General features: G+C 36.5%; 1 protein-coding gene across 1 annotated transcript; it reads right to left on the reverse strand.

Moving 5' to 3' along the window:
- Window positions 1-3,961: 3,961 nt before the first annotated feature.
- On the reverse strand, window positions 3,962-30,623 carry LOC145672420 (very long chain fatty acid elongase AAEL008004-like). Its single transcript, XM_081741572.1, has 7 exons — window positions 30,617-30,623; window positions 28,723-28,913; window positions 27,384-27,467; window positions 24,621-24,677; window positions 10,924-11,032; window positions 7,600-7,736; window positions 3,962-4,279 (listed from the first exon to the last, which is right to left on the reverse strand). Exons 1-7 carry the CDS (start codon window positions 30,621-30,623, stop codon window positions 4,115-4,117), a joined length of 750 nt encoding a protein of 249 aa, XP_081597698.1. The 3' UTR covers window positions 3,962-4,114.
- Between the last annotated feature and the right edge of the window lie 41,466 nt (window positions 30,624-72,089).

Below are 72,089 nucleotides of genomic sequence, written 5' to 3' on the forward strand. Positions count from 1 at the left end.
GCTAAGGCTGTAAACATATTGCAAATCACTGATAATTTATATATATATATATATATATATATATATATATATATATATATATATATATATATATATATATATATATATATATATATATACAGAAGTGAACCAAACTCAGAAGCTCCCGGCATCCACAACTGTGGAACATAGCCTCTGATGTCGAGCGAGCCTGTCCTTGGCTAAGTCCGGTGACATAATGTAGCAAGTTATTATTATTATTATTATTATTATTATTATTATTATTATTATTATTATTATTATTATTATTATTATTATTATTATTATTATTATTATTATTATTTTCACCATGGGATATTTTACCATCTAATTTGGTCCAGCCAGTAGCTACCGAAAAATAAATGTACCACACATATAAGGCAAACCGAGCCTGTCCCTGGTGAAGTTCAGCTGGCAAATATAGCAATCTTTATTTCTTAAGCGATGGCCTATTTGCCCATCGAGTCTCTTTCAGAACCGACCACTAGTTACCGAGAAATGAGGTGCCTAGTATATATCAAAAGCCGTCAAATTCTTTTTTTTTTTTTTTTACCGAAATTGAGTTATATATCATTTGTTATTTGTTTGATCTAAAAAAAAAAAAAAATCCACGAAAACAGAATTTTGTTTAAAAGCTTAATATTTCATACTTAAAAACTAGTTCAAATATGGGGCTTTGTACGCGTGCATATGGAGCTTCACTGCACGTTTTGCGAGATTACTCGAAACTAAGCGAAATGGATGTGGCAGATTTTGATACTAGGCGCTTCAAATAATGTATCACAAACAAGGCGAGTAGAGCCTACCCACTAGATATAACATTTCTAATTCCTCCATGGGCTATTTGTCCACAGAATATAGCTTTAGAATTGGCCAATAGTTATCGAGAAATAAAGTAACACACACACACACACACACACACACACATATATATATATATATATATATATATATATATATATATATATATATATATATATATATATATATATATATATATATATAGTGGAGGATCCAGGATATGATCAAGGGAGGGGCTAAACCATAGTTTGCCGTTTTATCCTGTGTATATCTGAGCTTCAAGGGGAAGAGGCTATAGCCCCTATAGCCCCCTTGGATCTGCCCTTGTATATATATATATATATATATATATATATATATATATATATATATATATATATATATATATATATGCGCTCACTTGTAGTATGAAACTGATGGCTCAGATGTAGAGCCCTTACCTGGTACCTAGTTCAAACCCCAGGCCAAATAAGTTTATGATGGACAACATAGTGTTCCGTGAAGTTTCTCAAAATAGGTTTCCTTCCACATTCCTATTCTATTAACTCTTCCATTATCATTCACTTGCCTTAATTATCCCTCTCCTTTAGCCTAAAAGACATAATCGTGGCATGTTAACCTGAAAAATTCGGAAAAAGGATTCGATATGTTGAGGTTCCTAACAAGGTGGAAGCTCCCCCGTGTCATTTTTGCGTCCTGTTCCGTTTCGTTCGAATAGTTTACTGAACTGAAAATACTGCTTTTTCATTTTAACAAAGGCTACCTTACCAGTGTAAAACACACACGGTTTGTGATACAGGACAATCTTAGTTTGGAAAACCCACGTATTTCGAACATTCTTTTTCCTTGTATATTTTTTCGTACTTTTTACTAGGGATGCGCACGAGACGAGTCGAGACAGGATTTTCCTGACAAAATTCGAGTCGAGACACGGCTCTTCCAATAGAGAAATATACATTTTTCGAGTCGAGGCATCACTTTTACAGCACATTTTCGAGTCGAGACGGCCACAAATCTTGTCTCGTGTGCATCCCTACATTTTACCCATAAAACAGAGTTGGCCCACGGTCCCAAACTTTAAGTATACCCAGTACACTAATTTCGATGCATTGTATATGGTTCTTCTGTACAGTTTGTTGCCAACACTTTTAGACTTCTAACCTATAATATACAGGGTGTTTCAAAACAACACCGACAACGTTTGTGAGGTGATTCCTGAACCAAGATAAGACAAAAAGCATAGACCAACCTGGGTGCACAAATGCTTTATTTCGGAGTTATAAGCTGCCGAAAACATGAAAAAATGAAATTTAAAGGTCCATAACTCCAAAACTATGAGCACTATTTTAGTCGGGTCAAGTAATATGTGCCCTGTCCAAAAATGCATGTTTGAAAATCCTAAGGTATTCGCGTAACAACTTTTACAGAGGGAGTTTGGCTATGGGCATATAATCTAAAGTACTCACCAACTACCTCTAAAAATTGGTAAGAAAGTACCACAGGATTTTGAAACTTAGACATTTGGATAGGGTACATACTAGTTTCTAAGTGAAGTCTTGATCCGCTCACCGTAGGTCCTATAGTTTTGGAACTATGGAACTTTAAAGTTCTGTTTTTCATGTTTTCGGCAGCCTATAACTCCGATAGGAAGCATTTGTACACCCAGGTTGGTCTATACTTTTTGTTTATCTTGGTGTCAGGAATCACCTCCCAAATGCTGTCGGTGTTTGTTTTGAAACACCCTGTATATACATAAATATAGGCGATATAATAGAACGGATTATGTCCGACTGTCCGTCCGTTCGTTTGTCTCTCTGCAAAAAACGGACGGTAACAGAAGGAAAAAAAATGATTATTTGATCCATTCCCTCTTATAACCCATCTACTCAAAACTTTAAGTGGTACAAAGCAATCATTTACGAATTCAACGTTAATAATCATAGAATAAAAATGGTATTAAGTAGGGAGATGTGTGTGTGTTTCTTTTTAAATATAGCCAGAGTTCTACGGATTTTAATCATACTTCTACTAAAAGTGCAACAGGTAAAAAAAAAAAAAAAAAAAAAAAAAAAAAGTGCTATTATTTCCAATTTTAATATTGTCTCCATTCAGCAAAGACGGTAATATATAGTGAGAAATTGCTTTTTGATGATGACGGTAATGTATTTATTTTGTAATAAAGAATACAAAATAAATAATTTTTAATTATAAGTAGAATTAAAATACAAATATTTCAAAAGTAATTAACAAGGAACACAGACAGCATGATAAGTCATCAATTGCCGTTGAGTTCATTTTTCTAGTCGCTGCCATAACCTAGATTTTTGGGTAATTCAAATTCTGGTCACACTGTAATTTCTATGGATGGCAACACTGAAAATTCTTCTGATTCGTATGTTCGGGTGTAAAATAACACTGTCTGTTACTGAGGTAAGTTACATTTCATTATCTCTTGTCACTTATGAAAAATTGGCAAAAGAAAAATTGTTAGCTTTTGAAAAATATTTAGTAGTCTGCCCGCTTAAAGACGGGAAGATGCCTCTGTTCGATCCCAGCTCGCGCCAAGTGAACTTTGTGGTGGACAAATATCATGTATGTATTATTCGGGGTTCTCCCATTTCCTCCCACTTTCTTCATTCCACTATTTTCTTCATTTCTCATCACCGTCTCTTTTAGCCTTGTCCTCATATCCGTGGGACGTAAAACTTAAGAGGCCTAATCACTGCGAAATTAAAATACCGCTAATAATCGTTAAGTGCTATCTTCAAATCGATAAAAAATAATCAAAAAGTTGAACAATAGTTCCTTAGACAATATTATTTCGCATGAGGTATCACGAGTCACCTAGTAGCTTTCCATTTGCATCCATTTATAAACGCGAAAATAAATACCGATAATCTAAACAACTGGAAATCGAGAGCAAATAAGTAAGTCGTGATAACGGTATCTCATGTAAGATAATATTGTCTAGCGAGTTCTTGTTCCACTTTTCGATTATCTTTTATCTATTTCAAGATATCACATAATTACTGTAAAATTAGCGGTATTTTAATTTCGCAGTGATGGATCTTCTTAAAGATTTCATTTCTTTTCATTTAAAGAAGGGAAGGATATAGAAATGATAATAAAACAATATTTCACATTGTATTTAGTAAATATATAATATTTATATATATAACAACTTCATTAATATTTATATATAATATATAGCAGTATTAACATACGTACACACACATATACAAACACATGCATACCTATATACACATATACATTGACAATACAACAATTGTATTAATCAGTCAGATTTCTTAGTCTTGTAAGATTTTTGGTAAAATACGTAGAATAGGTACATAAATATTGCCACGTTGGCTACTTCGATGCAGGCTAATGTGTAGCTCATCTTACAGCCCAGCATTAACATTACTGGCACGTGGAACGTTACAACGACGAAGAACTGCACCTGAAAACACACAAGAAGAAATTGAAATCAATACTAATTATAACATCACATCTTTTGTTATTTTTTATAATTTAGCTAAAAATGAACAAACTTCTCGAAATTATTAGGCGTTTTCCTGCCTTGCCTACAATTCTGGCGGAAATTTATATCATTATCTTATCTTAGATGTAAACGAAAAAATGAATTCCTGTTTTGCCTATTCCTGCTATGCCTGCAATCGTACCGGCAATTTAAATCATGATCTCTATCTTATCTTAGAAGTAGGCGAAATAGAAATGCTTGTTTGGGGTATTCCTTTTATACGTACAGATATCTTACGTATAGGCAAAACAGAAATTTCTATTTCGACTGCAGCTCTTCAGGCAATTCATAGCACTAGCTCTATCTCATCTTAGAAGTAGGCAAAACCAGAATTCCTGTTACGTGCTACAGATATCGTTATCTTCATCTTATCTTAGATATAGAGAAAACAGGAATTCATGTTTCGTCTATTCTGTTGCACATGCAATGCTGCAAAGAATTTATATCACTATCTTTGTCTTAACTTAAGTGTAGGCAAAACAAGAATTTCAGTTTCGATTGCTGTTCTGCCGGCAATTTATATCATTATCTCTATCTCATCTTTGAAGTAGTCGAAACCGGAATTCCTTTTCTGCCTACAGATATAATTATCTCTATGTTATCTATATATATAAAAGAGAACGCACAAATCCTTTGTGAACTCATCACGCTAATACGGCTGAACCAATTTCTTTCATTTTTGGGGGGTTATTAGGATTTGGACCCTAGATGGTTTTTATCATATCACTTTAATTTTTAATTACCAGTGTCTTGAGATAATTGACCATTCAAGTGTCCATACGTACAAATCCTTTGTTATTAGTTCATCATAGGTAAAAATAAACGTATTTATATGCAACCCGCATGACCATGTGACTCGGCGGGTTAACATAAATGACAGGCGATATAATGTTAACATTTACTGGAATCTACTATGGTTTTTATCATATCACTTGAAAGCGAAAAAGTAAAAATTATCTAATTAACAAGGTTTATTGCGTTCCGGGGTGACCGCAGCGAAGCGGGGTGAACGCTGCTAGTCTTAGATATAGGCAAAACGGAAATTTCTGTTAGGCCTGCAGCTCTGACACCATTTTACATCATTATCTCTACCTCATTTTAGAAGTAGGCGAAATCAAAATTTCTGTTCTTTCTCCAGATATCGTTATCTCTCTGTCTTATCTTAGCTATAGGCAAAACAGAAAATTCTATTTTGCCTGCCGGCAATTTATATCATTATCTCTATCTCATCTTAGAAGTAGGCGAAACTAGAATTCCTGTTCAACCTACAGATATAATTATCTCTATCTTAGGTGTACACAAAACAGGACTTTCTATTTCGCCTGCAGTTCTACTGGCAATTTATATCATTAACTCTATCTCATATTAGAAGTAGGTGAATCAGAATTCCTGTTCTATATCTTATCATAGGTGTAGGCGAAACAGGAATTCGTATTTGGACGATTCTTGTTTCACATGCAGCCCAGCCGATAATTTATATCATTCTCTCTATATCATCTTAAATATAGGAGAAACAGGAATTCCTGTTTTGCCTATTCTGTTTCACCTACTTCATATATAAAATAATTCTTGGGACTAGAAAAATAACATCGCGTGAAACAAATGCTTAATGCAAGACTCCATTGCGAGATCTGATTGTAAGGCTTCTCGAATCAGGTATGGGTGTCTTGAGCTTTTTATTTACTGGTCGAAGTATGTTTGTAGATTAACGTTTCATAATAGCTTCATTATTATTATTTTTTTAATTTAAAAAGTTCAGTTCTTCGGGAAGAAACAAACCCTTTCACTGTACAAAATGACCGTGTAAATTTAGAAGGAGGTAAGATTTTTTTTTTTGGGGGGGGAATATACATAGAAGAGGTACATGCGTATTGGCATGTTAGCTACTTTGATGAAGGGTAAAGTGTAGTTTATCTTACAATATATCATTAACGTTACTAGCACATAGAACGTTACAACTACGAATACTTGCACCTGGAAACGCATTTACCACAGCAAGTAAGATAATAAGAGCTCTTCCAAAGCTAAGTGGTTAGCGTTCTCAAGTGGTACCGTGATAGAATTTGTGCGCAGTAACATGGTTTAGGTCATTTCCTTCTCATATAATTTTGACCCTGAAAAGGGCCGTTAAACTTCAATGTTAATTCAACTCATCATCCTAATAGGTACTCTGCCATTATTGACAGGTTATTTGCCGCAACTGAGAATCTTCCATGCTCCACGGTCTTCCGGTAATCTTTTCGTTTTCACGTGCGACTTTTCTGTTTTGATATCGACCATTAATTGTAGTCCCCTTCGCCTTTCTCTCTCTTTCCTTCCCCATACTCTCTAGCACGTCCCCCATGATACAGTTCTTTCTTAGCATATGTCCCACTCAGTTTCTCTTCCTCTTCTTAATAATATTTAAAATTGTTATTTTCTCCCCCACCACTTCTAAAATCCTCTCATTCATATTCCGCTCGACCCAGCTAATTTTCTACATTCTTCTCTACACCCACATTTCAAAACCTTCCAGTCGTTTTTCATCATTTTTGCGTAATGTCCACGTTTCTGACCCATACTGTACAGTACTCCACACAAGAAGCATTTTATAACTCTTTTTTTCAACTCTTTATTCAAAGACCCACAGAATATAAAATAGTATTCTCTTCCTCCTAAAGGATTCTTTCCTATTCTTGCTTTTATTTCACATTCACACTTTAGATTAATCGGCATGAAGCTCCAACGGGCTTAAGACGACCATTCGGTGGCTTGAAGTTGGTGAATATATGGTCATCACCAGTGGCGGCTTTTGGGGTAAGTTACATCGGTATAACATTAAATTTTGTTCTTACAAGCTAACGGAAGTAGATTTATGTATTCTACTAATAATTCTTCTGTATCTATAATATTTGAAACTTTCTTCCGTTAGCTTGTAAAGATACAATTTTAATATTTACAGACGTGACTTCCTTCAAGAGCCGCCACTTGCAGTACATTGTGACTCCCTTCGTCGTTACTGGTGATCATCTTGGCCGCAGTACAATACACTTTTCTTTCCCCAATTGTCCTCATGACGCTGCCCACACCACAAAAAAATCTCCTATGCATCACTCATCTAAGAACTGAGCAAACCAGTGCTCCGTGGCTTTAGAAATCTCACAAAAACCAGCAGGCACTTAAAAACATTCTATTTAACTTTTTTTTCTTTTTTTTTGAAAATCCCAAACAAATAAATAAATGTTATGATTGACACTTACCATCTGAAGCATGGTGAGGTACTTCTTCCACCATAGAAACCTCTGGAACTTTGGACCGAATGCAGACAGGAAGTAATAGGAGTACATTATCACATGAATTACGGAATTAAGCGTACCAGGAAGAATGAAGGCTTCATCTACAAAGAAACAGAGAGAGAACATAATTTATTAACCTCGTATAAAATAAATGTAAACGAGCCCTAATGATTAGGCTCGTAAAATAAAGCGTTATCTTTTTCCTGAAATACTAATATTTAAATACTATATTAACAAAAAAAAAAGGTATGGGTCACCACACTAAACTTTCTCGCTCTAATTTCTTAAACCTAAATCATGCTTGGGGGAATAGGGGGGATAGATATATATAAATGATACAAAATGACCTATATTACTGTTGAATTCATAGTTTTTCGGGGTCGCTGAGATGAATAGTAAAACTTCCGATGAAGGTTAAAATCAAATTCAGGCCCGGGACTTGGAGGAAGGGGAAGATATATCAAAGTGATCGAAAATGACCGATATTAGTATCGAATCCATAGTTTTTGGGGTCGCTGAGACGAATAGTGACACTTCCGACGCCATTTAAATCCAAATTCAACCCTTTATGGCCAAAATTAAATGCATTCTCTCCGTGTGATATATATAATTTTATTCCAAAACTGGGAATAATAACACTGTTGTGAAGCTTAGTTGTAGACTGATGCCATCTATCGAGAGATGCTGGATTTACAACCATTTTCACTACTTTCGCTTTTAATGAGAGAAGCTTACCAAACCAGATCATAAAACGACTTTTTTCTTTTTCTTGTAAACCGCTAAGCATAAACAAGGTTTCTATCAGTGTTATTTTCATTCATCTACCAACAAATTAATGAGGCCAGTGGCGTAATCAGGGAGATTGAAGAAGCTGACTAAACCTAAGAAATAGTATTGTACAGCTCTGTTCCATAAACTTGGACATCGGCTTCCTATTTAAGCACTATACTTTTGGAAGCATTTTTTTAAAAAATATTAATACCTTGCATTGAAGTAAATATTCCAATTGAGAAAGATTCCTATATAATTAATTTATTCCTATTTCAATGATAAGAATACAGGACTGTTCAAAGAGAGATAAGTGAGGTAGCAAAATTTTCTGAAGAAGGTCCGTATTTACGCATGGACCAACATAGGTTCGGGGCGGTGTATTTTTCTCAAGTAGGGCCGTACTCATGCATGGACCAACATAGGATCGAGACTGCAATTCTGCAATTTTTTTCTCAAGCAGGGCCGTATTTACGCATGGGTCAACATAGGTTCAAGTCGGGAGTTTTTTTTAAAAAAAAAACAAAAAGGGCCATATTTATGCATGGGTCATTATTGGTTCGGGGCGGCAAATTTTTTTCGGATCATTTTCCCCTTCATTGTCAAGTTTTGGAAATTTCAAAAATTTATTATGTACGAACATATACATATAACACGAATTTTTTTACATTTGTAAATATCGAAGCAACAAGAATCTGTTTGTCTATAGAAAGCGGTAATTAACATTTCCACTATGGAATTTATATTTATTATTTCTTTTTTGCTACGAGTATTATTGACTAACTTTCAGAATTACCTACAGTTTTCAAACGCTTATCAAGTAACTGAAATGTTGATTATTCACTTCACTGTCAAATTTTCGACACCAGTACTTATCGATATTGCAAACGGGAGGGAAAAAAATTAACGCCCCCATCCCGAGGCGGCAAAAATGTTAAATATGGTCCTGCAATCAAGCAATTAAAATTTCAATTTATTTCCAAGAAAATAGAAGAATAGTGTTCCATATTAATTAATGGGTTAATAAAACGAAAATGGCGTAGGTAGTACTCGATACAGTGTGGACGCGCTAGTAGTCCTAAAATGCATGTATCCTAAAGTACGAAAGTCCCAAATATAAACTAGATGCATAAATTGTACAAGTCCTAAAATTAATCTATGTGCAGTAGTCCCATAATGCAGCTGTGCTCTAGTTTTAGGACATATGAATTACCCAATAAATACATAGGTTTTCAAGTTTTATAGCCCCAAAATGGCTGACTCGAACAGTTGTTATTCTCTAGTGCTACTACATTAGCTCCATCTTGTGACAATTCTGTAAAGTACTTGAGAGTTTGTACCACATTGTTTGCTCTTTATGTGGGTTTTATAAGCATAGTTGAGAACAGTAATATTTTTTAACGGATTATTTTTCTTTAAAAAAATGAGCCTATAAAAATATAATTGATGAAATTAAAATTTAATTTAATGAAAAATATACCTCTTAAAATTAAAAATTAACTTCAAAATTAAAATTAAAAATAATACTTTTACTACTATGCGATGAGAATTGTCTTAAATTGTGAAAGTTAATATAAAACTTGATGGATGAAGACATGCGAAAAATTAGTCTACTATCATGAAAAGTTACTGTTTTCAAATATAATTAGTGAAATTAACCCTTGCACTACCAACGGACGGGGGGTACTTTGTGCCCACCACAGTATGTTTTTTTTGTTATTCTTCTAATCATTTCTTTAAAATTGTAAAAAAAAAATGTTATTGCTAACATGTTTAGCTAAATCTTATACCTTACTGTGGCGCAAATTGAACGTCAGTAAGTCTCATAAATTTGCTATTTTTAGTTGGTGGGCACATAAAAAGTACCCTCCGTCGGTAAGAGATGTGGAAGTGTCACTCCTAGATGGCAGTATAATAAACAGCTATATCCCGCCTTTTCTGAATTTGGCGGTTAGTCTTATCCCTTTCTAATTTGTTTCTTTTGCGAGATATATTTAATCCTAACAGGTGGAAACAAAATGAACCTTTCTTGGTAGCAAGGGCGCCGATTTCTCTGTAAAATTGGGGGGAGCATTCAGATGCAGAAGGTATATATACATATATATGAGGATTTTAATACAAATTGTTTTCAAATTATATCAAATATTGTATATTCATAAATACAATAAGGGGCCCCACATGAGCTTTGGACGGCCCGGGAACCCCCGGCACCCTAGGATCGGCGCCCTTGCTTGGTAGTCTGCGTTGCGAGAGTTAAAGTACAATAAAATTTAGAACTATTCATTTTTGATCATTTCTGAGGGAAAAAATTAACATTCAATTTTTAAAATTCTTACGAAATATTTTAACGTCCATTAAATAAAAATTAACTTCTGAAAAATTTAATTCATAATTTTCTTTGAACGAATTTAGTTAAAAGTTTGGTTATAAGTGTCATTAGTTATAGGGAAATGTCGTACATAACCTTGGCGTTGGATAAGGACGTAACAACTGCAAAAAACATAAATCAAATATTCTTACCTGAGAAGAAGAATGTCATATTGAGCCAACTTGTAAGCGGCATAATTGTATGATGAAAGACGTGTAAGAAGGTCACTTGATTCTGTTTTTTTCTCAACACGAAAAATACCTGCAAAGAGAGAGAGAGAGAGAAAAAAATGAAAATAATATTGTTACTTTAAAATAATCTGATTTAAAAGAAAAAAAAACATGTTTATGAAATATATACACACACATACTGTACATATTATAATCCGGAAAATAAGAAACCTCAAAGATACTAAGATAGTAATCTGGAAATTATTTGTCAATTATCCTTGAAAACTGTTACTATTTCAGATAGTATTATGCTTTTGAATGATGTAGAAATAACTTTTACAACATTGTCCTTAATAAATATTTTCTGTTAGTCCATAGCTGCAAAATGGACTTATTCATATCATACCTTCTATCTAGGAAGTATCACCAGCTTTAGAGAAGGCCACGGCGGCTTAATGGTAGAGCGTTTACCTCTGGTGTTTGGGATTCTTGGTTCGACCCCCGACTAAGCAAGTTTATGGCGGATAACATTGTGTCCGTGGATTTTCTCGGGGGTACTTCCCGTTTCCTTTCACTTTCTTATTCCACCTATTCTTTCATCATCATTCACTTGATTTAATCATCGTCTCCTTTAGCCCAGGGGCGGATCCAGGGGAAGCGATCGGGAAGGATCCAGGGGAAGGATCGCCCCCCCAGAAGAGGAAGATTTCTTATTTTATATATATAAATAAAATCCATCCCGAAGTTTGGAGCCCTTAAAAGTAGCAGTATGACAACCCCCCCCCCCAGAAGTCGGTCCCAGATCCGCCCTTGCTTTAGCCTAACGGGCATTATCGCGGGACGTTAAACTCAAAGACGATGTCGTAACATAAGCTTTAATTTCTTGGTCGGAGGGACGAACGGAATAGCAAAGAATTTTCTTCTTTTTTTGGAAGTGGGTTACTATTTTGTGTGTGTGTGTGTGTACCGAAAAGGGTAGTTTTGTAAAGTGAAACTTGTCCAAACCGGAACGTGTATGTGACGGAAACTTGCCCATGGTTCCAGCCAAGAAAATATGTTACGCAGTGTTATTTTTCTTGCATAATATGGAAACTATCCAACTAGGAAACGGAAAACAATAACTGAACAACTTACTAGAAATTATGTGTATAATATGGACATCTTTTTTGAAGAGGAATCCATGATAGAGAAATTTATTTTTATTAGTTCCAGTACTTTCAAAATTTTCTTCTTGTTCGCCTGGTAAGTGCTGGGTCTAGAGCGTTTGTCTTTGGTACATGAAATCCCGGGTTCGATTCCCAGCGAAAGAGCATTAAACTACTACAGTGGTTTAGATCCCAATTTGAACAATTGATATTGTCGTATATTGCGTCGCTGCTGATGCAGGACGTAATTGGAAATCAATAATTCACATAGGACAGATAACTCACTCGAACCTCCAAGGGACATTAGTCCACGGAATTTCCTATCTTTTTTAGTGGACATTCTGTAGAAATCCAAATGTCTGCTATGTCCGGAAACGGGGCTTTGTAGGACATTTTTGGACGCTTTGAGGACTAATCATAGGAAGATATTTGGACATCCAAAATATTGTCCCATAACAGATAATATCTCTTTGAAATCCAAGGGAAATCTCCTGGACATTTCCATTATCCATACAGTTTCTATTATGTCAGGCACATCTCATTAAAATCCAAGGGAAATCCCGTGGATATTTCCATTATCCTTAAAGTTTCTACTGTGACAGGCAAATCCCATTGAAATTCAAGGGAAATTCCGTGGATATTTCCATTATCCTTAAAGTTCCTACGGTCACAGGCACATCGCATTAAAATCAAGGGGGAATCCCGTGGATATTTTCATTATTCTTAAAGTTTCTATTGGGGAACACTTCCCATTGCGATCCATGGGAAATTACATGAATATTTCCATTATGTCTACAGTTTTCCTTGTTGTCTTGATGTTCTGGGACAAATGTGGAGTCTATGGAACGTCCTGTGGGCATGTTGTGCTATCGGGGAACCAATCTTGCTTAGCTAAGCTTTACAGAAAAAATCGGAGGGAGTAAAGTCAGGACTTTGTGTAAACAACTTCTGAATCTGACGTAATCCACTGATCTGAAGGAACGATCACGACTGGGAGTAGCTGAAAAAGATCTCGTTGTCACTAGTTAAAAATGGAATTGCTAACAATGCATGCGTGCACTGTACCAAGAGTCCATGCACAGTCCGCCACTGTCTCTGAACCTGTACCAATCGACTAAAATCTGCGCACCGTGACGTCAGCTGAATCGCTCACACTGTGTTCAGTGTACCCCACTTTTAAGTTACCTTTTACCATAGGAATTTAAATCCCTACCATTTTGGCAATTAAAATATGTTTCATTTCATGAGAATCTATCAATGTATACAAAAGTTAGTAACAATTTTGAATAGGTAGTTACTCTCTTCCCACTATCTATATGATTATATGGAGAAAATAGAAGGAGTCGGTTATGCTATCAAGGTCAGGGATGTAGGCCTATTAACACATCAACTACAACGAAACAGTCTAAGTAAATAAATAAACAAATATCACATGCTTTCTGTGCGTAACCGCACGTAGAAAGCACTCTTTTCTACCGTATTGTAGTATATTGCAGGGCCTTGGGCAGTAGACAGAATTATACATGCACACACATTCTTTTCTGTTGGTCAAAATTCATGTGGGAAATATTAAATAAAATTCTGAAAAGAAAGGGAACAGTTTATATATATATATATAAACGCATTCCTATTCTTCCAAAATTTTGTTTATATTTTTCCTACATGTGTTTTGACCAACAGGAAACAGTGGCTGATCCAGAAGGTAAAAACAAGGGGGTAGCCAGAACCCACACTATGATAGGTATATCATGAGTTTACTATAAACTTTCAAAAATATATAAATAATAGCTTAAGCAGTGGAGGATCTAGAAGGTAAAAACTGAGAGACAGCCAGAATCCAAACTATGATAGGTATATCATGAGTTTACTATAAGATTTTTAAAATATATATTTAAATAAATAATACCTTAAGCAGAGGAGGATCTAGAAGGTAGAAACTGAGAGACAACCAGAACCCAGACTATGATAGGTATATCATGAGTTTACTATAAACTTTCAAAAATATATAAATAATAGCTTAATCAGTGGAGGATCTAGAAGGTAAAAACTGAGAGACAGCCAGAACCCAGACTATGATAGGTATATCATGAGTTTACTATAAACTTTCAAAAATATATAAATAATAGCTTAAGCAGTGGAGGATCTAGAGGGTAAAAACTGAGAGACAGCCAGAACCCAGACTATGATAGGTATATCATGAGTTTACTATAAACTTTTAAAAATATATAAATAGTAGCTTAAGCAGTGGAGGATCTAGAAGGTAAAAACTGAGAGACAGCCAGAACCCAGACTATGATAGGTATATCATGAGTTTACTACAAACTTTTAAAAATATATAAATAATAGCTTAATCAGTGGAGGATCTAGAAGGTAAAAACTGAGAGACAGCCAGAACCCAGACTATGATAGGTATATCATCAGTTTACTTTAAGCTTTCAAAAATATATAAATAATAGCTTAAATTATTTTTGTCACTCAAAAAGCTGCAGAGAGTGGGGCTAGGCTCTCCCGGACCCGGACTAGATCCGCCACTGACAGGAAAGATGTTTGTTTATGGAAGTTTGACGTCCCTTTTCAGCACCGAGGCTACATGAGGCGTGGATCTACAGTTTCAGATGAAATCCGAACCACTGTAATACATTCAATGCTCTTCCACGGGGAATCAGCCCGGGACCCTAGGGTATATATATCAATGTTACGTGTAGCAACTACTACATCAGCAGGAAGGGCATCTATGGCATGTTAGCCCGTCACTAGGGTTAGGATTAGGAATTAGATTTCTGCGCTTTCGGCATCTATGGCCATGGTAGCCCATCACTAGGATTAGGATTAGAAATTAGATTTCTGGGCTTTCGGCATCTATGGCCATGTTAGCCCGTCAATAGAATTAGGATTAGAAATTATATTTCTGGGCTTTCGGCATCTATGGCCATGTTAGCCCGTCACTAGGATTAGGATTAGGAATTATATTTCTGTGCTTTAGGCATCTATGGCCATGTTAGCCCGTCACTAGGATTAGGATTAGAAATTAGATTTCTGGGCTTTCGGCATCTATGGGCATGTTAGTCCTTCATACATATGAGGGATGTTGTCCCTCGACGATAATACTGCCCTCGGAATTGGAGAGGAATAAAGAATTAAGGAAGGAAGGAAGCTCCCTGCTGCCAGTATGTTAGGTACCATCGTGGCATTTGCCTGGTGTGAATAATGAAAATACAAGAAAAAACTTCATTCAAGATGGCTGGCTAGAAAAAGCTGTCACACCGTTTCGTCCGAGTGCCTCCACCGGGAATCGAACTCGGAACTGCTCGCACCAATGGTGAGAGCGTTGGCGAGTACGCTACGCAGGGCCACGTAATAGGGGAGAATAGAATATTAGATATAATTTAAAAAAAAACTTGTTGGAACTTTATCTGAGAAGAAACTGTATCCTGGGGAACGGAATAGAAAGTGTAGTGGAAGAAAAAAGAGTGAGGGAGCGGAAATAATTGTGAGGACAATACTAAGGTTGCAGCTGGGTTACTTGTGAAACAAAACCCAAATGTTGCTTATGATTAGCAGTAACTGTAACCAGAAAAAGGAGAGAGGGTAGATCAATGGTAGAGCACTCACTTCTAAGGAGAGGGTTTGTGGCTCGGTAACAGACTGTGTAAAATTCTAGAGGACAACATTGTGTCTGGGGGTTTACTTGAGCTTTACAAAAAAAAAAAAATCGTCTTATCATTCTGTAATAACGTACGTGCGTCTTCACACTTATTTCCAACTGGATGCTCTACGACGTCACAGTTTTCTGCTTCTCTTCTCGGTGAACCACACTGAGAGAAGAAGGAGCAGCTAGAAAACTAGACATTGAGGAAGAACAGATAATGAGAATCAAATATGAAATTCAAGGGTATTGTAGGTATACTACTAGTGTTCGTAATTTAAGGAAAATTTCCCTAATCTGGGAAAATTTCATGGTAAATTACCAAAAAGGCAAAAAGGTATTTTTTCAATAAAATGTGAAAATTCAGGGAAGTTCTCGAGCTCACGGACTGACCATTATAAATGCTTAAATTTTTCTTTGTTCTTCAGAAATAAACCAACACAATATCAATAATTTTTTTTGGTGTGTGGTATGTTCAAATGAGCATAATTTGCATCCAGTTTTAGTGGATATATTTGTGTATATTTTTTTCTTTAAAAAGCGAAGGAAAAAATTTAAAAAAAGCAAATGAATAAAACAAATGTAGTTGGTTCTTCCTTTAATATAGATAAATTAATCTTGTCACATATAGTCTGTCATAGGAATTGGACACGCAACAAATTAGGGAAAATTTGATAGAAAAGGGAAAATTTTTAATAATTTGAAGGAAATTTTCTTAAGGAAACCTACAAACTTATTTTGCCAACACTTATTTTATCATATAATCACGCTCTTTTGCTCAACGTGTTTCTCTCTGCCATTTCTCTGAGTGTAAAAACATTTTCCTACGTCATACATCAGATAACTGGATATGAGTGATTTATCAGTTGTGTATCTTCTAGCTTCAGTGCGAAACTACTCAAACGGGTTAGAAATTTTATTTGGTTTGACGCTTCCAAGTAAAAGTGGTATTTATGACTTGTTATTGAAGCTCATCGCGTAGAAAGAATTATTCGTTATGTCAAATTGCAAGACAGGAAGATTAAAATCTATAAATGTAAACGAAGACTGACTGACTGTGAACAGTTAAAAGCTAAATACTTTGGAAAACAGGTATTGATATCTTCACACCATGTTAACAAGAGAGCGAAGAGTGCAAAATAGATCTGTATGTCTACAGTTAAAACAACACGCTTCGGTAGTAAAAACAAGTTTTACTGCTGTTTTTACAATCTTCTATGATAACTGAAATCATCTTCTTAAAATTGCAATTTCTCAGAAAATTGGTTTAATTCGAGATAGCACATAAATATGATAATCCGTAAATAATCACGTGATTTGTTTATAGAAATATTTTTTCTAACTGGTATGTACTTACTAAAAGCGTTTCGTAACTTTAGTATTTTTTTCTTTCATAAAGAACTGCTGATTTCCTCCCACTCTTACCTCCCCCAAATGGTGAAGGTTATGGGATGGACGTTTGGTTGGATCATTATAAAATTTCGGCAGTATGGGCCTAGTGGGAGACCTGTGATGGAAGCCAAATCTGTAAAAATTTAACCTATATGGTTACAAGATAAGGGAAGAAAACTCTATTTAATGTACTAATTGCAGTATACAACCTTTTGAAGCCACGCTGAGAAAAATCCGTTATCCGGACAGCAGTGTACTGTACAGATATACGGAATCCATATGTTTGCTACGGAAATCTGTACGAAGAATACACTATCCACATACTAAATACGTACTGTTCTTTTCACGTTTAGCTGTTACATCATATCACTGCAGGATTTGTGACATCTAATAGTCTTCTGGATATTACATACGTATACGTTTTTTACACACGTCAGCTATATGTTATATACGTCCATCTGTATGTGAGATCCTGACAGTCTGTATAGAGTTCTTTCTTTCATACGGAAAGTACGTTTATTCGGAACACTTAATACGGAAAGTATGTATAAAACATACGTGTTCAGTTATATATTTGTTGCAGGATGTTACCTATAGCTATTTACTAACCTGACTTCCCTCAGGATCCGCCTCTAGATGGACCCAACCTCCCTGCATAGGTTGAAGACATTTATTGTCATTTTAATTTTCACTCTTCCGATTACTTACGCCGTTTCGTTGATAATAAAATTGTCATTATCATCTAGTTTCCTATATTTGAGTTAATCGATGAGATTTTTTTTTTCTTTTAACTGCTCTGAAAGTAGAAATCATAAATTTGAAACTTTGAGGATAACTGAAATATCTAATAAATTTCCCTTGAATTTGAATGGGATGCTCCTGTCACATCCGAAAAATCCAAGGATAATGAAAATGTCCACACAGAATTCTCTTGAATTTCAATGGGATGCACTTATCGCAGCCAAAACTCAAAGAGTAATGGAAATGTCCACGGGATTTCCCTTAGATTTTAATAGGATTTACCTGTCACAGTAGAAACTTTAAGGATAATGGAAATAATCACCCGATTTCCCTTGGATTTTAATAGGATTTACCTGTCACAGTAGAAACTTTAAGGATAATGGAAATACTCGCCGGATTTCCCTTGGATTTTAGTGGGAACTGCCTGTCACAGTCCAAACTTTAAGGATACTGGAAATATCCAATGGATTTCTGTTGGATTTCAATAAGATGTGTCTGTCACAGTAGAAGCTTTAATGATAATGTTAATATCCACAGGATTTCCCTTTGATTTCTATGGGATGTACATTCATGTCCAAAATCATTGTCACATATCTATAAATGTTTTCTTGTAAGAATATACTGTGATAATGATTTTGCAGGGTATTTTTAATATTGTTACTATGTGTATAATCGGAAAGTGTATATTTGTAGTAAATTTCATAGGAAAAGAATTATAAATACGAAAATTAGAATAAGTAAAACAAAATGTTGCTAAATGTACAAGAAAGTTTTATTTTCGTTTTATTGTTCTTATTTACTGTTCTTTTGACATGAAATTTGTTACATACATGTCTTTGGCGATTATACACATACTAACATCATAAAAATTACCGGGAGAATTCGTTATCAATTTATATTCCTACAACAACATATTTGTAGACATGCTACAATAATTTGGAACATGGGTGTAAATGTCACAGTCAAAACTTTAAGGATAATGGAAATATCCACGAAATTTCCCTTGGATTTTACTTGAATCAGTCTGTCACAATAGAAAATTTAAGGGGAAATATCCACGAAATTTCCCTTGGATTTTAGTTGGATCAGTCTGTCACAATAGAAAATTTAAGGATAATGGAAATATTCACGGAATTTCCCTTAATTTGAATTAGAACTGCCTGTCACAGTCGAAACTTTAAGGATAAAAGCAATGTCCAGAAATTTATTTCAAATGAAACAAAGCTGTCACGGGACAGTATTTCTATTGCGTAAAAGTCACCTTGTGATTATCCCGTAAAGATGCCAGAAATATTCCACAGAAGCCCCGTTTCCCTTACATAAACTTACATTTGAATTTCCATAGAATGTTCACGCGATTGGCAAAACTGGAATTCCGATTTCCCGGAACTGGTATCTAGTAGATTTTTAAGTGACATCTGTGTACTATGTTGGGAAAAAGAATTAAAAAAAAAAAAAAAAAAGAAGATGAAGCGAGTCATGTAATATAGTTGTTACAACATAAAGTGGAAAAACTGAAAAGTCAACTATTTGGTTATTGTAACAATAACAAAAACAAGGTGAAGAGACTCGATTCTTTTCTATTGTTTATCTGGGCTTTGGAATGCAACTTCAGACGCTGACATAACTGAATACACTTTCTTCCGCTTATGAAGCTCGTTCCTTGTTATTTCTAATTTCAAATGTAAGCATAACATAAACGACTGATGTAACAAAAAAAAAAAAAAAAAAAAAAAAAAAAATGCAGCTAAACATTTTTCTGTTTCAATTTCGTCAACAAATACTGTAAAGCGCATTATCTTTTCTTTGTATTCCCGCTGATGTGAATTGTGAGAATATCAGGCTTTACATTTTCTTTTTTTTTCTCTTTTTTTGCTCAAGTAGTGCATAAGTTTGCTATAATGCAATATTATAATGTAATGAACATTCTAGTTTTACGATCTGTGGTTATGCTAACGCCTTTTAAGACAGTGGTTCTCAACCTTTTTTGACTGACGACACACTTCTTCGATATTTTTATTAGTAATAATAATATAAGTTATAATAGTTTTTATAATGTAATGACTGTATGTAGCAGGCCCGCTAAGAGCCACAGATCGTTTGGGGGAGCATGAATATGTTAGGGGGGTCAAGTCATCAAAAATCTATTACAAATATCTAAATTGTGTTTTTTTTTAAAATTAAGAATAGAATTTTGTATTGAGGTCTGGAAGGGCCATGAAAAGTTTAGGGGGGCAGCCCCCTAGCCCCCTCTGGTTGCGGACCTGGTATGTAGTACTGAGCATTATTGCTACCGTTGGAGGCGTTGACTGGAACAGTCTGTCTCGGTTTTAACGAATTATTATTAAATTCTTCATGGCTTTTATATTCAAAAATTTCGCGACGCACCCTAACATACTAATGTGCCGCGACACAAATGTTGAGAACCATTGGGTTAGGCTAAAAGAGACGGATGATTGAAGGAAGTGAATGAAAATAAGAGAATTAGTGGAATGCAAATGTGAAAGGAAATGGAAAAACCACGAGAAAGCCCACGGACACGTGTTTGTCCACCAAAAACTCTCACAGCCGAGGATCGAACTATGGACTCCTAGGGCAAGAGATGAGCATTCTACCACAGAGCCACTGTGGTTCAAATGGGGACAAGAATAAATCCCACCGGACAAAAACTCTCTCTAAATTTCCACACTGACAAGTAAACCTTACGTTTGGGTGAATCGAGTTGCTGACTGAGACACATATGAGAAAGTAGTACTAAATGTGGTCAGTATTTCAGTGAAGTTGTAGGTGCGAAGCTCCAGAGGTTTAGGAGATACAGCTACCAGAACATCACATAGAAGTACAGAATAGTCTTCATACAGTTAGAGGTAAAAGCCCTGTAAGACCTCTTGTAACGACAAAAGGTGAATAACAAATATATGGGTACATATTAGGACTAGGGGGAAGTCATATAGTAAGGTTATACCTGACGGCGGCCATCTTGAAATCCGCCATTTTGAATTAAGATTAAGTTTTTAAAATAGGAGTAGGGTCATGTGATACATGATTTAGGGCGCAAATTTAATCAGAAGAACAATGGTGACATTAATTTTGATTTACGCGCAATTGGTAAAAAGTTACAGGGAAATTAAATATTGTTGCAGCATATGTATTAGTCCTTCACCCCACCTTGTAAATTTTGTGTTAATGAAAATAATTAAATAAAAAGCAGGTGGATAAATGTTAGGTCTATGGTAATAGTTGCCTTGATGTCGGCCATGTTCAAATCCGCCATTTTGAGTCAGACAAAAGTTTTAAACAAAACGCATTGACACCTTATTAATAGCAAATTTTACCATAAATCCAACGGTATAACCATTTTTGCTTTATCATTAACCAGCATTTGTTATCGCATAAACAAGTTGCTAATTTAAGGAAAAATGTCCAAAGTGGAATTGACTCATAATTGAACTTGGGTCTTTCTTCCAGAAAAGTCCTCAATTAGTACAATCAATATGTAGTTCAGAAAAGAGTGCATGACTTGCACAAATGCTCTGCTCACAGTGAGCACATCTTACAAAGGCAATCGAGTTACACTTGACACATTCAAAATGGCGGATTTGAACATGGCCGCCATCAAGGCAACTATTACCATAGACCTAATATTTATCCACCTGCTTTTTTATTTAATTATTATCATTAACACAAAATTTACAAGGTGGGGTAAAGGACTAAAACATATGCTGCAACAATATTTAATTTCCCTGTAACTTTTTACCAATTGCGCGTAAATCAAAATTAACGTCACCATTGTTCTTCTGATTAAATTTGCGCCTTAAATCATGTATCACATGACCCTATTCTTTAACTTAACCTTAATTCAAAATGGCGGATTTCAAGATGGCCGCCGTCAGGTATACCCTTACTATATGACTTCCCCCTAGTCTTAATATGTACCCATATATTTGTTATTCATCTTTTGTCGTTACAAGAGGTCTTACAGAGCTTTTACCTCCAACTGTATGAAGACTATTCTGTACTTCCATGTGATGTTCTGGTAGCTGTATCTCCTAAACCCCTGGAGCTTCGCACCTACAACTTCACTGAAATACTGACCACATTTAGTATTACTTACTCATATGTGTCTCAGTCAGCAACTCGATTCACCCAAACGTAAGGTTTACTTGTGAGAAAAAATCCGTTATTTGGACAGCGGTATATTGTACGAATAATCGGAATCCTTATGTTTACTACAGAAATCAGTACGGAACATACGTTATCCATATCTTACACATGTACTGCCTTTAGACGTTACATGACGTCGTTGCATGATGTCTGACATCTAACAGTCTTCCGGATATTACATACGTATACGTATGTTACACATGTCAGCTATATGTTACATACATTCATCTGTACGTGAGATCCTGACAGCTTATATACAGTTACTTCGTTCGTACGGAAAGTTATGTTTATTTGGAACACTTATACGGAAAGTACGTATGATATATACTTTTTCAGTTATGCGTTTTCTGTACGTTAAGTCCAAAAACTACAGGATTGACATATATAACCTACGTTTTTACGTACACCAAATACGATTTTACTTCTCAGTGCAAAGAGAGGATAAAAGCTCTACGTTACAAAAGCTTAGAAAAGAGGACAAAAGCTCTGTTTACGTTAACACCTCACCAAACATAATATTACTTTTTGTACCAATTTATAAGATATTTGAATTTCTTAATTACTGTATAATTGATATATAGTGCATAATTCGGAATACCATACAAATTATTCATAATAAAAAGCTATTTATTAAATTGTAAATATCCCTCTGTATATTTTATTTATTGTAGGTACCTGTACATGCATTATGTTGTATGTTTTTCACAAAACGCGTTTCTGGTGCATAAACGAGTCAAATAAACTTAAACTTAGAGATTCCCAGTTAACAGAAGGATCTATTTTTTTTATCTTGTCCCCTGAACGAGATGACTTTATTTGAAACTAATTTATTTGAATAAAAGTAGAACCTGTCTTATAAGAATGTTCAGAAGTTTACTGTAATCAGTAGTTAGGAGTAAATGCTTGAATTTGGTCCCTCGACTTGGAGCACAAACGATTGGTGCCATTAGTTACACCGTATTTAATGTTTACTCATAACATACTCATAACATACTCTATCTAGAGGCTTTCGTCCTAGTTAAGAAAACTTTTGGTGGGTTTTTTCTTCTCCGATGGGCTTTTATCCGGTGGACTTTTATCCTATCCTCGTTCAAATAGAACTACACGATATTCTAAAGCAGTGTTTCTCAACCTAATTTCTATCACGACCCCCATTCCTATCACATCCTCTTGCCAGCGACCCTCTTATAATTTCTGGTTTGTCATAAGCTTGTATTGGATTTTTAATATATCTATTGCGGAGGTATCACGATATCCATCTATTTCTATAATACTAGAACCCATTTCTTGTTTATAGTGGATACAGTAACTTCCCTAAAAGCAAATAGATTAAAACCAAATTTGGTTTGTTCATTCACATTACATGTATCAAATTCGATTCCTCATATTGTTTCAAAAATGGAGGCTGTTTGAAAATTTTAAAACTTCGTAACTCTCTTAATTTTAGGTCATATGATAAAACAGTAAAGTGGTTTCTAATTTTGGTTAAAAAAAAAAACTTGTACAGTTGTTTAAAAAAGTTATTGAGTATTTTATGACTTGATAATGTCAATCACGAAGATTGAACCAGACATTGCTGCACTAGTACTGCTATAATCACCCCATGCTCAGGTATCTCATTAGCTTTCAATTTTAATTGTATTTCAATATGCAGGTTTAGTTGACTTTGAATTTTTGTAGTATTTCAATATGCAGTTCCCATTAGTTTCATATCGTACCTCTTTCATTTAAATTGATTTTTATACAACTCTGAACCTGTTGAAAATGTTTAGTAGACCTATTTTTTGTTCTTAACAGTACATATAAAAATAAAAATATGCCTATCAGAACAAAATTCAAAATAATATTTAAAAATATTTTCTAGTATTAGATTTTAATTATATTTATCTGTTCCGCTTATCTTAGCGACCCAGTTAGGAGTCGCGACCACCCAGGCTGAGAAACTGTTCTAAAGTATTTAGCATATTTCTATAATGTTGAAAGAACACAAAGATTTTATGCGTCCTTTTTGAGAATTATACTATATTTATAATGCAAATAATAATAGTACTGGTACTGAGAATTGCTGGCGAGATGAGACAATACGGGACCGAATTTTCGTGACAATATATACAGGGCGAAAAGAGCTCTTTCAATAGAAGCATATTCGTATTTTTCTGAGACATCACTCTCAGGACACATTTTTGAGACGAGATAGCTTCAAGTTTCGTCCACTTGGACAACCCTAATGTTACTACTACAACAACAAATCAGGGGCCTGGAGCATGACCCTGTAATCCAGAGCACTTAAAGGTTAAATAGTGTGTTGGGGAATTTAATATACTGTGAGGGTTGTTCTTGCACGAAGGTCTGTGCACCCAGCTAATTCACCGAATGCAAGCCCCATTCAGTTGTAGTTTATCGCCCGTTCTTCTCAATATGCAATATGCAACGATATAAAACTAATGAGAACTGCATATTGAGCATATGGACAGGAAAGAAATGTACTCAACACTACTACTACTACTACAATAATAATAATAATAATAATAATAATAATAATAATAATAATAATAATAATAATAATAATAATAATAATAATAAATACTTACAGTGTCCATCAGTTCTGTGACTTTAGCAAAGTAATACCACCATACTGCCGTTCTGACCTGTGAAGGAAAATAAAATAATTTAAAACAATAATAATAATAATAATAAAAAGACAACAAACAGAAGGTTGCATATAGTGAGGCAATTTTCTGGAGAAGGCTACTTAATATAACAAAAGGATAAAAAAAAGTGCTAACAAAACACACCTTATGAAAGTATACAATCCTCTCCTCTCTAATCAAATGGCTAGCGCGTGTGAATTTGGACCACGAGTCTCAGGTTCGTTTCCCGGTTGGCGAGCATCGAATGCAGCACAGTCATTCAGGGTCCTACTTTAAACTATCAAGGGACTGCAGTGGCTCAGTGGGAGAGCGTTCACTTCTGGTGCATAGGGTCCCTGGCTCAATCCCAGCTCGCCCCAAGTGGACACACACCGTGTGCGTGGGTTTTCTCAGGGCTCTCCTGTTTCCTCCCACTTTCTTCATTCCATCATCTCATTCATTTCTAATAATTACCGTGTCCTTTAGCCTAGCCGGCATAAGCGTGGGACGTCAAACTTCAAGATTTCATTTCATTTTTTAAAACTGTAAATCTCTCCCTATATACGAAAATCAAACCAAACCTTTGAGTTTAACGTCCCACGTCCTTTACCTTTAGGCTAAGGGAGACGATGATTAAGGCAAGTGAACGATGACGAAATAATTGGTAGAATGGGAAAGTAGGAGGAAACGGGAGTAACCCGAGAAAACTCACAAATGCAATGTTGTCCACCACAAACTTACTTGACTGGGGATTGAACCAGGGACTCGCGCACCAGGGACCCCACGCAAGCGTTCTAAAACCTACCCACTGAGTCCACCTACTTCCTATAAAGGATCGCTGCTGACAAAGAACATAGATACAGATCATTAGGTAACAAAAATCTTTTAGTTTAACGTCCTACGATTAAGTTCTTTATACTAAGCAAGAAGGATGATTAAAACAAGTGAATGATGATGATTAAGTAAACCGGTGGAATGAGAAAGTGCGAGGAAATGGGAGTACCCGAGAAGACCCATGGACACGATTATATCCATCACAAACTTAGGTAGCCGGGGATTGAACCAGGGACCCCCACGCACTAGAGATAAGCGCTAAGCCCCACACATATTCAGTGAAAGCAATGCTAAAAGTTTAACCCAGTGGCATGGTCGTTTAATCCAGCTCTTGGAGGCGAAATAGTCTGGTGGGGGAAGACCTAAACCGTGAGAATTGATTTTGTATTATGGTCTTGTGCACCCACCCAGAGCAACAGATTCAAGCCCCCCCCTGGTCGTAGTTCTTATCTTGCCCACGATATAAGAAATCTTTGTTCTGTTTTCGAGACGAAAAGTGAGACGAGACAACAGGGGCGGATCCACGGGGGGTCGATTGGGGTGTACGCCCCCCCCCAAAAGAGGAAACTTTCTTATGTTATATATATAAATAAAACCCATCCCAAAGTTTGGAGCCCTTAAAAGTTGCAGTATGTCAACCCATCGCCCCCCCCCCCAGAAGTCGGTCCTGGATCCGCCCCTGCGGAACAAGAAACTTGGCAATTCTCTTCTCGTTTTCGAGACGAGACTAGAAATTTCACAATTTTCGTGCGGAACACTAGTTCAGCTAAATCTTAAGACTCAACAACTGTTTTCGAGTTACATGATTCATAGTATAAAATGTACACAGATATAATGATAAAGCTATTGTACGACCACAATGAAGAGAACTTATCAACGTTTAAACATACACAAGTCATTACACAAATATACTCCAATAATAAATATAAGTCAGTTTAAAACTTGTTATATATCATACCCTTTGAGAAACTCTCGCGACGCGGAAGAATTCTGATAACTTTTAGATAAAATTAAGAAAAAAAATTGGGGCACAAAGTTTGTACATAAATTTATAAAAAAAAGGAGACGAATAAAAATTCAAGGCAACACGAGAAAAGGTTTTCGAGATTCAAGACGAGACGCGAAAGTATAATTTCTATTCTCGTTTCGTGGGAAATATTACTCGAAATTCATATTAACAGTAGATTTCCTTCTTCATGACCTCTCTGTTGCATAAGGAACAAAATACAAAAAAAAAAAAAAAAAAACTGAAACGTATGTTCAAGCTAAACTATCTCAATAGATTGATGTATTTTTTTTTTTTTTTTTTTTTTTTACGTAAGAATATTGTCGATAAATCCTTTGACCTGATCGAGTTACATTCATATACAGGGCGTCCATTTACCTTGATGCGCCCTCGTAACTTTTAATCTAATGAATACCAAACGCTGAAATTTCGTAACATGAAAATACAGAGAGGAGGATGTCTTTTGATATATATATATATATTTCAGATAGCACTACGTCAAGTTATATACTTCAAATCTACGTCTGAAACGAAAACTTAAAATATTAGACTTCTTATGCAGTGTTGCAAACTAAGAACGCTACCATCATCGTAACGTATCGTAAAACAACCAAATTTTGTAGAATTCGACAACAGTAATAAAGCAAGTGACACGAACAAGGTAATGGAATCTAAAGTATTGCAGATTTGAATACTATGGTCAGTATATGACATATTTGGAACAAGTAGAAAAAAAGGAACAAGGAATTGAAATTTTCATTTTTTTTTTTCAAAGTACTGTAATTCTAGGAATCACTTGAAAACTGCACATGACTGTCAGACATAGCCCTTGTACTTCTAGATATTTTGTGTTATAAATACAAAGTAAGTTTTATTTTACTTACCTCATCGTTATGAGTAGCTCGGATCTCTGGCCTCACTTGGCATCCTGGATTGCTATATTTTTCAAATTTTTCTGATTTGAATCCCTAAAATAAATTAAATACAGTATAATTAATACTTGTTATACAATTTTTAAGAGTATATACAACAACACAGTCCAAAGGTAAGACATTTATTAAACTGAATAAAATTTTATGGATGATTGTAAAACCTTATACTTAGCGAACTTTCTCATGGTTAACTTACGCACCTTTGACACGGGAGACGGGTTCGATTCCCGATGGGAGCTCTTATGGTTTGGATCCCACATTAAAGTGTACGAACACATCTTATATAGCAACGATGTTGAATAGGACACTAAACTCTCAATCATGCATCCATTCTTATGTGTAGTTTTCGAGAACGTGAGAAATTATTTGTAAATCTAAACAATGAAGATGTGTGACAACCACGCCCCCTATTAAGATGAAGCAAACGCTAAAGTTTACTCTTCTTAAAGATTTTCATTAACAATACACAGCATGGTGAATGAAATTTAGCCCAAAATTATAATCTACAATATGGTGAATGAAATTTAACCCAAAATTATAATCAACAATATGGTGAATAAGATTTATAGTCTAAAATTATAATCAACAGCATGGTGAATGAGATTTGTAGCCTAAAATTATAGTCAACAGCATGGAAAAAGAGATTTATAGGTCAAAAATATATTAATCAACAGTATGGTGAATGAGATTTAAAGGCTAAAAATATTTAATCAACAGTATGGTGAATGAAATTTATAGCTCAAAATTATAATCAATAGTATGTGAACGAGATTCAACCCAAAATTATAAACGAACAGCATGGTGAATGAGATTAGCCCAAAATTATAATCAACAACATGAATGAAATTTACAGCTCAAAATTATAATCAACAGTTTGCTAAATGGGATTTATAGCCCAAAATTATGATCAACAGCATGGAGAATGAGATTTATAGCTCAAAATTATAATCAACAGATGAGATTTATAGTAAAAAATTAATCAACAGTATGATGAATGAGATTTTTAGGCCAAAATTATAATCAACATTATGGTGAATGAGAGTTAACCAAAAACTATAATCAACAGCATGGTGAATGAGATTTATAGCCCAAAATGATAATCAACAGTATGGTGAATGAGATTTTTAAGCCAAAATTATAATGAGCAGCATGTTGAATGAGATTTATAGCCCAAAATTAAAGTCAACAGAATGGTGAATGAGATTTCAACAAGCAAGCAGCAAGTTGAGTCTCCTAACAGTGACACACACATAGTAGTTGTAAATTAACTTGTATTAAGAATGACTCTTACCTGGTACACCAACCATACACTGAGAATGACTTGGGCTAAATTGTAGAAAATCAGTGTGTTCTTGAGTTCTAATGGTTTTCTGTTCCTCATTATCCGGGGTCCTAGCTTTAGCACGAACAGCAAATAAGCTGCAATTATACCCCAGATGGTCAACGGACTTCCCAGCAGCAACCATGTTCTCACTTTGGGATCTGCAAGAGAAATTAATAACTAAGTATTACTATAATTACTTTCAAACAGGAACAATGATTACATTTGCCGTTTTACTAAGGTAAATATAGTGGTCGACAAGATAACCTACATTTCCATATCTCTCAACATACTCTTATGTATAGAGGGTGTTCTAGAAGAAAGTGACAATACTTTGGGAAATTATAGTACGGAAGATTTTAAGCCAAAAAGTTCTTATGAACATGGGTCCTATTCTCAACGGTTTGCGAGGTAAATTTGAGAAAGTTAAATTATTTAAGGGAATTAGTTGGCAACACTGATTCTCAAAATTTCCTCAATAACTTCTTTTCCAAAGACACTACTGCCACATGTTGCATATCGTTGGAAAGGTCATTCTATCACCTTTCAAGTGCGCAATGTCACACCTTTGTACAATAACTACAAGTTGAGTAATAAACAACATGATGTTAAAAATGGTTTACAACATGTAGCTCTCTAAAAGCTGAGAAAAGAACTCAGGTTCATATGAACTTATTTGCTTAGATTCATCTATATACTACCATTTCCCAAAGTTGAGTCACTTCTTCCAGAGATACCCTGTATAAAGAGTATTTACCTATGTTGTTTAGAAACATCAAATAATTTCTGGAAATGAATGTTCCCACTGAGCGGATACTTTTTAAAACACCCACGTAAGTCCTTTCAGCTAACTGAATGCCAGGCAACGTTAACATAACTCCTCGCAATTAACTGAATAGCAGGCAACGCTAATCCATTCTCCAAGTACCCATGTACAAAGTTAATGTTCCTGTGTTCTTCGTATTTTTATTGCCTACGTGTTTAAGACGCAGTTTTCATTTTTGATGAAATTTTGTGGGAAAAAAAGTGATTTACAACGTGCAATAAGTTATTTTATACAATATTTGACCTACGAATAGGAACGTTGACGTTGACACTAACAAAATATGATATTCACGGATAATAGAGTGCAGGTCGAATCATGGAAAGATGTGAGTTGGGAATCGCCTGCAAAGGTAGAAGAACCACTTGGATCAGACAGATTACACGAATGACGGATATAAAATTAAAAACATAAAGATGATAGTGGGCTGGACATAATGCAAGATGAAATTATGATAGATGAACAAAAACCAATTCTTGATTGGATGTCAAGAGGCAAGATGCAACCTCAACCTCAGAAACGTCCTCATAGGAAATGATATGACGACATCTATAAGTATTGAGAACTACCTTGGGAAAGAATTGCCCCGCAAAACAGGTGGTTACAAAAAGGTCATCATCCAGCAGTGTATTGAAAAAGAGTTGATATTATACGAGGTATGTTGAAAAAGTAGCGAACCTTATTTTTTTTTCGGGAGAGACATGCGCAGGTGTAGATATAGAGGGGACACTCATGCGCAGGTGTGAATTTTTTCCCACCCCTAGAAAGGGTCAGTCACTGGTAGTCGGCCAACGAGTGAAGACGTGTAGTGAGTGGTCGTCGAATTTCAGTTTTGTGTAAAATGACAGAAAGAACTTGAGCAGCGACATTGCATCAAATTTTTCCAAAAGCTTGGCGATACCCAAGTGGAAACCATTCAATCGGATGGGTACATTCAATTTTGAACCAGAATATGGAAATGAGGAGATTGTCCGCGAAATTTCATTCAGGCTTTCATTGCCAAACACAACATTCCTGTGTGTCGTCAGGCTCCCTACTCACCCGACATGGTTCCATGTAACTTTTGGTTATTTCTCGAGCTGAAAATGCTGCTAAAGGGGAAGCGATTTGAGTCAAAAGAAGACATCATGCAAAATGCAATCCAAAAACTGTTCCAGAAGTGATTCCAATAATTGCGAGAGAGCTGAGAGAAGTGTGTGCATTACCAAGGAGACTGCTTTGAAGCAGGCCCGTATTCAGGGGGATCTAGGGGAGCCGGCCCTCCCTAAATTTTTACCGGCCCCCTAAATTTTTCAGAATAGCTTGAAAATTAAACTATAATATGGTTGTGAACTATAATATAGTTAGATCGCCCCCCTTCCTACATTTTTGGGCTGGCTACGGGCCTGTTTTGAAGGGGATTAGTGTTTCGTATTTCTAAATCAATAAACGTATTTTTGCCAACTAAGAGTTTATACTTTTCGAACACACCTTATATATGTATATATCGTCAAATATTTAGTTTAATGTTTTATGGTTTAACATCCAAGTGTTTTGCTTGAAAATAGGTTGTGTAAGGTTCATTAAACATGTTTTTCGCTCTCCAATGATTTTTTTAAAATAAAACTTTTAAGCTTTTTGGAGTTTTTGTATGTTGGGACCTTACATAGCACAGATGTTATAAAGAAAGAGACCTATTCATCCGCCATGCAAGATCATTCTTCACATTATAAGCTGCTCCCCACCACACTTTCACGCCTAAAGAATAACTGGATTACAGGACAACGCCATCTCGCCGGCAAAAGCTTTCAACACTTGGGGCTAAATAATACATAGACCAAATGTTGAATTTCTATCATTATAATACATTGAATTCCCTCCCACCGGGAATCGAACCTGGGGGTCATCTGTACCAAAAATGCGCGTCTTAGCCACTAGAATAGCAGGAAGGGCTGACAAAAGCTGTTGTCAGAATGAACTGTCCCAGGAGAGTGTTGATAAAGCTTTAAAATTGATAAAGTTACATCCATATCATTCTATAGGCAGGGCTCAAAAATTCCTGAACACCAGGCGGATAAGAAACTGAAAAAAAAAATGAACCTGACGCTTAGGTCCTTTTGATGTTAGTATTACAAATTATTACTTGGAAGTAGTTCTGAATTTTATGCATTAAAAACTAATTACAAAATGAATTCCTTATAAAATTCAAAGTTTCCACTTGAATCAACCATCATTAGAGGATTTGGATTCATTCAAAAAGTGAACGATTAGTGTTTCAGTGCTAAAACTACAAAATATATCATACATAGGCTTAAACATATACTCCTCCTTTGTAAAACTTAAATCACGAGTATATTGGCTACAATTGCTATTACTGGATATTTGAGGAATAGCCTTGTATCAGGCGCGTACGCAAGAATTTATTTCGGGAGGGAGCCAAAACTTACGGGGGATCTAAATTCAATATAAAGATAAATTGTATTAACATTTGTAAAATCGGCCCTACAATTACACTAAATTTATCGAAAAAATCTGGATTTCGGCAGTGGCGGATCTAGAAAGTAAAAACTTGGGGGAGGTGGGGGCAGCCATAACCTATACTATGATAGGTATACCATGAGTTTACTATAAACTTTCAAAAATATACATATAAATAATACCTTAAATTATTTTTGTTATTCAAAAAACAGGCAGCATAGACCCCCCGGCAAAAGGCTAGATCCTCCACTAGATTTCAAAGAGAGACTATACCCACAGAAATCATTCTCCGGTTTATTAAGGTAAGCTTCTAGTTTTTGTAAGGCCAAAAGGTGTAGGCCTATGTATCAAATTTGATTTGTATTATTGCGACGCCTGATTTTCAAGAACTGACTCCTAGGGATCAGAAGAAACTTTCTCGAGCTCTGGCTGTCGATTTACGCTTTACATTTTTGTTTTTGTTTTATGAATAATTTAAAAAATCAAATAAAAAATCAATTGAACAAACTAATAAATGCTTTCATATCTTTTCTCCAGAAATAGACCAGAAATTTTGATACACATTTAAAGTTGCCGTAATTATCAGGTACACAATTTATTAACTAAATGGAAGCTCTAAAACAACAAACATTATTTCGTTTAATGGCGTTAAGAGGCCTCATCCCGGCGAAATTAAAATACCGCTAATATTACAGTAATTAAGTGATATCTCCCAACAGATAAAAGATAATTGAAATGTGAAACAAGAGCGCCCTAGACAATATTATTTTGCGTGAGGTACCGTTATCACAAGTCACCTAGTGGCTGTCTGTTTTCAGCCGTTTAGAAACGCGAAAATAAATGCCGATTTTCATAATGGCTCGAAATCGAAAGCAGATAAGTGAGTCGTGATAACAGTATCTTATGTAAAATGATATTATCTAGGGCGCTCTTGTTCCACATTTCGATTATATTTTATCTATTGGAAGATATCACTTAATTACTGTAAAATTAGCGGTATTTTAGTTTCGCCGGGATGAAGCCTCTTAAATGACCCACTTTCCCAACTGTCGTATTGTTTGATGTTTACAAAAAAAGAAGAAGAAGATGGTGTAACATACAGGGTCTGTCTAAAAACAATGCGAACTTGATCTGCTATGTGGGTCATGGGTCAAATAGAGTAGGGTGATTATTTCGTCATATAATATGATCTCTTGGTAATGCATGACTATAATCTCAGCTGAATTCAGCCACTATATTTTGAATTTAACACGTTCGTGTTCAAGCTTTTGTCTTTCCAGGCACTCAGCTGTGAGATCTGAGGAAAGTGAAGCAACAAATCAACCTAAAATTTCGGGTACGGTTGGAGAAAAATTCCATTAGAAACATTTCAAATGCTTTCTAAAATGTATGTAGAGAAACCATGTCACGCCCACGTGCTTTTGAGTGTCACAAAAGATTCAAAGAGAAGTACAAAGAATGGAAGACGGTCCATAGAACAAGAGGTCTTCACCGAGCAGGACTGATGATAATGTGGAACAGGTAAGACAGGTATTGTATGTTGATTGTCGCGTGACTGTTCGAATGATCCTCAATCAGCTGGGCGTGAAAAAGCAGGACTGATGTTAAGGTAGAATTGGTAAGAAAGATATTGTATTTGATTGTCGGTTGACTGTTCGAAAGGTCGTCAATCAGCTGGGCATGAACAAGCAGGACTGATGTTAAGGTAGAATTGGTAAGACAGATATTGCATTTGATTGTCGGTTGACTGTTCGAAAGGTCGTCAATCAGCTGGGCATGAACAAGCAGGACTGATGTTAAGGTAGAATTGGTAAGACAGATATTGCATTTGATTGTCGGTTGACTGTTCGAAAGGTCGTCAATCAGCTGGGCATGAACAAGCAGGACTGATGTTAAGGTAGAATTGGTAAGACAGATATTGCATTTGATTGTCGGTTGACTGTTCGAAAGGTCGTCAATCAGCTGGGCATGAACAAGCAGGACTGATGTTAAGGTAGAATTGGTAAGACAGATATTGCATTTGATTGTCGGTTGACTGTTCGAAAGGTCGTCAATCAGCTGGGCATGAACAAGCAGGACTGATGTTAAGGTAGAATTGGTAAGACAGATATTGCATTTGATTGTCGGTTGACTGTTCGAAAGGTCGTCAATCAGCTGGGCATGAACAAGCAGGACTGATGTTAAGGTAGAATTGGTAAGACAGATATTGCATTTGATTGTCGGCTGACTGTTCGAAAGGTCGTCAATCAGCTGGGCATGAACATGCAGGACTGATGTTAAGGTAGAATTGGTAAGAAAGATATTGTATTTGATTGTCGGTTGACTGTTCGAAAGGTCGTCAATCAGCTGGGCATGAACAAGCAGGACTAATGTTAAGGTAGAATTGGTAAGACAGATATTGTATTTGATTGTCGGTTGACTGTTTGAAAGGTCGTCAATCAACTGGGCATTTTTCAGACAGATCTAGTACTAAAGACAACTATTGTGTGTCATCAGCTTAAACTTTCTTCCGTGTTTCTTAGAGACATGTTGACAACTTTTCGCTACTAAGAAATAACCGCACAGTCTATGGTTTTGCTTTGAAAGAAGATGAACGTTGCTATTGGACGCAACAAAATGGCGTTCTTGGATTCACAAACAAAACAAGTACGTGTGCACGACTTCTTTGGTGATTTGATTGTCTCGTGGTTCAAGGTTTCTTAGACAGACGGATATTTCTTTTAGTGAACTTTTATCCTCGTGGTCGAGTGGCTCTTGCGCGGGGTGCCGGTTTTGATTTCCATTGAAAGTACAGTCTTGCTCTAAAAACTTGGTCACCCACATCTCTTTGAAAAGCCTTAAGTTTGAATCAAGTCATACAAATGTGGGTTTTTTAATTAACCAATGAAGATCTTTATCTAGAGTCAAAGTGTTAGGAATTCTCACGTAGGTTACCAGAAAATGGCTTTTTTTAAATTGAGTTTTTTAAACAAGACTGTACTTGCCTTGGATACAATACAAATTTTAATATTGCCGTAGATCTCATTTTTATAAATGTGGGTACCATCTCATATAGCCTAGGTGGTGAAAAAGGGACGTTAAACAATCCAAGTGGCACGGTGACTCAGTGGTAGAGCGCCCACCTCTAGTAAGAGTGGTCCCTGGCTCGACACCAGGTAACGTGAGTTGGTTTCTGACAACATAGTGTACATGAATTTTCTCATAAGTCTTTCGTTTCCTCCCACGTTATCATTTCATCGAATATTTTATAATCGTTCGTTCATCTCCTTTAGCCTAAACGACGTAATAATGTGACATGAAACCACATATTTATTTTAAAATCAATCCAGTGCAATTCACACAAATTTCTTGAATTTTAAAATATTTAGCCTCTAGGGACAGCTATCAGCCTTTTCAGAGATGAAAAATAGGCGCCCTAAAAGCCATCCAAAGCCTATTGGATATTGAAGGACATATTTGACAAATTAGAAGTAAATAAGGATTTCAAACTACACCTGTGCTCTTCGTCTACATGGTGTGTTTATATACCACGCCAATCATGAAAGAAACGGCCAGCTGTGTTTATGTGCCACACCAACCCTGAAAAGACTGTCGACTATGTTTATATACCACACCCGTCCTAAACGGAGTGGTCGGCTGTGTTTATATACTACACCAGTCCTGGACGGAACGATCGACTATATTTATATAGTTAACCAAGAAAGTTTTGTCGCTTTCTCACCCACCACCTCCGAACAATGATATGTCACCTAAGACGTACCTGGAAGATCAAAAATAGTCCCCATCAGCATCGACGACCTTTTGCCAACGTTCTGGAAGGCCATGGATTCCATCGCGGTAGAACTTTGGTGGGCCGAGAACCGAAGAAGGTATCAAGTACATTTGGCACCTCTAATAGGGATTTGAACTGGCGTCCTCTAAGGTGATTATCCAAGGAATGGAAGAGGTAATAGTCGGACGGTGCAATATACGGGCAGAATGGCGGATGTAATAGTGTTTCCCATCCAAGGTGTCCCGGGACATCCTACCAGGGACGTACGCAGAGGGATCCTGGTTGTTCGCGCCCCCCCCCAAATTTCGACTTTTGTGTAAATTTAGACTAATTTTAGGGGCAATTTTAGAAATTTTAATATAAAATATCCTCCTATTGAGATTGGATCCCCTCTCCGAAATAAGTTCCTGCGTACGCTACTGCATCCTATCCACGTAGGCTTAGCGTTGTCCTGTAACAGGACCCCTTTGCAATTCAGAAGTGCTGGCTTCAGAATTTTGAGTTTTTCTTTAACACTGCTCAACTGCTGACAGTACACAGTTGCACTGATGCTCTGACCAGCTGGTAGGAGTTCCTGATGCACGGTGCCGCGAGCAATCCACAAAACATACAGGACAACCATGCGGTGCTGGTTTCGGCTGTTTTGGAACCGGTTAATGGGATGCTAACCAATGATGACGGCGCCGTGAAACTTCGTACAGGACCCACTTCTCATCACATATCAACACCCTGCCCAGAAATGGCTCCTTCCTCAGACGAGACAGCAAAAAAACACAAGTGGCTGCTCGCGATACCTTCTGGCCCGGAGTCAAATCATGTGGGACCCATCGACCCAACTTGTAGTGCTTTCTAAGTTGACGGAGGTGCTGCCGAATGGTTTCTCCACTCACACTGAATTGTAGTCCCAGTTCCTCATATGTCTGGCCACTGTTCGCCTCAATTGCTGTCTGAAGATCTTCATTTTGTACATGTGTTGATTTTCCTGCACGTGGTTCGTCTTCGAGTGTTTCGCCACCGTCATTAAACTTGTTAAACCACCGCTGCACTGTCCGCGTGGTTACAACACCCTCACCAATGCCTGGTATATCTTTCGCCCTACTGCAGCGGTATTTGACCCCAGTTTGAACGCATACAGCAAACACGTCCTTATGACGCTCTGTGGAGGTCCCATGTTCACTCTGTCCTTACGCACGTTCACTGTGTAACTGAACTGCCACAACCAGATAATATCCTATGTTGGATACCTACACCAACAACTGACCTTTGCCTTATCTCCGTTCGCATTCAACTCACGATGTGAGGGCCAATTGAACACAGATCTCCACAAAAAGCGACAGAACTTTCTTGTTACCTTTATATATGCCACGACCATGACCATTTGTGAACTCGGCTCAATTGGGGTTGAGGTCAAATGTTGAGCGCCAAGTGGATAGAGAGCCAAAAGCCGAAGACCAAGAAAGAGCGAGCCCCAATGAGATTACTAAGAGTGAGTCTCGTTGAGAATAGCCAGCCCGAGCGCTACCGTTATCCTTGAGAGTTACTAACCAGAGCGCTTCTAATAGAAACAGAAAATTTTAATGCGAGTGAAATTTCAGTTGTTATTATTACCTTTTCCTTATTCATGTTTATGTCAGGCATTGCATGATCACCTCCATGTTTGTTTAAATATACAAGAAAGAGATACCATTATAAAATAGAACGCGAGAAAATTACCGTGTTTTTCAACTGCGGCCAGTTTTTTTTTTTTTTTTTTTTTGTTTTAAATGCCAAATACTTCATTAAATCTATGGTGTTAGAACTGACGTACAAGGAACTGCAGAAAACAAGGGATAATTTACAATATTTTTAACAATAAAGTAATCCAGGGAAGTATTGTAGCAGAAAAATTAAACAAAAAATAATTACATGCACGTCATTAATGTATTTATCTGCAGTAATTATGACATGAAATTACTTTTATTTTGAAAGCTTGAAGGACGATGGAAGATAAATATGGATATTTTGCATTTTTTAACGTGTTTAATGAGGGGCTTGGTGGTGTCAAACTCTCAGAGCACTCGAATCTTGTTCAAGGGGTATTTGATTCGATCCCAGATCATGTGAGTTTGTAATACACAATATCATCTAACTGTTTACTCTGTTTTATTTCACACTAGATGGAAGCACTTGTTGCCGGGTCTTAATTCAGAACATGGATAAAAAGAAAAGAAGAAAAATATCCCCACAACAATTGAATTACCCGGAAATTTATCCTATGTTGTTATGCAACTACTCGTAACTGGTATGTAATACGGGTTGCATATGAGAAAGGCGTTCTTTAAAAAAAAAACTAGACAAAACGTCAATTTATTTTAATCTTTCCGATAATTCCTTTTGAGCCGAGAATCGAAAAAAAAAATCAACTTAGTATGCAATTAGATCATGTGCACGCTATGCATAAAACTTGGTGGCTCTGGGTGACTTCTTTTTATGCAAAAAGCTTATAACCAGGGCCCTTATTTTGAAGATTTAACCATGTCGGTCCCTGAAGACCCACACAGGGAACATAAAATATGACGAAATTATTATTTCTTTACAACTTTAAAAATCCGACTGGCAACATTGAAAACTGTTTACAGGGGATGATCATATATGGATCATCCCTTGTAAACAGTTTTCAATGTTGCCAGTCGGATTTTAAAGTTGTAAATTTATAATAATTTCGTCATATTTTATGTCCCTTGTGGGAGACGCCGGGACCGACATGGTTAAAGATCTTTTTTTAAAATGATCTATAAAATGATGATAAAATCCTATAAAATGAACTAAAATCTTTTTAAAAAATACCCAAAAATTCGTACAAAACTCAATGTGCTTATTATAAAAACGTAGCATATATATTTTTCGGACTATACTTAGCGTCCTGAGGCAAACTGGGGAGCCATGTACGTAAAAGACAAAAGTCCACAAGGTCTAGAAATCTCTTCATACGGCTATCAGAGACAGGGCGACACACGTGTTTGTAGCTAGACTGGACGTAGTTCAGCCAATCGCTAACAGATGGCGTTTGAGATCCGAGAGTTCAGGATACTGTGTATGAACTACCGCAAAAATGGCCGACCACGAAGTGTACGAAATGAAGGAAACATTGAAATAGTTGCTCAGAGTTGTGGATCTGGTCCGAAGAAGTCTACCAGAAGGCCCACATGACACCTGGGAATAACACGTACTGCTCTAAGGAACACGTTAAAAGATTTGAAGATAAAATCTTACTGAGCAAAGCTTTTGCACGCGTTGCACGAATGTGATCAAAACCGGCGTGTTGAGTTCTGTGAGTGGTTTCTCATTCAACGCGAAGTTGATAGAGACTTCTGGAAACGAATTTTGTGAACAGATGAGGTCTCATTCAAGATGAACGGTCGCGTAAACAGACACAATTATGTTTATCGGAGTGATGCTAATGTACACAAAATTGAGACAGAGGAGTTAAACGCCTCTCGTGTCACTGGTTGGTGTGGTATTTGGAATGGTAGTGTCATAGGACCATTTTTTTAAAAGGAACTGTTACCAGTGACACACAGCTTCAGAAGATGCAGAAAGTTATGATTCCAGAAAATTGAAAATAACTCTCGTTACGAAAACATTCGGTTCACATGACAACACGATGGAACACCGCCTCACTTTAGTGTTATTATGAAGGATTTCTTGGAGCAACAATGGATTAGTGGTCGGGTACAACAGATACCCACCCCCCATATTCATGTGACCTCACACTATGTGACTTCTCCATGCGGGATATTGTCAAAGACCAGATAATGTCTTACAGATAACCGCAGGATTTGGATCACTTGAAAACAGCTAATCAAAAAATCATTCGAGAAGTTGGATGCCAATCGTCGGCTGTGGCATGATATTCGCAAATCAGTGCTGAAGAGATGTACCTTGTACATTGAACATGGAAGAAGACAGTTTAAACAGTATTTGTAAGTGCAATAAATATTTTCAAGTTACCCAGTTTATTTTATTTCTTCACATATTAGGGAAAGCAGCTTTCTGTCCACCCTGATATTTGTATACTGACCTGTCTTTCTGTCGAAGAAATCGCTGTAGTTTTCGACTAGTAGATCGACCCCCATTGCTCCTAACATGGCCAATGTAAGAGAACTGAAAAAAAAAAAGAAAAGAAAGAAAAACTATTATAATCGAAGTATTATTATGTACCAGACAGCAGAAAACAGTATATACACCTTCTAAAAAAAATGCAAATAGATCATATTTGAGTATAACTGTGTACAGGAAATTGTTTTGTCTCTAAGTCAAAGAAAATTCTCTAAGACAGAAGTTCTCAACATCTTTTCTCTGGCATAGTACAGTGAAACCTGTCTATGTCGGACACCATCGGTTCCGTTGAAAAGTGCCCAACTTAGACAGGTGGCTAACTTACAAAAATGTTAAATTGTGATTGGTGTATTTATTTCTAATATTACTTCATTGTAAAATTGAAGACCTGAATTGCATAACATCCCAAGTCCACTCTTTTTCTTCGTATTTTGCGTTTTTTGTTTTTTTATGTTAGCATCTATGTTTTAAGGGCTATTCACTTGCATAATACGTACATCCAAACCAAAACCTGTTTTAAACAAAATACAAAATAATTTCAGCTAAACAGAATAGCGTGCCAAGTAAAATCTTCTTGTCTTTCTTCTAAAATCACAAAACTACTCCGGTGGACTTGGGATGTACTGCAATTCAGGTCTTCAATTTTAACAAGCAACGGCACGACAGCAACTTTTAAATAATGTACTGTACATCTTTTGTTCTCTTTGGCGTTCGTTAGACTAGAAGAGACGTTAGACTAGAAGAGACTATGTTCGTTAGACTAGAAGAGACGATGATTAAGGCAAATAGATGATGATGATGATGGAAAAATCGGTGGGATGAGAATGTAGGGTGAAACGGGGTACCACGAGAAACCCTAAGGACACGATGTTGTTCACCACAAACTTAACTGACCGAGGATCAAACCAGGGACCTCACGCACCAGAGCTAAACGCTCAACCACTGAGCCAACGTCCCTCCTCGTGAAGAATGGAGAACAGCTGAATTCGAACTGAAAACGAGCGAGGAAATGTTAAAAATATTAGAATAAAGATTTTCTATGGATAAAAAGAAGGGAAACTAATTGAAACGAAACTATATCAAGAGAAACGTTTTTGAATGTCTACAATCCATCCGACCTTCACGAAACTTGGCACGGAGGAATACTTTAACTCCTTTAGTACGTATCTGAAATATTTTCCTCAACAGATCTTTGAATCCCGAATTATCAACTATCAAATTTGGAGTTTGAATGAGGTAAAAATTTTCGTTAGAAAAACCATTAAGTTTAGCACCCCTTTCAACATCAGGGCTATACAAGGCATGGGATCAAAACCAGATGATCTTCTGCCGGGAAAGGAGCTCAAGTCTCCCGCACAAAGGTGTGTAAACTAAGCATATAGCCAAGAGGGACATTATTATTAACTATAATTACACTATATGAAGCATTTTCCTGTACATATCTTTGGTTGCCTAGTCATACTCTATTAAATTTTGAGTTTTGACTTAGTTGACAAATGTTCGAAAAAATAAAATAAAATAAAAACATGCGCTAATTGCAATTCAGAACAAGAATTTGGGGGGAAATGCAGGAAACCAAACTGTTAAATATTTATTTAAGGTTGAGCGTTAACCTATGAAACATTAAATAAACACATGGTGTACTTATAATTTTAAAAATTGCTCAGATCAATGAAGGACTATTTTTATTTCTCCCAAGCAGCTACACTTAGACCTATTACGTAACATTTCTCTCGTCCAGATTTATTAATAGTTTATCCTCAATGTTTAGACAACCCACATAACAACTCATCATGGTGGATTGCACCATCGCACAGGCAAAACAGTGATTGTAGATAAAAAGAATACAAATTTTTGAATATAGTATGGGATGCCAAGTGCATAAATGATTCAAGTCCATTTTTGGTCATTTTGGACATATTTCGTATTTAGGATCTCTACCTGAAGCTCCTTTCAGTGCACAAAAGATTCAAATCAATTTTTGGTCAATTTTGGACATATTTCGTATTTAAGATCTCTACCTGATACTCCTTTCAACATACAAAGGATTCAAATCAATTTTTGGCCATGTTTGGACATATTTCGTGTTTAAGATCTCTAATTGAAGCTCCTTTCAGTGCACAAAGGATTCAAGATCATTTTTGGCCATTTTGGACATGTTTCATATTTAAGATTTTTAACTAAAACTCCTTTCAGTACACAAAAGATTACAGTGCATTTGGTCATTTTGGACATATTTCGTACTTAAGCTCCTTTCAGTGCACAAAGGATTCAAGTATATTTTTTTGGTCATTTTGGACATATTTCGTATTTCAGATCTCTACCTGAAGTTTCTTTTTAGTGGTTAAAAAATACTTGTCTAGATATAGTAAATAACTTTTTTAATGTGAAAAACAGTGTTCATTTTTTCATGTATTGAAAAGGGAGCGTACGAACATGGTCCCTTCACACAAATTTGGTAATTGAACTTGGACCCTTTGTGCTCTGAACGCCTCCATATCAACTTTCTGCGCGATTATTTTATTATGTTTTCTACCGTATCTGATATGAATTTGTAAATTCAATGATACGAGAGGGATCCACACCGTATGAAAACCCCACTGGAAACCAAAGCCGGACTTTTCGTACTAAAAGGCGGGAACAAAGCCACTTTTTAAGTTATGATGGAGAACTTACCGATGGAGACGCTGCTCTGGAAGGTGAACCGAAGAGGATAAACTCAGTTATGCACACTGATACCTCCAAGACCTGCAAAACGTTTTAAATACTTTTGCAAGCGAGTTATGAGTGAGATCTGTGGGAAACAATTCAAGGTAAGTCAAGGGAAATAGTAGATTTAAGGAAAAGAAGTTATCACACAACGGTATATGCTTTCCTAACAGAATCAATTACACGTAGATGTGATGGGTAATTTCCAACCGTGTGTGAATTGGTTATTGTTAAGAAAGCATGTATTGGCTACACTATCATCATATCGAACGTTGAATGCTTTGTTGTTTGCTTATTAAGAACAATAGAGTACTATGTTTGACTCTCGTAGTTTCATGCATCATTTAATCTTTAACAGACAATCAATTGCTCGTATATCTACAGATTCAATGTTAATGTAAGAAAAATATTATTACTATAATCTTTGAATCTTTCGTCGTTTCTCACTATTATTTGATTAACATAATACAATGAATGTTTTAGTGATAATGGTACTCGAAATCCCGTCTAAGTTTATTAAATCTAAATGAATTTTTCACAAACATATTGTATCTCATTGTTACATCGCTGCCATTACATCGTTGTAAAATCACAAGAAATACTAACGAGCAAAGTATGAATGTGTAAAGAAACGAATTGTAGAATTACAATTAATTGCTGGCAAACTACAAGTTATAGTAATGTAATATGTCTAAAGTTAAACTTATGAATGACTGTTTTTATATATATTTTTTAAGTTTAGCGTGCCATGATTATGCACCGAGGCTAAGGGACACGGTGATAATGCGATGGATGATAACGGTAGAAAGACGTAAGTGGGAGCAAACGGGAAAACCCACGCATATGATATTTGTCCACCACAAAGTTCATTTAGTATGGGCTAGAATAGAAACCAGAGACCCCACGCACCAGAGGTAAACCCTCTATCACTGAGCAATCGCGGCCCCCCGTGATTGTTGTTTTTATTATTATTTAATGTTATTCTAATATCAGTCAACATTATTCTCTAGTAGCAAAAAAGCTTTCAGCTACTTGGCACTTGCTTGGTTTTTTGACTTTCTATGCTTGCAATTGAAACGCATGCTATAATACAATCTGCCTTTTGTTGTATTTGCAAACGATGGTTTAGACCCTTCGCAGAGCGTTATAACATCGCTAACCATTCATTGGCCATTGACTTGACTTGACTTATAAAACGCTTGTCTCAAGCTTGAATAGAACACTAAATGCAAGGTTCCCCATGTAACTTCGTTACTGGAATCCAGCTTGCAGCATGCTTCCACGGTTTCCAATCAAGCTGGATGCAAGCTTGGCAGACTTGGAATTCAAGCTTACAGCAAGCGATTTGCAAGGGGTCTCTGCTACTAGGGTTGTAATTTGAACTCTGTAACTGTAACTTAATAATGATGTAACGTCAGAAAGCTCTCCTTTAATTTGTTATAATTTCGTAATTTGTAACCGAGAGGAAACTTGCTTCGGATTTCTTTCGTCGAAGTAACTATAATTGACGTGGAATTTCAAATTGGTAAGGACTTAGTCTACTGTGTGCAAGATTTCCTGAGTGAATGCTCGACAAGATGATAACTAAACCAAGCAGACAAAATGATTGATATTTTTGCTTCGTAAGCGAGAAAACTTGGGTTCAAATCCAGCAGTCGGCCATTTAATTGGGCTTTGAAATTTACAAAAGGATGTAGGATAATGGTTAGCATTCTATTCTTGCATTCAGAAGATACTTGGTTCGACTTCGGTGGATGGACATCCTGGTCGACTTTCTCCATTGTTTTACTGAGTTACACCAGTCGAATGCTGGAGCAGTACCTTTAAACGAATACCTTTAAACGAATTCCTTTCACTGGTTTTTTCATTCCATTCACTAGTTTTTCACTAGTTCTTAATTTTGTTGATTCTAATCAGTGGCGGATCTTGAAGGAATATACTGCTAAAAGTTATAAACTTTATACAAGAATTATGATGTTAGATAAGTTTTCTTTTCGTAACTTTTAGCAATAGATTAATAATTTTTACGCATGTGCTTTCACTCAAGAAACGCCACTGAGTTCAGTGTAGATAGACCTCACAGGTTGTTTGAGTTAGTTTGTTTAATGTAAGTACATTAATATATATATATATATATATATATATATATATATATATATATATATATATATATATATATATAAGTAAATTGTCAGTGGCGATTTCTGTATGTGGCCGCGTTTACCGTCGATAAGCATAATCAAAGCATAATTTATTATGGAGATTTCTAAAAATATTGCTCTCAAACTTAAAAATGTTCCTCTTGCTTTCAGGATGTTCTCTGTGCTTCAACCTCAAGACAGATAGCACTAGCACCTTTTAACACATGAAAAATCATCCAAGTATATCGCTAAAGCACGACGAGCAACCATCCTATATGCACCAACGTAAGAGTTGTGGAAGTGCGTTGAGGAGAAGCAAAATGTCCCAAACAGCAGGCAAGTTGACCGCTATGTGCCTGCAATAACCTTCAAGTTTTCTGCTTTATCTACAGACGGGAAAAGCAGTTCAGTTGTAAAACATTTTAAGTCCCATTCCGTAAGGATTTGCTTTAACGCAAAGCAAAATCTGCGCATTGTTTGCGATAATAGGCATAGTAAGTAGTTATAATTGATTCTCACAAGTTCAGCGTTACGTTATGATCTGCATATTTTGCGAAGGACTGGTACGGAATGAAGACCTTGAAATTGTAAAGCATGTTTCTAGCATTATGCCCTTCATTTAGTGGGATAACATTTGTATGATCTATATGATCAGTACATTTTACTTGATATGATCTGCTTTTGTAATTAATAGTCTTTTTTTCTCACTTGAAATAATGTAAAGAAATCTTTTGTACTTTTTGGTGACAAAAATACTTGGATGGCACCACTGGTGAGGAATGTTTCTCTGCAAGTTCTCTACATGGTATCCTTTGGGTCAGAAACAGGACCGTATCCAAGAGGGTGTAGGGGGCGAGGACCCCCTAAATTTTTATGGCCCTCCTAAAATTTTCACCGTAGGCTTGCAAATGAACTATAATATGGTGATGAAATATAACATGGTTCGATCGGGCCCCCCTAACTTCTACCGCTCCCCCCCTACATTTTTATTGTTGGCTACCGGTCTGGTCAGAAAGAAGAAGAACTATCCTGCTTCTACGAGGCATATTCACTACCTAAAAGCCTTATCCTTCTACTTTTAATACGAACTAGATTAACTCAGGAAAAAGGAATAAGCTATAATGCGTGCAGAGAAAAGTTTCTCCATTAGTGGTGCCAACTAACTATTTTTTCACTAAAAAGTTAAAAAAATTTATTGAAAATTTTGAGTCATCAGAATGTGTTGATAAAAAAAATAAATGAATTTTCGTTCACGAAAACAAAAAGATTGAGTTCTTTCTATCGCAGAACCAGTGTTGTCTCTACTTTCCTGATAGTGTTGAGTCAAATTGTATTACTCTGTGTTCAAAGAGTCAGTTAGATAGAAATATAAAATACGATCAGAGTAACTTTTATTTTTTTTCTTTCTAAAATACCGTTATCTCTGTTAGTAAGAAAAATGGATGGATCTCTGAATCTATTGTTTTTTTTTGCAAATGTTATGTAAATTCTAAATTTTGTCGTAAATTTACGTGCTTACTTTATTTATTTATTTATTTTTATTGACGTCATAAAATAAATAATGTTACATAATGATGTTACATTGTCTGAATGTATTGTCCTATAGTTCTGTTCGGCATACGGAAGTCAATATTACATTTTTAATGTAGGACATGTTGCAAAGGTATGTAAAATTTCGGCATTTCGGTAGAAGGGATAATATTTTTTTTTCACAGTTCGGCTCGCTTCGAGGGGGCCGCGGTGGCTCAGTGGTAGAGCGTTCACCTCTGGTGCTAGGGGTCTCGGGTTCAAACCCTGCTCCCGCCAAGTGAACTTTGTGGTGGACAAACACCGTGTGCGTGGGTTTTCTCGGGGTTCTCCCGTTTCCTCCCACTTTCTTCATTCCACCATTTCATTCATCTCTCATTATCACCGTCTCCTTTAGCCTAACCGGCATAACCGTGGGACGTAAAACTCAAAAATTTCATTTCATTTTTTCGGCTCGCTTCGATCATGACGACATTTCCAGAAAACATTCCCAATATTGACAGGTTACTTTTCAAATATAAATTATAATTTTACTATTGCAGGGCTGCCAGTAAAAAAAAAAATTGAAAAATCGGGTTTTCCTCTAAAAAAAAGGGGGATATTTTCGAATATATGAGTATATAATTTCCCAACGGTACCGGTTACCGGAATGATAGTTAAATTTTCAGAAAGTACGGTCATCGTCTAATAGAAAGAGGTAAAACACATTCCGCAACGATAAATAGGGACGTAATTATACGTTCCTGAGTAAAACCTGACAAAATAAATGTGAAAAACATTAATTTTTTTTAAGGTAAATTCCACATTTACTGGCAACCCTGAGCTACCAGCTAATTTTAAGTGTGATATTCGTGTTCAGCGCCTCGAAATCTATAAAAATTGACTACTTTCGTTTCTGTAAAAAAAACACTGCAGAGCAGTGTAATTGGTTTCACAGCTCAAATTAATACAGGCGTTAATTTTACGTTTTTCATGCCGCGATATCGCAATTAAAGAATAATAAAAAAGCTTTATAGCAGGATATGCAAAAATGAAATGAAATTTCTAGTGTTACGTATCAAGGCTAGGAGATTTAAATTGTTATTTAGTCTTTACCGTATAGTAGTTGTAAATTGTGCGTGTTTTAAGAAAGGTTTCTCTTACAATAATTAACTCTATACACTCTGAAGTAAAGCTACAATTCTCAAAACCAGAAATGATAATTATGTTTCTTTGCATGCAACGATTTTTTCTTTGGTTTACCTGTACCATGTACCATTGACATTTCAGAGTTTCGATAGCCTTATTCTACACTGGGAAAAACTCGTTATCCGGACAACGGTATATTGTAGAAATTATACTTAATTCATATGTTTAATACGGAAATCTATACGAAATATGAGTTATACATATCCTACATACGTAATGCCTTTTTTCCCCACTTAGATGATAGTTTACGCCACTGCAGGATGTCTAACATCTAACAATCTTCCGTATATTACATACGTATACGTACGTTAATTACGTCAGCTATATGTTACATACGTCCATCTGTATGTGAGATCCTGACCGCCTATACACAGTCTTGGAACACTTATACGGAAAGTATTATAAAACATTGTTGCAGGATGTAACATCGTTAATCCCAAAAACTACAGGATTTACGCATGTTACCTACGTCTTTACGTACGCCACATAGTCTTTTCTTCTGTGTAGGGATGTGATATGCACTGTGTAGGAATTGGTTCAATTGATAAATGGCTAATTTACATTTCTGCTTAAGAGTCTTCATCTCGGCGAAATTAAAATACCGCTAATTTTACAGTAATTATGTGATATCTTCAAATAGATAAAAAGATAATTGAAATATGGAACAAGGGCGCCCTAGACAATATTATTTTGCGGTGAGATACCGTTATCACAAGTCACCTAGTGGCTTTCCGTTTTCAGCTGTTCAGAAACACGAAAATAAATGCCGATTTTCAAAATGGCTGTAAATCGAAAGCAGATAAGTGAGTCGTGATAACGGTATTTCATGTAAAATTATATTGTCTAGGGCGCTCTTGTTCCACATTTCGATTATCTTTTATCTATTTGAAGATATCACACAATTACTGTAAAATTAGCGGTATTTTAATTTCGCCGGGATGAAGACTCTGAAAATAAATGTATGCATGCAAAAACTGTTCTACTCTATTCTAATACAATAAGTAATAATTATCAACAGATAAGTTTTATTGCATAAATAATAAATAATTCAAACGTAAGAAATACAATATGAATATGTTGTAATTTCGAAAATGCTGCTAGCTACAAAACACTACTACGCATTCTATATTTTTTTTCTCCACAAGCTCCCTTGTGGCTAAACAGTAAGCGCACGCGCCTTTGGCGTGGGAAACCCGGGTTCGATTCCCGGCGGAAGCTCATGTGGTTCGGATCCCACGTTAAATTCTAAGTTCATGTCTCATATAGCCTTGCTGCTGGAAGGGATGCTAAACTTAAAAATCAAACCAAATCAAATTCTTCTATCCTTTCCAGTTATATGAAGTAGATTCAGACAAGATCGACAATTTCAGGAAACACTTCGAACATCCATACTATTTCACCCTTTTTAATAGTGAAACGTCAAAAGTGATCGCGTTATGCGTTTGGAAATAGCTGTTAATGTCTATCTTACAAGAAAGCAGTGGAAGAAAAAAAAGAAAATTGCCCTATTATCTTACTTTTCTTTCATTTTTAACACTTTACAACACAGATATGATCGTCATTTGTTGTCAACTTCTTGTAAGCTTCCCTTTCCCGCCAAGAAAGAAAAAAAGATTCAAATACATGACGAAAGCAAAGGGCATCCATAACTGAACAAATCCATCTGGATTCAACTATCAAATATCTTGCAACGTAGAATATGAATTGGAAGGCTCAATGGTGCCAATCTTCTCATGCATTCGTCGATAATAAACGTGGAAGCAGTAAAGAACTGTAATTTTGGCAAAGTTACTTTCAATTAATAAGTTTTCTCCTTTCTCCCTTTTAGGTTTATTCACTTCCCGAGACAGATAACAGTAAAAAAAAAAAAAAAAAAATCTTCTAAAAGGGTTTCTGAGAAATAAATATAACGTAAAAATGAAATGAAATCTTTGAGTTTTACGTCCCACAGTTATGGCAATTAGGCTAAAGGAGACGGTGATTATGAGAAATGAATGAAATGGTGGAATGAAGAAAGTGGGAGGAAACGGAAGAACCCCGAGAAAACCGACGCACACGGTGTTTGTCCACCACAAAGTACACTTGGCGGGAGCAGGGTTGGAACCCGGGAGCCCATGCACCAGAGGTGAACGATCTACCACTGAGCCACCGCGGCCCGTAAATATAACGTAGTTTCCTAACAAACAGAGGTAAATTTAACATTAATAACATAGGAATAATATTGCGTAATAACATAGGAATAATATTGCTTTAATGTGGCCAAGATCTACTTTAGACAGGTAGCCAATAACACAGACTAATAAGTAACATAAATTTTATGAGAAGATGCAGATTCCAAAGACGTTGAGCAAGTGGAAGAGTTAACAGGTCTTATTGTATGCTATTTAAAAACAAATTATACTGACCGAGCGAGATCTTCGTCACTGTCAGAGATCTCCGAACTTGTGAACTTAGGTCTCGAGTTCAATAATTAAGACCTTCCTATTTCAAATGTCCCCTGTTGGCGTTGCTATTGATGTTTTTTGTTTGTTTGTTTGTTTTTTTTTCGTACCGTCCTCAAAAGTGGAGAGACAAGTTGCTGTGACAAAAATCCTTCAATAGTTGGATGCGGGCAGGATTGTTTCCCCAAAGCAATGGGAGGTTTTCCTCCGTAAGAGGGGATGGGCCGGAGCCGAAGTAGGTTTCACATTTTTTCCGGGGGAACACTTGAAATAGAAAGGTTGTAGCGCGAGGACGCATGAACACATTGAGAGAAAATCAGCTAATTTTTAATCTAGAAAATCCAGAGAGGAAATTTAGCAGGATTCTGTATTACACATAAGATTTTCTGTAGCAGGCTTACGTACAGGCTTATTGTTTAGCCAAGAGCAATCTGTACTACAACAAAGATTTTCTAAGATTGCAGTTATCCTGCCATTCCAGGAGCTAGAGATCTGCACTGGCTCGGGCCTACAAAGCGTAGATCACCTCGGGCTTGGGCCGTAAATTTTTAAATATACAACCATATTTCTTGGGCCTAATTTTGTAAATATACTGTACGTTATTTATTGGACCATTCTTTGTAGAGAACTTTTAAAGCACAACTGCAATTAAACCTTTAATTGCTGTAAATAAAAACACAATTTTGAGTTAATTATTAAGTTTCTGTAATTCGGGCTTATTTTGGACTGATTTAATTGTCATATAGACTCGGACCGGATTCGGGCCTAAAGGCTAAAACATATTTCGGACTCGGGTCGAGCTTTACATTAGAAATTCACAGGACAGACCGAGCTCGGGCTAAAAATTCCGGCCCGTGCAGACCTCCAGCGGGAGAAGCACTAGAAAAGCCGCCTGTAGCCGGAATCTACGGATTTTTCTTCTAAATGCGCTCGATTTTTATCTCCGTGCACGAGTGCTGAGTCAATAGCAAGCGAGAGCCCGAGAGAATGCGAACGCAATGAAGAGAAAGTATCACGGAGAAATTAAAATAACGCAATTTTATAGTAATTATGTGATATCTTGAAATAGATAAAAGATAATCGAAGAGTGGAACAAGAGCTCGCTAGACAATATTATTTTACATGAGATACCGTTATCACAACTCACTTATCTACTTTCGATTTCCAGTCATTTAGAAAATCGGCATTTATTTTCGCGTTTCTAAATGACTGCAAACGGAAAACTACTAGGTGACTCGTGATAACGGTACCTCATGCAAAATAATATTGTCGAGGGCGCTCTTGTTCCACATTTCGATTATCTCTTATCCATTTGAAGATATCACATAATTACTGTAAAATTAGCGGTATTTTAATTTAGCAATGAATTAGGCGTCTTAAGTAGACCGCAGAGGAGAGCAAACGCGGGCCTCATACGGATGGCGAGTCTGAGGTAGCTTGAGTTTTATGAGATGAGTGAGTGGGAACTCTTTACAAGATGAGTGTGAGAACCCGCGAGGCCACCTCTGGTTACTGTATCATCGGGTTTGCATCTACCTCAAACATAAACACACCGGACAAAATAAATAAATAAATAAAATCAATCAACCTCATCTGGAACTAACATTGGTTCGTTTTTGTCGCTATAGATGGCGTTTCATTGGTAACATATGACTAAATAACTCACCACTGTTGAAACATAACAATTTCATGTAACAGGAGTGAGTGTATCAGTCTGTTGTATGAAAATAGCCCGTCAAGATGCGTCGAAGCAAATTTATAACAAATGTGTCGAAGCAAATGACAAAACGAGAACATTGTGTTAGAACATGTACGAAGTAGAGATCTGTACGGGCCGGAATTTTCAGCCCGGGCCGGGCCCAGCATGTGAATTTACAATGTGAGGCCCGACCCAAGTCCGAAATATGTTTTAGCATTTAGGCCCGAGCTCACATGATAATCAAGTGAGCTCGAAATAAGCTCGAATTACAGAAACTTTATAATTCACGCAAAATTGTATTTTTATTTACAGCAATTAGAGATTTAGACCTAATTTTGCAGTTGTGCTTTAAAAGTTCTCCAGAAAGAACGGTGCAATGTATATCGTTGTATAGTATATTTACAAAGTTAGGCCCGAAAAGGCCGGAGAAATATGGTTATATATTTTAAAATTTATATCCCGAGCCCGGCTCAAGCCCGTGCAGACCTCTAGTACAAAGGCACGGAGTAAATGAAATTGTTAGATTTTTTGATGCGTAAAATCATAGTGTCCAACGTCCCTACAAGAAACGGTCTAATGGGCGTGTAAAGACAAAAAAGCATCAGAACAGTGGTCGAAATAGAATCCTAACTAAGAAGAACCGCCGATATGTTACAATTTTCGTCAAGAAAAATCTGTTTCAAACCGGATAAGGTTTATTGCAGTCCGTAAATCCAGATCGAGTGTATCAAAACCCCAACGAAACATTTCACCTGCACTATATGGAGAGGAATTTTCGGAGCTGGAGAAGGTTCGGGATTTATATGCGAAATGGGAACATGAACCAATATATAATATATTGAGATACTGTCAGTGACTAAATGTTGCCATTTCTTCAACAAATTTTGGCTGCATATTTATTGGTGGTCAATCCTGTTTTGCAACATACTCACAGGGCACGAAGCGTTTGTACCTGGTTTGAAGAATATTCTGAAATAATATAGCACCTGGTCTGGTCTGCTAAGTTCCCAGATTGAAATTCAACTGAAAATTTGCGAGAGAAACACAGAAATAGATATTCTAATAATTCTCTGGCACTACGGAATCTACTGATAAGCGAGAAATTCACTTCATCTGCAACTTCCCATGGAATCACTTCCAAGCATAGTCCAGGCAGTTTCGCTGGACTTATTATACCAGTACTAAATGTTGACGATATGACCTACAATCAGCTTGTTATTTATTTATTATAATATAAAGGAGTAACATTTTGATATGAAATCCGATATACACTTTGCTGGTAAATCAACATCCTCAAATAAAAAAAAAAAAAACATAAAATCAGGGACAATGAGGTCTAAATAACACTTATAAAGCAAGCCACTTACAAATGAAAACCTTAGTATAATGTTGGTCTTACTAATGCAGTGTTTTTAATGCATAAGACTCTGCAAGACAACAGCTTTTAAATATTTATGCTTAAGTTGTCTTATAATAATTGTGTCACGACTTCTTGTTAAATTTTAACACTTTACATAAACATAAATAACATTCATCCCAGAGTAACGAGCTGCATAAAACATTATAAAATCAAGGGAAGCAACGTTCTTTGTTTTGAATTTAGAGTAACATGTCTTTGGAGAAGTGAGGCTCTATGAGACATTTACCAAGAGTTTAGCTTGAAATCTGAAAAACCATGGTACTTTCAGGTGAGTCTCAAAACTATATGATAGCATAGTATTCTCCCATGTTGATTGATTTAACAGATACATTAGACCTTACAGCTGGGGATGGTCCCGGGAAATGTTCACCACAGGAGGAGACGAGGTGAGACGAGATGAGAATTAAGGGGTTCTCGTCTCACGTCGAAATTTTCTTATCCCGTTTTGTAAATTTATGAAATATATATATATATATATATATATATATATATATATATATATATATATATATATATATATGCCTTGATTCTTTCTTACATCCAGAAGTTATCAGTATCCTTCCGCGTCACGAGAGGGACATTCAAATCCGGATATAGCAACATTCAAACCATATTTATTAATTAGAGAAATATTGCGTAATAACTTGAATGCCTTTTTAAACTTTGATAAATGGTCTTCGTTATATTCGGATAATCACTTTATCTATTTATAGATTTAATACTATGAAGTATGTAACTTTAAAACATATAAGACGGTTGAATTACACAGAGAAAGATCCGTTCTCCGGAGAGCGGTATATTGTACAAATATACCGTATCCTCTTGCTTACTATAGAAATCAGTATGGAGCATACGTTATCCATATGCTACATAGGCACTGCCCTTAGATGTTACATCATGCCGTTGCAGGATGTCTGACATCTAACAGTTTTCCGATATCACATGCATATACTTATGTTACCTTCTTCAGCTATATGTTATATACGTCCATTTGTTTGTGAAATCCTGACCGCCTACATTGTTTCATTCGGAAAGTACGTATAGATGGAACACTTATACAGAAAGTATTATAAAACATGCGTTTTCAGTTATACGTCTGCTGTACGTTAAGTCCAAAAACTACAGGAATTACGCATGTAACCTATCTTTTTTAAAGTACGCCACCTACATTTTTTCTCAGTGTAGCGTTTGCTACAAGACTTGACAAATTTTTCGTCTCGTTTCGAATATGTACTTCCTGTCTCGGCTCTCATCTGGATTTTGAGACGAGTTGAGAGATGTCTCCTGGGAAACATTACTCCCGGACACTTCCCAATCGGCCATCATAAAGGGTGGTCAGGAAGTGAACGTACCCCTAATTGGTGTTTTCTGACGATTTTAGGTTTTACCCACATTTATTTGGTAACATTGCTTGACATTGTGTGGTAACATTGCTTGGCATTGTCTGGCAATATTACTATCCATGTTCATTTGTTTTCTGCTGTTTTCTGGTTGGTAACAGTTATTTGCAGTGAAGTTGGAGTAGTCAACAATGTGTTATCAAAGTCCATATAGCATTGAACAAAGATTAGTGCAGCAGTAGAAATACTTCGGCTCTCTGAGGTTTCATAAAGCAACAAGTAAGAAACACTCGATATCACACAACACAGGAATTATGAACAGCTGTGGAACACACCTTCACCCTCGTGACTCTGGAGTATCTCTGCAAAACATCTGCGAGAACTTGGCGCAGAATTCAGCTGTGTTACGACATAGATGGTGGTCATACCGATACCGATGTTTATGACTCTTAAGAATTCAAGGTAACTGTGTACAGACATTCTACCATAACTAACACTAAACTATTGAAACTAAAGGAAGTACACCCACTTCCGGACCACCCTGTACATAATCTCAATCCTGAATTTGGTATTGATTTAGGGATATTTAAAGATGCTGAGTTAAGATGTAATGAGCTCAAGTGTCAAAAGTCAGAATTTGGTGGCTAGCCATAAATCATCCTATTAACATGACATATGAGTTTTCCTTCATGGCTAAGTGCTAATACGTGTAGTTAGTATTTGTATGGTCCCGGGTTCGATTCCAGAATGGAGTCTCAGAAACAAACCCAGGCACTAATACAAATCCTGCTTGAAGTAATAGGTCGGTTTCATGTAGCTTTGTTATTGAAATGAAGTAATAAAACTTCGAATATTGATCAATCAAGAAGTGTAAATCGAGTAGCAAAAGTACCCGTTATTCGCACGGGGAGAATAAAATATAATGAATACTATCTTTATACCCGTGGTATCGCGTAGCGTAGTCCTTAACGCTCTCATGTTTGGTGTGAGCGAGTCCCGGGTTTGATTCCCGATAGGGACACTTGGTCGAAAAAATGTAAAAACTTATTCAGGCCAACTATTCTGAATGAGTTTTTCCTCGTTTACACCGGACAAATACTGGGATGGTACCTAACATACAGGTCCCAGGCCGCTTTTTTCGTAGCACCGAGGAACTCCATCCCACGTACGTAACGGGCTAGCATGGCCATATATGTCGAAAGCCCAGAAATATAATTCCTAATCCTAATCCTAGTGACGAGCTAGCATGGCCATAGATGCCGAAAGCCCATAACTCTAATTCCTAATCCTAATCCTAGTGACGGGCTAGCATGGCCATAGATGCCGAAAATCCAGAAATCTAATTCCTAATCCTGATCCTACATTTATGTCCATACGTGTGTACTATATGTGACACACTTCGTGCATTATCGGCAAAACTCTGCCGAGACGAGAGATTGAAGATAGCGCGGTTGCGCTGAACGAAGTCTACTTGCCCTACACTCCTTTACCTATCTTTCGATATCGAATGTCAAAAAAAAACGCAGAAACATTTGGTCCGTTTGAATGCCAAGTGGTAACTCCAAAACGGATTTAAGCGGAAACTTGAAAGTTCAATGTCTCATGAAATATTCACTTAATTCTCTTGTACTGAGCTTCCGCTTAGTTAAGCTGTTAGCGTACGCGCATTTGGCGTGAGAGACCAGCGTTCGATTCCCGGCGGGAGCTCATGTGGTTCAGATCCCACATCGTCTCATATAGCCTTCCTGCTGAAAGTGTCGCTAAAATCTAATCAAATTTATATTGTGGTTGCAGCCAAAAGTCATTATGATGAAGTTTATCTTCTAATGCTAATAGTAGATAACGTTCTCTTGATGCGATTTACACGAGATATTGAAGTTCCACGTTAATCAGTAGGTCCACGTCGCATATAGCCTCGCTGCTGAAAATCAACTTAACTCAACTCATTAAAGCTTCTTCTAAGACCGTAAAATTTCAGTTTTGGAGTTACACCACTTGGCATCCAAACGGCCTATGTGTTTAATTATTTTAAATGAAAGTCTAAATGCCAAATTTCAATTCTCAAAATTTAATGAATTCCGAGATATTGACATCTAAGCAAACCACTCATTCTTCTCCTTTTTCATCCCTTTCTAGGTTAAGTATAAAAACAATGAAACACTTGTTTATTTTTTGTATAAAAGTAACGGAAGTGTCCGTTCTTTGCATGGGAAGAATACAGAAATACGTGAAATACTGGGTATAACAACGACATCCCGTTCTTCGCACGAAAAGAATAAGGTTCCCTAAAAATGACAAGGTGAGCCTTTGAGGTTCATGGCAACCGTATTCCTTACCTAGATGTTTTCATTAAACTCAAAGACTAGTAATTTTTTTTGAATTCTTATAGTGTCCTTTGCACACAGTGTTCGTAGATTTTCTTATGGAAATATCCCTTTTCGACTGACACAAAATTTTTCCCTTTTCTTATCAAATTTTCTCTTTTCTTATCAAATTTCCCTCGACTGACACAAAATCTTCCCTTTTCTTATCAAATTTTCTTTAGTTTGATGAGTGTCCAATACCTATGAAGAAGTTATGTGATAAGATTAAGTTTGTTGAGTGTCCAATTCCTATGACAGAAGTTATGTGATAAGATCAATTTAGCTATAGTAAAGGAAGTGCCAAGCACATTTGTTTTATTTGTTTGTTTTTCCTTCTATTTTTTACTTTTTCCTTCATTATTTTAACCCTCCGTTGGTAACATATATTATACACCGGTGGATGGTAATAGTGATAACCCCAACACTTCTGTTAATATGAAGTATATGTCCAATAACACGAACAGCTGCTCTTCTCTTTCTTGATGGACCAAATGTGTCAGGCTCTACCTTTTTACGATATGGCCTGAATGATGGCTTACTTCAGCCCCTGAATCCGATACATTTATTCTCGCACTGACTCAAACTATACTTCAATATTGTCCTGTTCATTCCTAAACGGCGTGACAAACATCTTGGCATTTGAAGGCGGCGCTCCAAGTTCCCTTTAAATGCTGCTAGCAAATGAGAGGCCAGCGGTATTGCCACGTTTATTTTGCACACATCCACGTCTATCCTCTGCCACCTGATCGCGCTGTAGTTCGTCTGCTTAGCCATACTCACATCCCTTTACCATTTGGCAACATCGCACCAGAGCTTGCGTTTTATTCGTTTACCTGAAATGCCAAGATGTTTGTCACAGGCTTTAGAAACACCATCAGTACTGTACTCAGAATCATATTCCAACTCGGAAGAAATAGGTTTTTCAAAGTTAAGATCTGATACAGTCACAACTGCAATTACACATAAAAGTGTTCATTGATTTTATTAAAGAAGTTTACGAACGTGAATAGTAACAGGGGTGGCTATTCACCCCAACACTCATAATTCACTAAAGAAAGGTGATGTGAACGAGGAACACGTACACTCATGTCCAAAATTATTGTCGCATGTCTATAAATATGCTGTTGTAAGAATATAATTTGATAACGAATTCACCCGGTATTTCTTATAACTTAATATTAGTATGTGTATAATCGCCAAAGACATGTATGGGACAAATTTCATGTCAAAAGAACAGTAAATAAGAACAATAGAACGAAAATAAAACTTTCATGTCCATTTAGCAACATTTTATTTTACTCATTCTAATTTTCGTATTTATAATTCTTTTCCTATGAAATTTACCACAAATATACATTTTCCGATTATACACATAGTATCAGTATTAAAAGTACCCTGCAAAATCAGTATCAAATTATATTCTTACAAGAAGACAGTTACAGATATGCGACAATCATTTTGGACATGAGTGTACACGCTAAGAAACACTGTTGTTTCCGAAGTTTACATGAAGGCGCACAAATCTGAGAATAGTATTTCTAGTATTAAAGAACAGAATAAAACGAGATGGGGTTATGCGTCACCCCTGTTGCCAACGGAGGGTTAACAAAAAATACACACTAATACATTCAGCCAACATTGGGTGCTAATTATGCTACTTCAAGCCCCCCCTCCCCCCACACACATACACACTATTGCTTCGTATTGGTTTATTTCTGAAGAAGAAAGAAAAATTTAAGCATTTACATTGATCACTCAGTCAGCGCAAGAATTTCACTGGATTTTTACGTTTTATCGAGAACAGTGTCGTGCCGTGGAAAATTAGCGTCCCGGGCGAAAATATACGACCGGCGTCCCCGTATATATGAGTGAGGTCGACAGACAAGCCTCGAAGCGCCACCATGGTTGTCGTGAAGCGTAAGAAACTTTTCAAAAATAAACCCTGCCTTTCATTGATTTTGAGCAATTTTATTACTTTTTTCCTTCCATTATATATATTATTTTTTTCCTTCCTCCTCCTTACTCGGCGCCCTGGGCCGTGGCCTACCTCGTCCTCCCTCAGGGCTCGACACTAAATCTAAAAATTCCCCTTTTGCTAAATTTATCTGCGAAATGAACACTGCTTTCTTCGGGTGTGCTTGTTTTAACTTGTGATTTTTTTTTAATTTTTCCATTTTTTGTTACTAATCGTAATAAGGTTAGCCTGGGAGGCTCAAATGAAATGTCAATGTTTTGTCAAATGTCACTTGTAGTTAGCAAATGACATCAACAGGTGAATGAAATTATTACAGTAATGCCCTTTTTATCTTATGACTATTTGGTTATTCGAAATTCAAGTAATTTGCTAATAGATCATTTTACTTACTCTTTCCGCAGGAAAGTCTATCGTAGATCTTTCAATCCAGCCTTACACTCTGAAGACGCTTGCAAAAATGTACAGTACATAATGTCTTCACATGTGCAAAATGACGTAATTGTAGTTATTCTATATCAGTTGCTATTCAGTGAAAGAAGCGTACAAGGTGTCACATGTATGTGTTCCGAGAAAGTCGAGAACGTAGCAACGAGAATATGATACTTGGAAAAAGAATGTGTGCAAAGAATGTAGCAAGACGAATAGAATTTGTGTCGAGGGTCAACGGAAGTGAAAATTTCTCTAAGAATGATTCCCATTAAGTTCCTCTAAACCACCGTTTCTCAAACTTCATGGAACCCTTTCGCGTCCAAAATAAAATGGCGGAAGCTACGAAAATAGTATTAAATATTCGACAATTTAGTATAATAGTAATGAAAATCTTTTGACGAAAATACTAATTGACTAATTTAAATTTTAACCCACTTCTAGAGATGAGATAGAGTTTTTACTTCTTTGATATTGGTTTGTACTTAAAAAAAAAAAAAAAAAAAACTCCAAAAGTTGAAATTTCCCAACCGAGAAAGGGGAAAAACCCTCGCAAAGGATTTCTTTCTTTCTTTTTTCTTTTTTTTTTTTTTTAGAATTTCGAAACCGTTCGAAGTAAGTATCGAAAAGGAGTTTTTGTTATTTTCTATTTTTTTTTTTCAAAACTTCATATATTTTTTAATTGTTCCGATTCAAACTTCCAAAAACAAAATTCCGAAGGAACCAAAATTCAAGTCAACTTTTAGATGGAATAGAGACTTGCGAATTGTTTATTCGCTTCTTCGAGGTCGGTTTATATGGAACTCCAAGGAACTCTTTGCGGAACCCTTGGATTCCGCGGAACACACTTTGAGAAACTCTGCTCTAAACCAAATACTGTATAAAATATTTTCTGTAATATGTATTCTTTTAAGGAAAGATAGTACAAGACCAAAATGAGATGTGCGAAGAATCTGCCTACCATTAGCTACCGTTCAATATACTTCGTATTTGTATGCAGTGCCAATAGGACAAAAGTATTTACATTTTCAACGAACGGTCTATTTGTATTTTCAAACTAACGCAATATAACCCTTTCGAGACAGGGCCATTTTTCGCATTTTCATAGACTTTTCAGTTAACAAATTAAAACTCAAAGTATTTTCTAGATTGATATGGTTAAGATTTTATTTTTTAGAAGAAGGATGTAGCAGTTTTATGACAAGTTTAATTGCAGTGTTGCAACGAGAGGGAAGATATAAAGGGAAATGTAGGGGTGAAAATTTAGGGAAAAAATCCCTAACCGAATTTTAAGATTTTTTGGAGCTGGCATCACTGTTGCCACATGATTTCAAGTCACCTTACAATTTGTTTTTCTTTTTTTGTGCCACAATGCACAGTGAAAACGTGAAGATGTTGGATGCCATACAAAGACAGAAAGAAAAAAATCTCTCATCGTACACACGAAATTTTCACACTTTTCCCGCCTCAGAAGCAAATATCAAGTTCTGCAACGTCCCTAATTATCCTATTGAAACTTTCTATGGTGTGTTGTGTTGGCCAAACGAGACTTTGAGATGCTGGTAAGTTTGTTCCAATGTAGCCAATAAGAGGAAAAGTTATAGATGGAAAATGGGATATTTTCCGAATTTACCCCTAAAATAGAGAATTAAAATTTATCTATGGCTGGAAACACAGTTACCAGACAGACGGAAACTATCTTAAAATAAACTTCGGTACACCACTAATATATCCTACAAGTATCATGTCGATATTTAAGAAACGAGGCGTGTAATTAAATAAATATATTACAGTAAACAGAAAAGTAAAAAGAATCAAGGTTTAGAATCTAAATTCGAATTTTTCGTAGAACCCCTAATTACCCAATTGTAACGATCTGTACTTGCTTGTGTTCAGTAAGAACTTAGGTTCGACTGGCCTAAGTTGACTTGCGTTCGTACGTATAGGTATGAATTTATAAACATTAATTTCGAACATTTCGAAAAAATAGGAAAATTTTAATTTCTCTAGCTGGCAACACTGGGAGTTGCTCAAATTGATCTACAAATTAGCTATCCATATAAGGTATATATCTGCTAAGTTCTAAATAGATCTCTCTGGAACGAACGAAGTTATACTGAAAAAAAAAAGAAAATTCGAAATTCGAAAATTCTAGATGTTTTTGCTTTGGGCTCAAATTTGACAGAGAAGTTCGACACTCAGAAAAAAAAATACCATGAGGATAAACTATGATCGACCATATTTGGTATAGAAAAATGTTATCTCGGTATCTTAATTAGTGTTCACACAGGAGAGGATTAAGTAAGTGTCACTAACGTTAGTGACACTTTGGCCACCTTGTCTCGAAAGGGTTAATACTATTCAGGGAGTTTCGCAGAGACTGAAACAAATTATAGACTGACAGCGCCAGATCCGGGCTATACGGTGGAAGCATTAGAACCTAGCAGCTAAGCGCTCCAATTTCTGATGGGTCGTTAAACATGTATGCGGTTTGGTGTTGTTAGGGTAGTATAAGACGAACTTTCTGTTGATCAGTTTCGGGAGTTTCTTTCTAATTGCTACATTCACTCGAGCTAGTTGTCGACAGTACAGGTCCGAGTCTATTGTTCTGCCCAACTACAGTATTTCGTGATACACCATGCCCATCCAATGTCACCATATACATAGTATAACCTTTCTGGGCGTCAATGTGGGTCTTGCGTCAGACTGTGGAGCTTCTCGCTTAGATCACCATCTTTTACACACATTGTCTTTCGCAGATTATCCATTTTTCATCACTTGTGATGAACCACTTCAGAAATGGCTTGGATTCGTTACACTTCAGTAAAGATTCACAAATGTAAATTCCAAGGAGTAAATGTTTTAAGTCAGATCATGTGGAACCCTAAGGTCAAGCTTTTTTTTGGTGTGTGTGTGTGTGTGTAGACAGATTTCTCCAAGCGGTTTAACATTGTTTACTGATGAATGTGTTAAGCCATTGACGATGTCATGACTTCTTACTTGCCGCTCTTGCATGTCTCTTGTTACTTCACACTTGCCGTGACTGATCGCCACTGTGGGGAGTGTCTTAGACACCGAAATTTCCAGAACGAAAGCTCTGAACCATCTTTTCGGTGTTGCATTTGATAACGCATTTAACCATAAAGAGCACAAATTTCTTTTGACGGGCCTTTATCGAAATAAAGTTGTAAAATGCAGCACCGTTTTGCGGAAAAATCTACTTATCTTCCGGCGCAGTATTTTACGTCTGTTTATAGTAATTTCAATTCATTTTGTATACCTAACTTCAGCTGTAAAATGACGTTAAGGCTGCGACTAATATATACTCTGAGATTTACAACACTAACACCATCTCGTGAGAAAAAGACTCAATAAATCCATGAGCAACCCCGATAAAACCCACGAACACGACATTGTTTACCATAAGCTTACCCGGAGATTGAACCAATGACCCCCCAGACACACACCAGAGGCTCAGTGGTAGAGCGTTCACATGTGATGAATGGGGTCCCGGGTTCAAACCCTGTTTCCGCCAGGTGAACTTTGTGGTGGACAAACACCGTGTGTATGGGTTTTCTCGAGGTTCTCCCGGTCCCTTCCACTTTCTTCATTCCACCATTTCATTCATTGGTCATCATCACCCTCTTCTTTAGCTTCGCCGGCATAACCGTGGGACATAAACACACCAGAAATAAGCGCTCTACCAATAAGCCACCATGCTCCTCCAGCATTGTCCGAAAATTTCAAAAATATATTATTCGATCGATTGCATTGGGATGGACAAAATAAGATGTTTTCAGCGTATTTCTCATGCGTAGTTTTTGAGAAAATCCTGTTATTGGGATCCATGGAAAAAGTGTCGTTTGTTAACATTTATAATTCATAATTTTAATTCTGCTTCAATAATTTATTTATTTATTTATTTACTGAATATATAAAGAAGTACAGTGTTAGGTAGCAGATAATATTTCTTCTTCTTTAACTTCTTCTAAGAGTAACGCCATACTACTTATCAAGGCCGGTTTTAGGGGCGGAGTGCAAAGGTGCACGGGTACCCTCCTTCGCTATAAATATACACTACCTAAAATGAGAAGCTAGCAATGAAAATAGCAATACTTTATGAAATTTTCTGTTATGTTTTAGTTTGATCTTAAAAGAATGCGAGGTTTTGCAGAATCAATAGTTTGTCAGTATTCTGAAGGTTGAAGGAAAAGAATTCATTGAGAACAGACACTTAACATTTCGAGGGCAATTCCTAATTCACACCACAAATGCTTAAAGGTATCTTTTTTTAAAAAAAATGAAATTTAATTCAAATGTATTGTAGTTACTGGTGCACCCCCCTTCAGAGTATTCTGGATCCGGCCCTGCTACTTTTCGATTCCCGGTGGGGACACTCGGTCGAAAAAGTGTAAAACGCTTTTTCAGGCCAACCACCCTGAATGAGGTTTTCCTGGGTTTTCCTCATTCACACCACTCAAATACCGGGGTGGTACCTAACTTGTAGGTCCCAGGCCGCTTCCTTCCTTTCCCCACCCTTTCTTCCTTCCCTTTCCCTGGATTGTGTGCTCGCCGAGGGACGTCATCCCTCAAACGTGACGGGCTAAATAGCCATAGATGCCGAAAGCCCAGAAATCTAATTCCTAAAATCCCCGGCCCTGCTACTTATAATAATAATAATAATAATAATAATAATAATAATAATAATAATAATAATAATAATAATAATAATAATAATAATAATAATAATAATAATATCATTATTTGTAATTTTAAACTGAAATTGAAATCTGCTTTTGCCTAATTGCATCCTCGTTATAGAAAGTATATACACGTGTGTTGCATTTTGTCATAGTATATTTTGCCAGAAAGAAAGGAAGGAAGAAAAAAACCTCAAAGGTTGTGTTGCGAAGAAGACGGCGAGACCTTGATTTCACTCTAGCCAAGTTCCTTGTGCAAAGTAGCACTCCTTCACTGTTCTTGTGTTCCATTGCCCTCGTTACGCGACAACAGTGTTTATTAAAAGATAACACCTTTCTTATAATAAAAAGGAGAGGCTTTCTTTAACGCCCACATTTTGCTCAAAAGTTAAAGAGGAAAAAAAATCTATTAAGAAAAAGTATATAATAATCTTCCTGCACATTCCGTTAGTTTTTTTTTTTTAATGGTACTTGTCCTGTGATTTTTCAAGGAAGAATTTGTACTGTTGTTGTTAAAAAGAATGTGATGAGCTTCTGTCACAGATACTGCTGATCCGTTTCCATCGGAGCTAACTGAAACCGTTGCTTACCTCAGATATTCCATTCTGCCACTATTGATCCTCAGCGTGGACTATTGCGCGATATCGCAGTTTTCACTGCAACCTATTTGGTTGCAGCTGTACCAGGATACATTGTCCCACTTACTGCTTACAGGCTTTTCAGAGACCATTAGCTGTGCCAACCTTACGCGATGATAGTCGCTCGTTTGAGAAATCCAAAAGCACGGTAATCTATGGTACTAGCATCTGGATTCTTAACGAAAGTGTCCTAGAAACGGGATAGCATGAATGCTAACTTTAGCTGTCATGTGGCAGTAGAAGATCAGGATGTTTTGATGTGTGACTTGAAGTATGTTCTAATGCAGTTCCAGACAATGAGTGTCGTTGCAATACAATGTTGGTATATCTCCTTTGTAAACTGGGGATAATACATGTTCTCCGTAACAAATACCACTAACATTGACATTTTTCGATCTTACGAACAGAGGTGTCATCTAGAGAGGGCAAGGGATAAATGACTCCCTGAGTTTGAAAAATGCATATATTTTAATGAATTGTACACTAATATAATAATAATAATAATAATAATAATAATAATAATAATAATAATAATAATAATAATAATAATAATAATAATGTGAAATTCTTATGTATGTGGAGAATTCGCCTCCAACTCTCCCCCCCTAAATAAAATCTAGAATTATGCTGTTGCATAAGAATCTTGAATTTGCCTTTGCAGGAAAATCTAGCAGCAATCATAAAATAAGTAAAGAAACTTTCTTTGCACCGATACTCACAGCTACATTAGTGTTTTTCATGACATCTCTGTAGGTGATGGCTCGAATTTTTCCATAGCAACTTAGGTTGATTATGCTTCGTACATTGTTTCAACATATCTCCAGCGGTCAGTAGCTAGTGAGGGACCAAGTTTTCAGTGATGACAGGTCACTTATTATATTTCGTTCCTAAACATGAACATTCGTGCGGCCATCTTTCAAGGCTCTAACACATTTCCGTACCATTCAATCGCTCATAATCGCTTTTCTTCACGTTAATATTAAGAAAACGAATTACAGCGCGTATTTCACAATCGGCGGGGTTTTCAATCGGCGGACGCATTTCAAATACTCAAAGACAAATGTAGACATGTCGAAAGTTTCCGTAATGGCGTCTATGGCTTGCAGATATAAGCATACAAAACACATACCAAAGATCTCGATCGCAGCCCTGCAGTGACCGAATTTCGAAACGGCACTTACTTATATATATATATATATCTTCGTATCACTTCTCTTACTCTTTATAGGCTCCCAGGGCCTGTGAGCCCTGTCGTACGACAAGGTCTGCGGAGCCGTTAGTTACGCCCCTGGACCCGTTCCATACACGACAAATTAATTAAGGGAACAATATTGACGAGTCCCAAATCCATACGAATAATTATTATTTCTAGGGCCCTTAATAGTAGACATTATTTTACTGAAATGGGCCCATGACTCATTTTTGTTTTATTGACCTTTTGTGTGCTGTTTTGTTTATGTAATGTAATGAACCTGTTTGATGCTTCATTTATAATTTCATGTTCGTATCATATATGGAATAAGAAAATAGTGTCTTAAAGTGGGCTCCCTCGAACGGTGGGAGCTTCTCTGGGGGGAAGTTGCCCCCCTGCCCCCGACAAGTTAGGCCCTGGTCCGTGTTTAAGTTTGCAAAGTTTCCTGTAACAGTCGGGCCGTAGGGGGGCGTGGGAAGGGCTTATTTTATAAGTGAACTTCTCTCTTCAAAATATTAACTTTTTATTTCGAACATTTTTTCGGCTAATGCTTATTTCTCCAGATATTTTGCAGAAAAATCACTTCTATATGCATACAGTAAATGTTTGTTTTTCTATAATGCCTTGCTTCAGGGAGGTTTTAAGCTCAAAATCTTCTATAAATACTTGCATACGACATTGTGTAAAACTATACATGATATTTGATATAACATTCACGTGCTAAGTATTGGAAGTGAGGGAATATTGTTCCCGTAAATTTTAAATTTACGGTTTAAGTACAATCTTTTCAATTGCGCAGAATTATTCCGTGCTATAAACAGAATGAAAGAAACAGGTAAGTATCGTTGCACTACGTTTCATAGCCGACCTCAAACAGTGCGTTTTATCTTCATTTCATAATTAATTATCTGATTTCATTTCATTTCACTTGAACAAAAAATGAAATAAAATCTTTGAGTTTTACGTCCCACGATAATGCCGGCTAGACAAGGAGATGGTGATGACGAGAAATAAATGAAATGGTGGAATGAAGAAAGTGGGATGAAACGGGAGAACCCCGAGGAAACCCACGGACACGGTGTTTGTCCGCCACAAAGTGTACTTGGCGAGGTGAACGCTCTACCACTGAGCCACCGCGGTCTCTTCATTTGAACAATGCTATGGTTAAACAAAAAAGAAAAATTAAGAGTTCATCAAAATGTTGGAGTATATCTCAGTACCCATACTGTGGAGTATCCTCCTGCTAATATCTTTATTTTAAAAGAAAAAAGCAAAATGAGGTATATTTTAGTACCTCTTTCATCGTAGTATATGGCACGGTCATTGTACTGTATCAATTATCAGATTTTTCGCGATTTTTCGAAAACTACGCACGATAATTTAAACTTTTATAATTTTGTTCACCTCTATGCAAACTATCAATCGTCATGTGTCTCATCTTTGCACATTTATTTTAGTTAAATTCTAACAATATTGTTGAAATTAGATAAAATAAAATTATTTTGTAAAATTAACACATGTTTGACGGATGCAATAATAATAATAATAATAATAATAATAATAATAATAATAATAATAATAATAATAATAATAATAATAATAATAATAATAATAATAATAATAATAATAGTAAATATTTAAGGCCAGAATACAGCCTTAAGCGTTTATTCAGATATAACGAAAAAGTAATTACAAGAAAGTAGTTGTACAGATGTTTTCATGACGCGTTAAGATGCACATCACCACATAATATTAACTGAAGATGTGTTCATGTAAATAATCGGAAAGTACATAAAAAAGATATTAGTAATAAACAACAGTTTTACAGCCCACAGATGTCCCTAGCTTGCCACCTGACGCGTGTTTCACTTACTGATACATGGTCAGTACATTGATTTTTAAGCGGCATAATTTCTTCAGTGAATAGTGTTTTTATGATTCTGGGTCAATGTCAAATAATATTGAAGCCTACCGAGAGAATCTTCACACAACAGGATTTGCAGAAAGTGAACATAATAGCATTAGAATGTGAGATTTATTTATTTATTAACATGGCACTAGATAAAGCTAGTGACGTTACTTTACATTAGAATTAAAACTTAGAAAAACAGAAAGCATTTTTTTAAAGGAAATCATCGCGGGCCTATTTTTAAAGGTGTCAGTACTATTCAAGGGCGCCCATCAGGGGGGACAAAGTGGGGCGCTCGCCCCCTTTAGAGGAAATTGTACTTCGGATAGATCGAAAACCCAATAGATATTTTAGAATAGTCACCGCAAAATTTGAGACTATATTTGAAATGTCGCTTATACTTGCCCCACCTTGGAAACCACAACATGGGCGCCCTTGGTATTATTCCAGCATTTCCTTGGTGAAACTACGGAAAACTCTTCGAAACATTTCCGGACAAGAAAGTCGGCTATTAAATTCTAACCAGACACCTCCTAATTACATCAGAGGCACGCTGGTTCAGTAATAAGAGTGATCATCTCAGGTACGGGGATCTCTAGTTCGATTCAGGGCGCGTAAGATTGTGGTGAATAACATCGTGTCCGTGGGTTTTCCTGTTTCCTTCCACGTTATAATTCCACCAATAATTCCTTTTGATCAATCGTCCATCTCCTTTAGTCTAAATGACATAATCATTAGACGTAGAAGTTTTTTTTTCTAATTACAAAGCGACAACCCAACAGTATTCCCATGCCTAATCATCAGAAAGCGAAATAATTATAAATAAATACACTAATTAGATACAGTATTTACAAATTAATAAATGTTTTAGAACCTTCGAGATCCTTTGTGTATCGTTTATATTTTTTTTAGCACAAGACAAAATTTGGTGGAATGAGAAAGCAGGAGGAATCGATATAGTCCCTAGAAAGTCCACGGATATGACGTTTGTTCAGCACATAGCTTGGGATACAACCAGAGGCTCTAACATCAGACGTGAGAGCTTTACCACTGATCCACCGTGTCCCAACAATTGATGGAAAAAATGTCACCAGAAGGATATATTTTTTTTTTATTACGTGCCAATGAAGGTTACGCAATTTAACGGAAATCTAACAAGAGGTTGTTACAAGGTGGGACCTCAAGCCTTGTTTACAAAGAAGACGCATGGACTGCAAATGAAATGAAATGAAATATTTAGTTTAACGTTCATACAAAATAGTGGAATGAAGGAAGTAGGAGGAAACGGGAGAACCACGATAAAACCCATGCACGCAGTGAGACCCCACGCACCAGCGGTGAACGCTTCACCACAGAGCCATCGTATCGTGACCCTGGACGGAAAAGTGTCAGAAATGAAATGGAAATGGAATGTTTAATTTGATAACCTTTTTAAAATTTAAGGTGATAAAGTGATAGACAGCTCACCTTTAATGCGTGAAGTCACTGGTCGTATCTCAGGCTATGTGAGTTAGTGTTCGTTTCAGTGTCGTTTATAGAGGTACTACCGTTTCCTCCTACATTCTTAACCCACTAATGCTTTCATAATCATTTGCTGCCACTAATCATCGATCGGTTATAACCTTACAGGATACATCCATTGGACATAAGAAAAAATATTTTCATTTTCAATAGTGGCCTTTTATTCGTTCGGGTGTTTAAGAGGCCTTATCACTGCGAAATTAAAATACCGCTAATTTTACAGTAACTATGTGATATCTTCAAATAGATAAAAGAAAATCAAAATGTGGAACAAGACCGCCCTAGACAATATTATATTTTGCATGCGGTACCGTTATCACGAGTCGCCTAGTAGCTTTCCGTTTGCAGCCATTTAGAAACGCGAAAATAATACTGATTTTCTAAATGGCGGGAAATCGAAAGTAGATAATTGAGTCATGATAACGGTATATCATGTAAAATAATTTGTCTAGGGATCTGTTGTTCCACTTTACGATTATCTTTTATCTATTTGAAGATATCACATAATTACTGTAAAATTAGCGGTGTTTTAATTTCGCCGTGATGGGGCCTCTTAAGGCCTTTTTTTTTTTTTAGCACCGATTCTGAATGAAATATGGAAGGAAAACTTAAAATGAGATCCGAATCATACGAGCTCGCATTGGGAATCGAACTCAGGTATGCTGCACAAAAAAGGATACCGCGATAAGTGATTGTACGAACATAAAGAGCAGGATTGTTTAAAGATATGCAAGTTATTACAGAAAATACTTCAGCCATAAATATGGCTTACATATTGTTATACCACACCCTTCGTATACCTCTCATGACGTAGTAGAATGCTGATAACTTCTAGATGAAATTGAGACGAAAATCAGAGAATAAATTTTGTACATAAATGTATAAAACGAGACGAGAAAAAATCGAGATGAGACAAGGGAAACTTAACGAGATTCAAGAGAAAACGAGACGAGAAAATCTTATTTCTTGTCTCGTCTCGTCGGCAATGCTAGACGCATTTGCTACATGTAACATGAGGATACTTCCCCAATACTAGCAGACAAACGTAGCTGTTATACCTTCGAATAGAATAAACAGCATCATTGATCCTTTATCCAAGCGCTTATCGTTAAAAATGGTTCTCTCGTGGCTGTATTGTTAGCTTATATGTCTTGGGTTCGATTCCTGATGAGAGCTCATGTGGCTCAGATTCTAGCGTGAAACTGTAGGTACGTCTTGTATGACTTCGAAGCTGGAAAGACACGTTAAACTCCAATCCACTGATCAATTCATTCCATTAATTTCCTATACTTTATTCAACTGGGCTGCCTGCGTAGACGCAAGACATTTTAACAAAAGATTTCAATACATTTGTAATAATGTTACTGCTAATCTACTCGCTCAGATTCTTTTTTTTTTTATTTAGCCCTACTCACAGCTACAATAGCTATAATGTGTCTTTGGTGCACGAAGCATAAGGTTCGATTCCCGGCGGGAGAATACTAAGTCTATGGCCAGTGGCGGATCTAGAAGGTAAAGACTGGGGAGGGAGGCAGCCAGTACGCAGACTATGATAGGTATATATACACTTTCAAAAATATATAAATAATAGCTTAAATTATTTTGTCACTGAAAAAACTGAGGGGGGAGCTAGGCCCCCAGCCCTGATCTATATCCGCCACTATCTATGGCCTATGGAACCCGGAGGTTCAATACCGCGTTTCTCACTAGCCGCTCTCCATTGGCTTCTGTTCTTAGCCAACTGGACCACAGTGTGTACTTTGTATTTCTATTTCTAAGAGATCCATCTTAATATTTTCCTCCTATCTGCCGTCTGGGTCTTCCTAATGACCGTTTGCCGATAGGACTTTCAGGTTAAAACTTTGAAAGCGTTCCTACTTTCTTCCATTCTGGCTACATGGCCCTGCTCACCTCAGCCTCTTAGATTTGATTACCCTAACGTTTGGTAAACGGTATAAATTATGCACTTCCTCGTTATGAAGTTTCCGCCATTCTTCATTCCCATTGATTCTTAGTTTAGGATCTCTTTCAACGGCAAGACTGTATGGGACCTGAATTTACAGCTTAACGTGGAATCCGAACCACATAAGCTCCCGCCGGGAATCGAAACCAGATCTCCCATATCAAAGGCGCGTACGCTAACCACTTATCCATAATGGAGCTCTAACCTTTAAATGAATAGGATTTTTAGCATTTTTCGACAATTTCGTCATTGGTTTGCAATAGCCTACGTTTCTAAGCTAATTGTTACATCATAATATGTTTCTCAACAAGTCTGCCTTGAAAGGAATTCTGTATGATATTATAGTACAGCATTTTGTAAGTATTCCAAAATACCATTCTTTAATTGCTAAAATGCTTGTAGTAATAAAAGCAAGGATATGAATGGTGAAAGAAGCATTTAGCAACAGCACGAGTCTATTTTGTGGATTTTTGAATAAAGAATTTATGAGGAGAGGGGGAGGTACCAAGAGTGGTGTTTTTTGGTTGATACATACATACGTTCTTTGTCAATAACGAGGTTGTATAAGACGAAATTTATACTTTAATTTAGGATCTGAACCGACTGTAATGTGTGTTCATTTTTTCCATCGGGAATCGAACCCGGGACCTCGAGCACTAAAGACACGCACGCTACCCACTAGACCAGTGAGGAAGACTACTGACCACATATGGTTAGCTCGTAAGTTGTTGTCCATCAATTTTCGAAAATGAGACGAGACGTACCTTCTTGAATTCGAGACGAGACAAAACATTACGTGAGTTTCGTCGGCAACATTAGGTCAACCAAGTTGATGGTCTCAAACACTGTTTTATTGTTACACGATTCATAGCACAAAAAATATAAATTGATGAGGTCATTGTATGAACACAGTAAAGAGCATTTATCAACGTTTAAAGACACACAAGTTATTTCACAGTATAATTACTCCAATAATAAATTTCCTTTACACGTTGTTATATCACACCCTTCGTGGACTTCTCATGTTACAGGATT

Source organism: Thermobia domestica, chromosome 16, assembly GCF_964235325.1.
Source record: "Thermobia domestica chromosome 16, izTheDome1.hap1.1, whole genome shotgun sequence".
In the NCBI taxonomy this organism is placed as follows: domain Eukaryota; kingdom Metazoa; phylum Arthropoda; class Insecta; order Zygentoma; family Lepismatidae; genus Thermobia; species Thermobia domestica.

Excerpts from the sequence above, each read along its gene's own strand:
- LOC145672420 (XM_081741572.1), bottom strand. Across the intron at positions 24,678-27,383 it reads GAGCTACTCATAACGATGAG|GTCAGAACGGCAGTATGGTG; the intron begins GTAAGTAAAATA and ends TTTCCTTCACAG. Across the intron at positions 7,737-10,923 it reads TATGACATTCTTCTTCTCAG|ATGAAGCCTTCATTCTTCCT; the intron begins GTAAGAATATTT and ends GTTTCTTTGTAG.